General features: G+C 41.4%; 1 protein-coding gene across 4 annotated transcripts; it reads right to left on the reverse strand.

Annotated features, from left to right (window-relative positions):
- Nucleotides 1-15,233: 15,233 nt before the first annotated feature.
- On the reverse strand, nt 15,234-43,866 carry GPNMB (glycoprotein nmb). Of its 4 annotated transcripts, none has more exons than XM_082398397.1 (11): nt 43,599-43,866; nt 35,795-35,947; nt 33,730-33,873; nt 31,244-31,393; nt 28,364-28,522; nt 27,717-28,028; nt 23,434-23,541; nt 22,305-22,407; nt 20,080-20,294; nt 16,810-16,903; nt 15,234-16,363 (listed from the first exon to the last, which is right to left on the reverse strand). In XM_082398397.1, exons 1-11 carry the CDS (start codon nt 43,666-43,668, stop codon nt 16,213-16,215), a joined length of 1,659 nt encoding a protein of 552 aa, XP_082254523.1. In that variant the 5' UTR covers nt 43,669-43,866; the 3' UTR covers nt 15,234-16,212. The 4 variants fall into 4 exon arrangements, with proteins under 4 accessions (XP_082254523.1, XP_082254522.1, XP_082254524.1 ...); XM_082398396.1 differs by having other exon boundaries at nt 23,434-23,568; nt 43,599-43,834; XM_082398398.1 differs by lacking the exon at nt 43,599-43,866 and adding an exon at nt 41,692-41,837 and having other exon boundaries at nt 23,434-23,568.
- Between the last annotated feature and the right edge of the window lie 17,082 nt (nt 43,867-60,948).

The following is a 60,948-nucleotide window of genomic DNA, read 5'->3' on the forward strand; positions in this document are numbered from 1 at the left end:
AATCGTAGTTTCCCGACCAGGGATTGAACCTGAGCCCTTGGAAGTGAAGGTGCAGAGTCTTAACCACTGGACCACCAGGGAATCCCCAAGAACTTGTTCTTTTGAAAAGTTATAAAAATTTTTCAAACACATAGTATAGTGGAGAGGAAAACAAATGAACTACCAGATTGAGCAAATCTTCATTTTGCTCTATTTATTTCAGCTTTTTTTTCCTTTAGAGATAAAATGTTACAGATTCAGCTAAAGCCCCTCCACAACTATCACTAATCCCATGCTTTTCCATCCATCACTAGAGATAACCACTACCCTGAACTTGATGTGTACTATTCCCAGGCATGTTTCTATTCTTTAAGTTCATAGGTAAGCATAAACAATTTACAGTATTGTTTTAAATGTTTTACAGTTTTACCTAAATATTATCATACTGTACCAATGGCTTATGTTTGACATACCTTTGTTCTCTTCTTTTGCATTTCCCCAGTTACTAGTGTGGTTGAACATCTTTTCATCTGTGTATTGGCTTTTGGATTTCCGGTAGATTGTCTGTTCACAAGTCTTTGCCAATTTTTTCTACTGAGTTGTCTTTATTTTAAAATTCTTTTTAGAAGTTATTTTACTCCACTTAAAAAATAAGTAGTATTTCATAGAAAAGAATGAAATAATGCCATTTGTGCCAACATGGATGGACCTAGGGATTATCACACTAAGTGAAGTAAGTCAGACAGAGAAAGACATATCATATGATATCATTTATACGTGGAATCTAAAAAAATGATACAAATGAACTTATTTACAAAACAGAAACAGACTCACAGACCTAGAAAGCAAACTTATGGTTGCCAAAGGGTAAAGTTGGGGGGGAGAGATAAATTAGGAATTTGGGATTAAATTATACACACTACTATATATAAAATAGATAATCAACAAGGACCTACTGTATAGCACAGGGTACTCTACTCAGTATTCTGTAATAACTTATACGGGAAAATAATCTGAAAAAGAATAGATACATGTATATGTATAACTGAGTCACTTTGCTGTACACCTGAAACTAACACAACATTGTAAATTGACTATACTCCAATATAAAATAAAAAAAATTTAAAGTAATATTTGAAAACTACTAAAGAATACATATAGCATGTAGATAGAACGTAAAGAATAATAATAAACCTATCAGTCAATTTAAGCAATAAAACATGGCTGGCACTATGGAAGCCGCCTGACTGCTGCTCTCCGCGACCCCCGTTCCTCCTCCCCAGAGGCAACCACTGTACTGACCTTCATATAACAATTCTTTTGCCTTCTTTCCCATAGGCTTATTACATTTTTTAATACATTTCCATATTGTTTAGTTTTCCATGCTTTTGAAAACTTTATGTAAATGGTATCATATTGCATGTATTCTTTTGCAATTTTCTTTTTTTCTGTCAATATTACATTGGCAAGTCTTTCCTCTGGGTGTTTATAGCTGTCGGTTCATTCATTTTCACTGATAATTAGTATTCCATTGTATGTCACAACTGATTTAGCCATTCTACTGTGGAGGGACGTTCACGTTGCTCTGAATGTTCTTGTCCGTGTCGCCTGAACGCGTGTGCAAGGGTTTCTCTGGGGCATTCTACACCAAGGAGTGAGACTGCTGGATCATAGGTGTGTACATCTTCAACTTCACCAGATGATGCCAGATTGTCCCCCAAAAGAACTGTTCCAGTTTAGACTCCCAACAGCAAAGTATAAGTGTTCCGGTGTTCTCACTTTCACCAACACTTGATTTTGTCAGATTTTTTTCATTGACAATCTGGTAGGTATAAAACAATGTCTAGTTGTGTGATGATTTGCATTTCCCTAACAATTCTTTACATAACCTAATCTTTTATCAGTTACATGTATTGCAAATATCTCCTTCCAGTCTGTACCTTTCCATTTTCAATCAACTTTATTGAGGTATATTTCTACAAAATAAACCTAACCATTTTAAGCCTACAATTTGATATCTGACAAATGGATACAGTTCTCTAACCACTACAGTCATGCCATAAAATGTTTCCCTTGCCCCCCAAATTCCCTTGTGCCCCCAGTCCCTCTCCTCCCCCTACCTCTAGTGTCAGGCAAGCACAGATCTGCTCTCAGTCACTAGTTTTGCTTTTTTTCAGAATATCATATAAACATACTCATTCAGTATATCTGGCTTATTTCATTTAGCAAAATGCTTTTGAAATTCATCCATGTTCTTCCATCTATCGGCAGTTTATTCCTTTTTATTATCAAGTAGTATTTCATTACATGAACACACCACAATTATTTAGCCATTCACCAGTTGATGGAAATTAAGGCTGTTTCTTGTTTGTGGCTATTACGAATAACATTATCATGAACATTTACATAGAAGTCATCGTGTGAACATGTCAATTTCTCTTGGGTAAATACCTAAGAGTAGAAGGGCCATGTGATATATGTATATTTGTTTTTATAAGAAACTGCCAAATTGTTTCCCAAACAGTTGAATTGTTTCCCATCTTGCACTTTCACTAGCAGAGTATGCGAATTCTGTGGGTCATTAGACAAGAAGTCTGTGGCATCTTTTTCATACAGAACTTTAAAATTGTGACGTAATTTGATATATCAATCATTTTCTTTATGGTTGGTGCTTTTGGGGATTTATGAAATCCTTCATCACTTGGTTCTTCATGTTGTGATTCTATCTGTAATTTCTCCTGCGAGGATTACTAGATTTTTTTTTTCTTCAGAAAGGTCTTTTTTGACATTTCCCCATAGCAGTTTGTAGGCAATGTACACTTAACTCACTATGTCCGATAATACAGCGTTTGTTGTCATTACAGAATAATGTGACATGAGATTGCGGGTAAGAGCTCAACGTGCTCAATTAAGAAAATTGCATTTCATGGAATTGAAATTCTCTGAAGAATTCTTGTTTTCTCCATTCAGTTCGGAATGGAGTTCAACAAAGTGTCAAAACACAGATGAGCAAACTTTTTCAATCAAGGACTAAATAGTACATATTTTAGGCTGTGTAGACGGTACAATCCCTGTCCCGACTACTCATCGCTGTTCTTGGAGTGCAAAAGCATTGCCGACAATACGTAAATGGATGAGCGTGGCTATGCTCCAATAAAACTTCATTTACAGAGGACGAACTTCAAACTTCATACAACTTTTATGTGGCACAAAATCATATTCTCTTTTTTTCCCCAAACATTAAAAGATATAAAAACCAAATTTAGCTTGCGAGCCATGGAAAAATGGGCAGAGAGGCAGATCTGGCCCATAAACAGTAGTGTGCCAACCCCTACTGCTTTAGAACACATCCTCCTGACATCCCTGCAAGGCAACCGGCTAATATCCCTCTCCCACTTTGCACAGTGGAGCACGAGAACCCAAGGAGACGTTAGCATTCGTCCAGGTTAGTTTTCCTCTCCTCCTCCTTTCCTCGTTGTACAGAGAAGGAGGTTTTGGTGCAGAGAAAGAAAGTGCCTGACTTTAGGCTGCGTAGCTCGTGAGCAACAGTGCCAGGCTGGAGTTCTGCCGCAGACCGGCTGCAGAAAGCTAGAAGTTCCTGGTGGTGAGGGGTAAGGAACTGAAAAGCACCAGTATGGGGTCAGAAGGGCCAAGACAACTGATGGTTGCAAGGCTAGTTTATTCAAAGAGCATGAATGTATATATAGGTTTAGTACGGAACGAATACCAGACAACAAATCAGCAAACCTTGTATTTCCACATAATTCTGTCGCCACTATCTATGCGCCATTATCTATGCGCCATTATCTATGCATCACTATCTATGCATCACTATCTATGCGTCAGCATGCCTTATGGGCCATTCTTTGGAGATACAGACTTCCCCCTCAGGGCAGCACGTCCTTCTTCTGGGGAACAACCAGGGGCTCTTAGATCCAGAGCAGGCACCTGGAACGAAACTGGCCGCAAGCCATTTTCCTTTTTTACGCTCAATACCGCAGCGTCAGGAGTGCATACCAAGAAAGAGACAAGCAGTTCTCCGCAAAGCAGAAAGCTGAATAAGCTTACAGCTTGGGGGCCACCACATTTCCCCCTTTTTTATTATTTTTTAAAGCTTGATAATGTAGTTTTAAGCCATGAACATCCTGACGCAAGACAGCGAAGCGCCCCATTACAAATCTAACAATACAAGGTAATAAACCGATCACCAATAAAAGTAGTACACCAATTGATATCAGGCCTGAGAGCCCTCCATGAATCCATTGTATCGGATTTAGCCCTTGTAGTTGATCTAATAATCCTTGAATCAAATTCTGGGGTCCATCTTCGTCCAGGTGGGCCTCTTAAATAGCTTGTATTTCGGCATTTAACTTTTGAATATCAAGGCTAATGTGTCCATCAGTCCATACACTTAATATATGCATTTTTACTTTTTCCCAATCCCATTGTGAATCATTATATAAATGTTGAGTTACACAAATCCAGGTATATTTGGCATGACAAATCAAACGCATTTTTAATTTTAAAGCCATAACTTGATCCCCTATTCCTATTAGAACATTTTTTAATTCATCTACTTCCGTTTTTAGTTGGGTATCAATATGACTTTGTAGGGCTAATGCTACACTAGTATTTTTAGATAACTGATTAACATAATGAGCCTGGTGAATAGTTTGTGAAAGAGCAATCCCAGCAGTGGCCGCAGTAGCAGTTAAAGCTGCTAAGGCTAGGATTGCACATATTAGAACACCTATAAATCTCTTTGGTCGTTTTAATGCTTCAGTCAATTCCAGCCAGGCTTGCATGCCAGTGTTATGATACCATGGTTCAGACAAATTAACAGGTAACATTACATAAGAAGGTTGCTTCATAATCATAACAGATGTAGATCCTTTAACGGGCAAAACACAACTACTAAAGATACAATTAACACAAGTAATATTATAACCTATAGGATTCATAGTGTATTCTACAATTAAATCTCCAATCAATAAAGCATAAGGAGGAGCGACGCAAGTAATCACCGGTCTATAAGAAAAGGATAAGGCAAGTTTCCAGAATTCCCATTGCTTGTAAAAAACAAGGCTGTTATTATTAACGGGGACAGAAGAAACTAGTATGGTGCCATTATCATAATCTAAAGTACACCAGACAGAGGCTTTAGTCCATGTATCATTACAAACAGGAAAATCAAACTGCGGGAATTCAGAAGCCATAAAAGCAGGAAATTGTAGTCCTGTGACAGTCTTTACGACCGTAATTTGATGTCCAGTTAATAACGTCCCTTGATTACCTATGGTAGTTTCAATACACAAATAATGTCCAGTATCTTCAATTCTCAAGCGATATATGCATAGAGAATGATCCAACGAAGTATTAGAAGCAAGCTTAGTTACTCTAGCATTCATGTGAATGGGAACGTTATCCTTATACCAAAATACAAAGGTGGATAAATCTTCTCGTCTAGGAACAGTCTGTTTGCAAGGAAGACAAATATTAGATCCCACAGCTTTATAATTTTTACGTAAATGAGTAAAAAATTGAGAATTTACAGTGGTTTGGTAAGAAATAGCATGTTCTAAAGCAACAGCCTTAACACAACCAGAATTGGTACTCATAGGACTTAAACAAACAGGGGGAGTATTAAACCAATTAGAGTAATTAACAGAAGTATTAGTAATAGGCAAATTTCCTAGCACTCTTCCAAAAGTAGAATCATTATAGAAAATTGGAAGGTCAGCTTCAGACCATGTAACAGGTTGTAATAAAGGAGGATCGGGTACATAAGCCCAATAAGATTTAGCCTCTATAGGTGGGGCTGCCAATACAGCTATCATGGCTAAAAAAAAGGTAAGAGGAGAGCGAGGATGAGCACTCTCCTCCATAATCCTACGTGTTTGAAATACTAAACATTGCAATTGATACCAAGTAATTTGATTTCGATCTCCCCTCGCCTCCCTGACAAGTTGTCTCCTACTCCGTCGCCGCATTCTTCTCGTCCGCCGGGGGAACCGGTTGGGGTGTGCTGTGGTCGATTGCGAGAGCCTCAGGCAACGCATTCTTCGAGTCAGGGTGTTTATTGGTGATGGCATGATAATGTCGAACCAAGCGCTCCGGGAGCCACCGCGGAGAGTCTGCCTCCCTAGGGAAAACACAAACATGGCCTCGGCCCCATACTAAAACAGGGTCTGGTCCATGCCAAAGGTTAGTCATGGGATCTTTCCATTTAACAAGCGCTTTTTCAGTAGGGGTTCCCGAAAGACCTGTAAACAATCGTTCATAAGGCGTGTGACTAAATGCATCTAAAGTTAAAAAATTTAAAATAAATAAAGCATGATTAAGCATAATCTGAGGAGATCTATCATATTCCCCCTTTTTTATTTTTTGTAATGTAATTTTTAATTGTTGGTTGGCACGTTCTACAATACCTTGACCCTGAGGATTGTAGGGAATGCCTGTTTTATGTGAAATATGGAAAGTTGCACAAAAATTGGCAAAAGCTTTACTCGTATATCCTGGAGCATTATCTGTTTTTAAAGCTTTAGGAATTCCCATAGATGCAAAACAATGAAATAAATGAGTAATTACATATTTAGTAGATTCCCCAGCCAAAGGCGTAGCACATATAAAATTAGAGTAAGTATCAACAGTTACATGAACAAATTGTAATTTACCAAAAGAGGGAATATGAGTAACATCCATTTGCCAAAGATGATGAGGGAGTAAACCCCGAGGATTGACTCCAAATTGTGGAACAGGAAGGTGGGGTAAACATTTAGAGCAGGACTTAACAATGTATCGGGCTGTTTCTCTAGAAATAGAGAATTGTTTTTGAAGCATAGCAGCAGATTGATGATGTAAATTATGTGATTGAGTAGCAAGATCCTGAGGTTGAGATAAACTTAAGCCTATAATCTTTGTATTTTCGTCAGCCAATTGATTTCTCAAAGACAATGGGCCAGGGAGACCTGAATGGGCTTGAATATGTAATATGGCTACAGGAAAGTTATGCTGACGAATAATCTTTTGTAGTTGAAAGAAAGTCTGAAACAATTGAGAATCAACAGTATTGCCAATTATAGCAGTTTCTATGTTACGCAAAATAGTAACCAAATAATGGCTATCTGTATAGAGATTAAAAGAACAATGTGAAAAGATTTGAAAAGCCAAGGAAATCGCATGTAATTCAACTCGTTGGGCAGAGGTATGATCTGTTTGTTCTTTATGAAGTAAGTCATCAGAAATAACCACAGCGATGCCATTGGCAGAACCATCAGTAAAAACATTTGGGGCATTGAGAATAGGAGTTGAACAGATAGTTTTTGGAAAAATAAATAGATGTTGAGTAGCAAAATGAAGGAGCTTATTAGAAGGATAATGATTATCAATAATTCCTGAATATCCAGCAAAAGCAAGAGCCCAAAAATCAGAGACAAATAATGGCCAAGAATATTGATAAGTAGTATAAGGTATAATAATAGAATTTGGTTCATATCCTACCAACTGAATATTTCTTCTACGACCCAATTGAACAAGTGTTGCTATTAACTCATAATAAGGTGTAATGACTTTATTAGGCGTATTTTTCATATGAATCCATTCAAGAATTCCTGTTTCTTGCCATAATAAGGCGGTAGGGGTATGTGACGTAGCACAGATTATTAATAGTATAGGTAAAGAAGGCTCAATTCTAGTTAGCTGAGCAGATTGTATTGCTTTGTTTACAAGCTTGAGTGCTTGTTGAGCTTCAGAAGTTAGAATACGAGGGGAAGAAGGATCAGGACTTCCCTTTAGGATATTAAAAAGAGGCTGTAACTGACCCGTAGTTAATTTTAAAGAAGGTCGCAGCCAATTAATATCTCCTAATAACTTTTGAAAATCATTTAAAGTTTTAAGAACGTCAGTCCGTATCTCTATCTTCTGAGGTGTAATATTATAATTTGTGATATACTTACCAAGATATGAGAAAGGTGGGTTCATCTGTACTTTGTCAGCAGCAATGACTAGTCCTGATCGTGACAAATGACTTTGAAGGGAATTATAAGCCTTAAGTAAAATATGTTTATCAGAATAAGCAAGTAATAAGTCATCCATATAATGAATAAAATATATCTGAGGAAACTGTTTACGAACAGGGGCAATAACTTGAGCTACAAACTGTTGACATAAAGTAGGACTATTAGCCATACCCTGAGGCAGCATTTTCCATTGATAACGTTGCATAGGTTCTATAAAATTTAAAGAGGGTAAGCTAAAAGCAAATCGCAACTTATCAGCCGGAAATAGAGGAATAGTAAAAAAGCAATCCTTAAGATCAATAATAATAATCATATAATTTTTAGGTATGGCTGCAGGAGAAGGCAAACCTGGTTGCAGAGCTCCCATAATTACCATAGTTTGGTTAACAGCACGTAAATCTTGCAATAAACGATATTTTCCCGATTTTTTCTTTATAACAAATATAGGAGTATTCCAAGGGCTATTAGACTTTTCTAGTCTGCCCAAAGCAAGCTGTTCATTAATTATATTATGAGCCGCCATTAATTTCTCCTTAGAAAGGGGCCATTGGTCCACCCAGACAGGATTATCAGAAATCCAAGTTATAGGGTCAGCATGTGGTGGAGGAGAATCCAAGGCCCCTAGAAAAAACCCAAGCCTGTTTTATCCCGTTTATTATCAGTCTGTAAGGGTAATTTATTTCCCTGTTGATTTTTTCCCAAACCATTCCTAGGATCATAACCTTGATTTAACAATATATTAGTTACAGTAGGGTTGGGACTAAGCAATAGGATTCCCATTTGTTGTAATATATCTCTTCCCCAAAGGTTAACTGGCAGTCCGGGCAATACGTAGGGTTTGAATATTCCTTGATTACCTTCAGCATCCTGCCAATGTAGGTATTGCGAACTTTGTTGTGGAGAATTAGATTGGCCAATACCTTGCAACTGTGTAATGGTTTGGTGCACGGGCCAATTTTTTGGCCAATGTATAAACGAAATAACAGAAACATCAGCACCAGTATCTAATAACCCAGAAAAAGGCCTTCCATTTATTTTTAATACCAATTGTGGTCTTTCCCTACCAATTTGTTGAATCCAGTAAACTGCATCAGAGGAACCGAAAGCCCCAGTTCCTCTTTTGTTATGTTGTAAAATTTTTCCTTCTGGTATGAATGGAATTAATAGAAGCTGAGCTATTCGCATACCGGGTGTGATAAGAAAAGATCCTTTTGATGTTTGAACCATAACCTTTAATTCCCCTTCATAATCAGCATCAATCACCCCAGGAATAATAGTTAAGCCTTTCATAGACATACTACTTCTTCCAAGGATTATACCAACCGTTCCCTGGGGTAAAGGCCCAAAAGTTCCCGTAGGAAGGGCTTGGGGTCCCATATCCGAGGTTAATAAGAATTGGGTGGAGGCACAGAGGTCCAGTCCTGCACTATTTGGCGTGGCCCTTTGAAGGGAGGAGATTCCATTCCCTGAGGAACAAAGGTCTGAGCTGGAGGCGGTGGAGCAGGTTGTGAGGGGATTATTGACATTGCTCCAATTGTTTGATGGGGCCGGAGCAGGCCCCTCCGGAAGTTTCCCGACAAGGGAGTTCCATCTTTATGAATCACTGATCGACATTCTTTAGCCCAATGCCGTCGTCTTTGGCATCGGGGACAAATTGTGGGAGGAGGAGATTTACCTTGAGGCACAGAATTTACGACAGGCATATTAGGAGTATCAACAGTACAATTTTTTGTAAAATGACCTGGCTTCCCACATTTAAAATAGTTTTTACTTTTAGCATTTGGGCCAAATCCTGCCTTAGTTAGGGCTGCAGCTATAGCTGCTCCCTGTAAGTAAGATGATCCAATATCAGAACAAACTCGAATATAATCCTCTAAATTTCCTTTCCTTTTCCATGGACGTATAGCTGCTTGACAAATATTATTAGCATTTTCGAAAGCCAATTGTTTGACGATAATTGCTCCAGAAGGACCATCAGAAATAATTCTATTAACAGCCTGTAATAATCTATCCACAAAATCAGCATAAGGTTCATCTGCCCCTTGCCTTATTTTAGCAAGGTCTTCAGTCCTAGTGGAGGCAGGTAAATGTTTCCATGCATGTAGAGCTATATGACTGATCTGAGCATAAGCCACAAAAGGGAAAGCTAATTGATCCTGTAATAACTGATGTTGTCCTTCCCCAATCAACATCTCATAATTTACTAGCACATTATGTGCAGTATTTCTTTCAGCTTGTTCAGCAGCCTTTTCATAATATTCTGATTTCCAAAGTAAATAGTCGCCACCAGTGAGACAAGCACGAGCAATAGATTTCCAGTCTGCTGGAGGCAATGCTTCTGTAGCAATAGTATCCAACATAGTAATAGTGAAAGGGGCTATAGGCCCATATTGTGCACAGGCTGCTTTTAAATCTTTCAAAACCTTAAAGGAGAGAGGCTGATATTCCCGATTATTTTGTTGTGGATTTTGAGGATTGGGTCGTTCCACCACCGGGCAGCAGAATAAAAGATCCTCCCCTCTATTAAGAGCTCCCCGTACTGCTTGTTGTAAAGGACTAAGCTTAGGAGGGATAGGGACAGAGACATGTAATTGCTGTAACCGCGGAAGAATATTTTCATCAGGATATTTTTCAGCCTCATATTTGGCTTCTTCATCCGCTAAATCAAAAGAAAAGTCATCATCATCAAGTGAATTAACACTCTTTATCCTCGGTGGCAACGGAGGAGCAGTATCTACTGCAGCAATATGTTCTACAGATTTAGCTGTTAATTTTGGAACTGAATCATAAATTGGATTAAAACAATCTCTTATTAAATTCCACAAGCTAAAAATGGAAACTGAAACAGAAGATGGTCCATGAGCTTCATGATATTTAGATAATTCATCTCCTACACGAGTCCAAATTGCTAAGTCCACTGATCCTCCTTAAGGGAACCAAGGACAAGCATCATATACTAATTGCAAAAATTCCAGAAGTTGTGAGGTAGTTACCTTAGTTCCACGGGCTTTTAACATTGAAAGCAAAACCTGAGCAAATAAATCACGCTCCTTAGAGCCCTTTTGTCCCATATTATTTTACTTCTGACTCTTTCTCGAGTTACCGTCCTAAAAACGAAATTATTTCTTGTGGCCACACTATCTCACTCGAGAGTTCTACTTACCTGAAATCTTCCAAAATGCCTCACGCACTCAGGTCCCTGTTCGGGCGCCACTTGCCGCAGACCGGCTGCAGAAAGCTAGAAGTTCCTGGTGGTGAGGGGTAAGGAACTGAAAAGCACCAGTATGGGGTCAGAAGGGCCAAGACAACTGATGGTTGCAAGGCTAGTTTATTCAAAGAGCATGAATGTATATATAGGTTTAGTACGGAACGAATACCAGACAACAAATCAGCAAACCTTGTATTTCCACATAATTCTGTCGCCACTATCTATGCGCCATTATCTATGCGCCATTATCTATGCATCACTATCTATGCATCACTATCTATGCGTCAGCATGCCTTATGGGCCATTCTTTGGAGATACAGACTTCCCCCTCAGGGCAGCACGTCCTTCTTCTGGGGAACAACCAGGGGCTCTTAGATCCAGAGCAGGCACCTGGAACGAAACTGGCCGCAAGCCATTTTCCTTTTTTACGCTCAATACCGCAGCGTCAGGAGTGCATACCAAGAAAGAGACAAGCAGTTCTCCGCAAAGCAGAAAGCTGAATAAGCTTACAGCTTGGGGGCCACCACAGAGTTCGGGGGTCTTGATTTAAGGCCTACCTCCCTCCCTCCACTCAATTCCAAAAAGCAAAATTTAAAATTCCACCCATAGCCGCAAAATCCTCCTGCCACTTCTCATAAGTAATTCATCTTTTTTTTTCACCCTAAAGGAATTTATTCTAACAAACACCTTAAAACTAAGGATTCAGTAAGCTCAAATCTTGATCTTTAATTTGTATTATTAAAACCTGCGCAATGCAATTAACAGTGACAACTGCATTGGAAATTTGAGAGAAATTTTCACTGGGGAGGTGACATGATGATATGGGTGGGAAAATTACACAGAGAATTAAAATTGGTTAAATAAGGCACCTAAATTCCAAAAAGCCTATGAAGATCTCCAAAGCAAATTTTATTCCAGAATTTCGATGGCAAAAGGAATGACAATTCTATTGTAAATAATAGAGAAATCACCTCTGCAGATTACACTGAGGCCAATGGGGTGGCCAGGATGGGGGACTCCAGGCCAGAGGTTAGGACTCTCACTGCAGTAAACCTCTGGGACCCAAACTCCAAGAAAGCAGAGTCTTTGTCTCTTGTTCATGGCTGTGTCGCCTCCAAACCAGAGCCTGGGACATACTGGTGCTTAGTAAATGATGGTCGAAGGATCAAAATCAGCCTGTAAGAGGTGATTCCTGGGAACTGGCCTCTGAATTTTTAGAGCACCTATTCCAGCAGCTTTGGGGCCACTCTGCAAAAACCTTAAAGGATTTCCCACCCACCAGGGGCCCCATCAAAAGGTGGTCACCTTCACCCCCTGGATAACTATCTTCTCATCTGCCCTTAGCCTGTCTCTTAGGCTTGGAGTTATTACACATTCCGGATATAATGAATGCGTACAAAGTATTGCCTCTAAACTGTTAAACAACTGAAAATGCATCGAAGGCAACCAATGTTTACAAATGAGTCAGAAGTGTTTAAAATGCAGATGTTTATAAAGGGTCCAAGGAATAAGAAATTCCCAGAATAATTTACTACCTGCACATTTCAATTTTGTTTGGAAGTTCTAATTCTCAGCAAACATTAATCAAGTCATCCCACTATCTTTTAGGTTACTTTCCCCATTTTACAGATAACAATTCAGCAGAAGTTAAATGACTTGTTGCCAAGGTCACAAGGAGAATATAAATCTAAATAATTCACAATTTCAGCCCTCTCTCCTGCCATTTGTTAGATTGAAACCGAGGGAGGTTTCATGAGGATTTCAACTCACTTCCCTGGTGACTGACTGGATATTTGCTGCTCTCTGCTACCCCCTGTTGATATGAGAAGGCAAGAGTAGATCTCGAGACCAGTATTTCTCAAAGTTAGGTCTGGGAGCAGCCGTATCAACATCACATGGGAACTGGTGAGACACAGAAATTATGGGGCCTCGACCCATAATTTTGGGGGGGTTGGGCTCAGAAGCCTGTGTTTAACAAACCTACAAAAGATTCTGCTGCCACTTGATATTATTTTTCTGCTTTTGGTATGAATGTCCTGGCCTCCTAATCATCATAAAAATGGCAAGCCCCTTCACATTGCTTCTCACATGTAGTATATATATACAATTATGCCCTATACAAAGTGATTTCACATGCATTCATTCTTTCAGAGGGGCTTGCAGTAGCCCTATGAAGTAAGTTATGGAGGGACTGCATATCCATTTTACAGATGAGGAGACTGAGGCTCAAGAAAGTTCAAATAACTTGCCCAGGGTTTCTCAGCTTTAAGTGGCAGGGCTGGATTCAAATCTAAGTCTTCTCTCTTTACATCCATGTCCAGAGATTCTTCAGTTACTCCACAATAGGGCTGCTGACCTTTGGGGTCAGGTAAGATGGGGTGCTTTGCTGTGGGGGCCGTCCTGTGTATCGTAGGATGTTTAGCAGCATTCCTGGCCTCTACGCACTAGATGCCAGTAGCACCCCATCCTAGTTCTGACAATCAAAAATGTCTCCTAGGGGCTTCCCTGGTGGCGCAGTGGTTGAGAGCCTGCCTGTCAATGCAGGGGACACGGGTTCGAGCCCTGGTCTGGGAAGATCCTACATGCCGCGGAGCAACTAGGCCCGTGAGCCACAATTGCTGAGCCTGCGGGTCTGGAGCCTGTGCTCCGCAACAAGAGAGGCCGCGATAATGAGAGGCCTGCGCACCGCGATGAAGAGTGGCCCCCACTTGCCGCAACTAGAGAAAGCCCTCGCACAGAGACGAAGACCCAACACAGCCATAAGTAAATAAATAAATAAATAAAATTAAAAAAAAAAAAGTCTCCTAATATTGCCAGGGCCCCCCAAGGGGCAAAGTAACCTAACCTGTGGTTGAGAACCACTGACCTTCAGCCAACTCATAAATGCAGATAAATTCCACGTTTCTTGTTCTGCAAATTTTGTACTCTTTGGGATGATTCCAGAATAAAGAGCTTATTTTTGGCCTTGGCCATCTATGAAGTGAATGAACTAGACTAACTCCTTAAGAAAATTAACACTAATTCTGTTATATCATTTGGTATCCAGTGTGTATTCAGATTTCCCTCAGTTGTCTCAAGAATATCTTTCATAGCTGTTCTTTAATAATAGGATGCAATCTAGATTCCTCAGTTGCTCTTGGTTGCTGTGTCTCTCTAGTCTCTTTTAGTCTAGAATATGGGTCCACAAGCTATGGCCTGTGGGCCAGATGTGGCCCACCACCTGCTTTTGTCAATATGCTTGTGCTGGAACACAGCCATGTGCTTTCATTTATGTATATGATGGCTTTTGTGCTACAATTTTGGAGTTGAGTAGTTGCAACAGACACCGTATGGCCCATAGAGCCTAAAATACTAACTACCTGACGCTTTACAGAAAAAGATTGCCAATCTGTGACCTAGAACCATCCTCTAACCTTTATTTTTAATATAATCCTGACTGTTCAAAGAGTCCAGAACTGCCTGTAGAAAATCTCTTCTTTTAGACTGGCCTGATTATATATATATATATATACATACATATATATGTATGTGTGTGTGTGTATATATATATATATATATATATAATTTACTGCAATTTCACATACTGTATACATATAGTTAAAAATACAAAATACTTATGAAACTATCAGTGCTCCATGGGGCAGAGTTAAACAACTTTTTATGTGTTAAAACTCTAAATGGGGCTTCCCTGGTGGCGCAGTAGTTTAGAATCTGCCTGCCAATGCAGGGGACACGGGTTCGAGCCCTGGTCTGGGAAGATCCTACATGCTGCGGAGCAACTGGGCCCGTGAGCCACAATTACTGAGCCTGCGCGTCTGGAGCCTGTGCTCCGCAACAAGAGAGGCCGCGATGGTGAGAGGCCCGCGCACCGCGATGAAGAGTGGCCCCCACTTGCCGCAACGAGAGAAAGCCCTCGCACAGAAACGAAGACCCAACACAGTCATAAATAAATAAATAAATAAATAAAAGAACGTGAATTTCTAAAAAAAAAAACAAACTCTAAATGAAATTGAATGGCAAACAACAAATTAGAAAAATAATTCCAAGAGCTTTATTTTATTTTTTTTATTTTCATACTTTATTTTCCAGGAAGGAGAAGAAGAATGTCATGACTGACATATAGTAGCTTCAGTTACAAATGAAAGTAAAATCCTTGGTGATTAAGTTTCTGTATCATTTGAATAGAGAAACCAGTAGGAAAACCAGGGGCCTCCTTCTTTGGAAAATCGTAATATATAATTTCAACTCTAATTTTCAACTATGGTGCCAGAGTGTACAGAAATTCAGATATATCCACAAGAATGTCAACACTCTGAGTACAGGGCCATGTACTTAGCAACATGCCTGGTATACAGAAAGTGCTACATAAATGTCCATGGGAAAAATGAATGAATGAGTACCGTTCCTTTACACATTTGGGCTCGGCAGGTGGTCACAAACATATTCACAATCATTTATTAGATTAGTATTTTTTCTTTTAGTATAACAAGCATGCACAGCCTACTAAAGGCTTACCTGTTAGTGTTCTGTTGGGAGGTCATGCATGTTCATTGACATAGGATTCAGGTAGCTTGGAACATGACCTTCAGAACAGGAATACACTGGTTTTATGCATATGGTCATATGGAAAGCTAGAACACATCCAGCCTCTCCTTCCAGTTAACCTAGGTCAGACTCTAACGAAAGTACCTTCCTCTGCTACTCTGGATACAGTATATTTATCCTACTAATCACCTAAGACATTATAAGTGAAACATAAACCGTCACGAAAGAAAGTGCTGCTAACTGGTTTTATCAGTTAATATAACATGGGTGAGGCTGTGTGTAGTTTAATTCCCCTCCACCTCTCTAAAATGTCATTTAACCTATAATAAAAATTGGACCTCCCTAAACCACAATATATATTTTACAATCACCTTTTTAAAAAGTTAATCGTCATCCACTCTAGCATAGCTGACATAAATGGCGCTGAAGAGTGAGCTATTGGTCAGAAGTAAGGCAGAAGACTTAAAGAATTCCCAGTTGGTTCTTGAGCAGTGGATCTTTTTCCTGGTATCCGGGGAAGAACGTCTTTGCACAATTGAGGAAAACATTCAGGCCTTTGCCTCTGACCACGATCCCAGTGCTGTTTTCTATTGGTTTGTATTCCTTGTGTTTTCTGAAAGCAATGTGTTGGACAGATTAAAAAAAGATCTCCAGCTGGAAAAGGTTGCTTTCTACAGTCTTTTACATACCAAGTGCAGAATGGTTAATTCTATTTAATTTATGGCTTTTAAGGCACTGATGTCTTATGAAAATGTATTTATTTTCTCTTCTTCATGCAAGAAATGTGTCTGCTTACTATAACTTGAGATTATATGTTAAACATTAAGCTGACACAATTTGGTAAAGTGACTGACATTTGGTAGCATTTTTAGGGATTAAAAAAAAAACACAGCAAAATTAATAGGCTAGTTTGGTATTCGTCATTCAGTGGAAGATTTTCCTCCCACACACAAAATGCTTAAAAGCGAAAAAGGGAAAACAGCCCACTTGTGCAGAAATATGCTATTTATTTTTGACAATATACGCTAGTGATTTAAAGTGTTAGAACCAGCAACTTACTTGTACACCAAAAGGGCGATCACAGTGACAAATATGGCCATGCAGCCAACGAAGACCAGGGTACCATTTGCCATTCTTAAAAGGGAGGCTGGGTCTTAAAACAAAAGCAAGACCGTATTAGTGACAACTTCCACCTCGAGGACATGCTGCTTGTAATGCAATTAAATCAATGAGGAAGAGAGCTAACAGAAGATATATGGCTCTCTCTGCGCTTTCAGTAATCTTTCCCATTACATAATACATAGTCCTTGGGGGCAGCTTATCTTCCATTTAGAGAATGAGTTAGCGTGTCTGGAACACCGTGTTAAGGGCTCAGGAGACAGATGTCACGTCCCGGAGATACCTGATGGGGTCTGAGCTGACCCAGCTGCGCACATGTGGTGAAGGTCTTCATGATCCCCCTGCACACTCCTCTGGCCTCATCTTCCACTGCCTTCTTTCCAGCTGTGCTAAAAATCCATCCTCCCCGTGCTCTTTCAAATCTCCACACCCTCTGCCGGGAACATCCTTCTCCCAACTCATCTCCAGCGTCTGCCCCTTTGGGACACCTTCCAGACATGCATGCGGGCACCAGGTCATGCCTTCCTTTGTCACTTCTCTCCTTATCTCTCTTCCTCTGCCTCCATCACACTGTGTTGCAATTACTTTTCTTAAAAAATTTATTTATTTTATTTATTTATTTTTGGCTGCATTGGGTCTTCATTGCTGCACGTGGGCTTTCTCTAGTTGCGGTGAGCAGGGGCTACTCTTCATTGCGGTGCGAGGGCTCATTGCGGTGGCTTCTCTTGCTGCGGAGCATGGGCTCTAAGTGCACGGGCTTCAGTAGTTGTGGCTCTCGGGCTCAGTAGTTGTGGTGCACGGGCTTAGTTGCTCCGCAGCATGTGGGATCTTCCCAGACCAGGGCTCGAACCCGTGTCCCCTGCATTGGCAGGCGGATTCTTAACCACTGCGTCACCAGGGAAGCCCGCAATTACTTCTTTACACAAATTTCTCTCCTGCTAGACTGTAAGAGCCATAAAGCAGGGAGTATGTCTTCTCTGTACTCCCAGAACCCAGCAAATCAACTAGTCTTGTCTCTACCACCAGAGTATAACTGGAGTTCGTCTATTTTCTCTCCATCTTCTCTGCCGCCATCACAGTCCCAGCCTCCAGCCCTCTTTCCTGAGGTGATTAAGGGAATCACCTTCATTGTCTACTCGCTTCCACTGCTACTTTCCAATAACCCTTGCTTCATTCAGCAGTCTGAACGATCATCTAATAGCATTGATCAGATCATGCTTCAACCCCTCCAGTGGTTCCTCTTACGTACAGAATAAAACCCAAACCCTACCTGTGGTGCATAAGGATCTAGATGGGCTGCTCATTCTTGAAATGCAGGTCTCAGAGGAGGAGGAGGAGGCCCTTCTCCTCATTCAAAGAAGGCACTTCACCAAGCGGGTGCCACTGCATTGGCAGGACTTTCCCAACCTCCCAGTCTAGAGAGCCAACCTCTGTGCCCTCTCTTCCATGCTTGTCACTCTCCATGCCTTCACTGTCTTCACAATACCATCGTATTTGTTTATTGTCTCATTCTGCTCACAAAAGCTGGGACCTTCCTCACCTTGTTCCCACTCTATCTAGAACTGGCTACCTGGTGCCTGGAGCTGTGATGGACATGGAGTGGACGCCCAGTGAATATTTGTTGAAAGCATTGCAGGTGCTTCATGAATGTTCCTTGAATCAATAATTAAAAGTCATTTCAGCTAAAAGTCAATGGGTTTGCCTTTGAACAATGATGGACTTTTGAGATTCTGACTTTGAAACCCAAGTCATCAAGTTACAATTCCCATTGGATTAAAAGCTCTCTTTCTGAGCTTCCTTTTTTGGATTTTAAAAATGGCTCAGGTCACACCTAAAGTTATCACTCACTACAAGAAGGATTAAAGGGAAGCAAATATCCAAGCGTCTAATCCAGGTAAGAGAACCGTGGTTTGCCAGAACTGAGAAAGCTTCACAGAATAGGTTGGGACTTTAAAAGGCAATTCTAAAAGTAACTGCAGCAGCACAAGAAAAACAACCCCAGTAGCTCCTGGAGGTGATGGTGTAGAAGATCCACACTCACTCGAATACAGAGGCTCCAGTTGCCTCTTTCTGCCCGGCTCCCCACTTCTGCACCCCAGACCCCATGCACCCTCCCTGGGAGGAAGCAGCGTACCTTTGCATTCTTTTCTTTTTTTTTTTAATGTCCACCTTGGATCTCACCAACAATAAACCCTCATGCAAATAATCATATGCATGATTACTTACGCTTTTCTTTCAATGAGGTTAAAGCTGCCTTTTATATAGTTAATGAGTAAATATATGTTTAAGTACATTTCACCTTATAAGATAGACTCCACGACCGAAAGTTATTTGTGAGTTAGTTGTTAGGTTGTACCCGACAATACTCAAATTAAGGAGCAAAACACGTGCTGTAATGTGTGCACAATTTAATCTGTGCCTTCCGTCCCACCATGTAGCACTTCCTCTAAGAGGTAAAGCAGTATCTTACAACACAGTCAGTTACAAGTGAAATTCAGTTAGGGTCGCCAGGTAGAGTCCTTATGGGTTGGGGAAAATTAGCAGCCACCAGTAAATGGGAATTTCACAATGAAATTCCTTCAACCACTTTGCTAACATTTTACCTCTCCGAGCATTAAGGGGACAAGGAGTAGTTTTTCTGGTGAACATTTAAGGACTAGGTAAATTGGTTTGTTTCTGCCTCAGTGTAATGCTTGGTAGAATTTGGGAAGGGAAAGAGAGGGCACATGGCAAGTCAGAAGGGAACCAGGAGACCACCTGGTTTCTCATTTCTCTTCATGGTTTCACATCTTTGCCCAGGTGGATTCCAATGACAGCATGATACCAGCCTCCCCTTTGTTGTAGCTTAATTGGTGAACATTGTTATTTTTTGATATTGGGCTTTGCACTTCCCTCTTGAATTACAAATCTATCTGAGCGTGCAGTGACCACATCCCATTATTACTGGTCCATGATCACAGCTGATTTTTTTTCATCAAAAGGCTTTTCTCTGGCCATTATTTCATTGGGTTTCTCTCTCTCATCCCTTCCCTAAGTAGATTTGCTGTTGGCTTTTAATGCCATTTCTCAAATCCACGTTAACAACAGTTCAATGAATTTTACATGGAAATAAAACTAAATATTGAGAGTGAAGCCTTGAGTAGCTTTGGTATTGGACACACACTTTATCTGCAATATGAAATGTTCATACAACCATAAAACAAAACTTACCTCTTCCAGGAATAGAGACGAGGGTGCTTGTAAGGGCCAGGCTTGCATCATCACCCAGAGTGAGGTTCATACAGTATGTCCCAGACCCACCAAAGGCTCTTCTCACTGTCAGCAAGCACATGTCGCCCAGGTCCATGTCCACAGGGTCGCAGATTGTGTTCTGGGTGACCTGGCAGGTGGGGTCAGAGACGACGGTACAGACCTCTGTGGGGATGCTGAGGGCACAAATGACACCGAGAGAGACAGAGAGAGGAATGTGACATCAGTGTAGAAAGAAAAATCACTACATTTCTATAAAATGGAATCCTACTTATTCTTACTCAAACCATATGACATGAAATTGTCACATATAATTTACTCTTTAAAAAAATTTTTTTAAAATTATTTATTTGTTTATTTTTGGCTGCGTTCGGTCTTCATTGCTGCGTGCGGGCTTTCTCTCGTTGTGGCGAGCGGGAGCTACTCTTCGTTGTGGTGAGCAGGCTTCCCATTGCAGTGGCTTCTCTTGTTGTGGGGCATGGGCTCTAGGCACGCGGGCTTCAGTAGTTGTGGCACATGGGCTCAGTCGTTGTGGCTCACGGGCTCTAGAGCGCAGGCTCAGGAGTTGTGGCACACAGGCTTAGTTGCTCCGCGGCATGTGAGATCTTAATTTACTCTTAAACAAGCCTGGGTGTGAGACACTGTTTCTTTTGTATCCTCAGGAAGATGAGCCCCTCTTGCTGGAGGAGGAAGAAATTATGTCCCCCAAGGCAAGGGGCTGCTGGGAACTTCCCTCTCCTTTTTGGCTCCCTAGATGCCCAAAGATGCAGATGGCTTAGGTGTTAGGCAAAGGTAGTATTAAATGCCAGTCGGCCCTGCGTGGCCTCCTGCAGAGATATGACAACAGCAGCAGCAGCAACCAGAGCTGTTTATGCAGCAGCTACTGTGTGCAAGGCACTGAGTTTCTGATAAGTGATATAGTCTTGTGTATTCCTCTCAACGACCTGATGAGGAAAGTAATATTATCCTAATGCAGCAGGTGACAAACCAGCTCTGGGAGGGGAGATCTCTGGCCCCAGGTTAAAAAAGCAGTTAGAGGTGGAGCTGGGACTTGAATAAAAGAGGTTTGGCAGCTGTCCCTGTAACCACTCGGCTACCATGCGTTACTGTCTTAGCCACTGTCTCACTTCTGAGTAGACTTGCTGGATGGAGAGACCAGGCTCTGAAGCTGGGCCTGATGAGGGCGTGGGAAATTAGATGAGTTCATGCTCTCTTCTCACCTGGCCCCTGGCCTCTTGAAGCAGCTTCACGTCCTCAGTCAGGGTTTTCTCTCTTTCTGTCATCCTCATCCCATTCTCTCTCCAATCCAAAGAGCTTTGGAGTTATCCTCCCCTTTTTTTTTTGGGTGCACCCCGCGGCTTGCGGGATGTTAGTTCCCTGACCAGGGATTGAACCCGTGCCCCCTGCAATGGAAGAGCAGAGTCCTAACCATTGGACCACCAGGGAATTCCCTGGAGCTATCCTTTTTGATCAAATAAGGCCTCATTTTTATACCAGCCCATTCTCTTGATTAATTTATATATCACATACACATACATTTTAATTACTTGATTGACTTATATGTAAATTAGTAAGTCATTCACATATTTAATGGCTTAATTGATATAGTATTTATATATTAATTAGTTTATATTCAGTCTATTATCTATAGTTATAACCAAACATTAGGAAGTCAAATTATATAATGCATTAGAAAGAGCTTTGTAAGTTTTAAAGCGAGACAGGATGATCAGGCATTGGTACTATTTAGCACAAGGACACAGCGCTTCCACATTGCCTCCCCTGACTCCGGAGGAGCCTCAGGGAGTTTAAGAGGCTCTGAGCCAGACCTCAACCCGGGAAGCTTGCTCTGCCAGGTACCCGCCACCTAGGGAGGTACTATTATCACTGGTGTAAATGAGCAGACTCATACAATTGTGTGAGGATTTGACATGAAAACAGAAGTAAAATGTGAAGGACACAGTAAGTGTTCAATCAGTAATTCTTCTTCAACAGTTAAAGGTGATGAGCATTGCTCAACTCTAGCAAAGCAAGTGCACGCTTGAGAGCACCTGGGAGGGTCCGTCCTCATCCTGGCTTGCTGAGGAACTAGAATCCAAATCAACTTTAAAGGGGAGAGGGGTATGAAGGCCTTTGTTCAGCCTGGGGTCCTCATTTGGCCCCCTTCTTGGAGATAATGTACTCACCTCCCTTGGCAGGTCACGATGAAATCCACCAGGGGGTTGTCAGGCTGTGGCACGGGCATCAGGACAGCTGTCACCTGGATGATGTTAACCTCTAGAATTCCCTCTAATGGAACAATGCCCCGCAGAAAAACACATCAAAATACAACGCAAACCAAACCAAACCACTTCGTAATAAATCAGAAGGCCAAGCAAGACGGACTCAGCTTCTCACCACCCCAGACCCGGGAATCTACCCCAGAGCTTTGGGTACATGTCCAGGCAGCATTTTCAAAGTCAAACTGAACAGCTCTTTAGCCCAACCTCGATCTTTAGTCCTGGAGCCTGTGTGTGTGTCAGGAGGCGGCACCCACTCGAGGAGGTGTTTCCGGGAAAGATGACCTTGAAGGGGGGCAGGCCCAGGCTCAGGCCTCGGCCGCTGTCTCTCCTGCCCAAGTGGCTCAGCCCCAGTAGGCACAGCTTGGGGTTTATTTATTTAGATTTTTTTGTTTGTTTGTTTTTAATGTGGACCATTTTTAAAGTCTTCATTGAATTTGTTACAATATTGCTCATTTTATGTTTTTGGCTTTTTGGCCGCGAGACGTGTGGGATCCTAGCTCCCTGACCAGGGATCGAACCCACACCCCCTGCATCAGAAGGCGGAGTCATAGCCCCTGGACCACCAGGTGGGTTTTAGCCCCAGCCGTCTCCTCTGTTGGGCACTTGTGAGCAGCACCCCAAGTGCACAGCCCGGTGTGGTGGCCCTGTTCCACCCTCTTTCTTACACACAGGAGGTGTGACTTTGTGAAATCACCCGGGGGAAGAAAGTGGGAGCTGTGAGAATTTGCAACTGGCCTTCCTTCAGGCCACATTCATTCAGGTTTCTGAACTGCACAGGGTGGGAGGTCCAGGCCCCCCTGGCAGGCTCATTGCTCTGTGGGCCTCACAGAGGGCTCACTTCCACCAGGATGTCTAAGGAAGGCCGGGAAGGCAGGTGGAAATCTAGAAACTAGTGGAGTCTTTGCTTGTGCACACGTGGTACCACCTTGGACAGAGAGTGGGTGCCCTTGCTCCCCATCCTCACCCCTCCAGAGTCAGGTAAGGGAGTGGGGGACCCAAGGTGGATTCTAACATCTTTCCTCCATGGTCTTACCTACAATTGTGATGGTGGCTTTAAAGTAGCCGTATCTGTTAATATAGCAGTTTTTATCAGGAATCTCCCTCGGCTCCAGGGCATTGTCACCAGCAGGTACTGGAGAGTCTGAATAACAAGATTTTAGGGTAGTTGCTGAGAATGTAAAAGATGTACATGATATTACCAAAGATCTAAACATTTGTCTACTTGCTCTTTAGAAAAACATCAAGAATTCTATACTATTAAATTGCTGCAGAAATTTGAACTAAATGTATAACAATTCATACAGATGTGAGAGCTATACGGCATTATAAAATTGTTAAATTATGTAAGTAAACACAATCCCCTATCTTGTTCAAGCACAAATAGCAAATGAAAGGTGGAAGCCATATTAAAATGTGTAATACAACAATCATGATGAAATAAAGCAGGCCACAACAGATAATATTATATTGTAATTTTGGAGGAAGGTATTCTGGGCTCAAATTCTAGGTCCCTTGTTTTGAGTTGTTTGAGGCCACGGGCATGTCATTTAACCTCTCCTTCCTCAATTTGCTCATCTGTAAAATAGGGACAATACTTACTGACCTACTAGAGTTGAACTATAAAACTTAAATAAAATAAGGTATATAAAACTTGCTTCTCATATCTGCCACATAGGAAGTACTTAATAAATATCCGTTTCCTTATCCCAATATGTACTTCTCTACATCTATGTAGATTTAGATGTGCTATAACATATATATGTAATAAGATATGTAATTTTAAATGTTAAGGTGGATAATTTTAAATGATAAGAAGGAAACAACATGGAAAAAGGCAATTCCTTCCCTGTTTGAATGTCTCATAGATCCTAAGTTTACAGTCTAGAAGTCATACAGTCACTATGATGAGCTGAGGTGTGGGGAAGGAAAGGAGTGAATACAAGATGCTGTTGAAAAATAACCCTTCGAGTGTGATTAGAGCAAAGAATTTAATGCTCTATTAGTTACAATTTAAAAAGCTCTAATTAAGGTGTTGGTGTTCCATTAACAAGATAAAAAGACTGGAAAGAAAATATAATACTGAGAATACAACCTTACTGTCTCAAATTTCCAAAGGCATGAAAATGGACCCAGTTTGGGGGGAATCAAAGCTTCATAAGAGCTGCATCTCTAACATAGGGATATGTAAGTATGAAGCCAATTGGGAGACTTCTCCAGGGCTCCTCGGAGCCTCTAGTGGGTGAATGAATGTGCCTGTCATGCTCCTTTGCTCAGAGGGACCTTCGCAGAGCAGTTCTCAGAGCATCTCTGGAAACTAGTGCCCCACGGCACACACTTTGGGAAATGTTGTTTGGGTAAAACCCAGAAAGGTTCTGATGCCATGCCAGATTCAGATGCAGTGGTTTATCAGCAGGCTTGGCTATGGCAGGGTTGGCTGTGTCCCCTGAGTTTCACGGTGGTCCTGTGGAAGTTACAGGGTAATCATTCATCCTATTCTGAGATTTAACTGATGGGCTCCGAAGCAAAAGTATGTTTGTGAAGGGTATTAAAGATGGCTGGCTCTTCCCTAGAAAACTCCTTTTGAAGGTCTTGACAGGTGAAATTTAGCTGTCAAGTTAGAGCATGGAATCATGACCCTGCCATCTTTTAAAATAAAACTTCTCATAAAAAATGACTAATAAATGTCCATGATTTTACCTTTGGTAGAATGCTTATCATAATGCATGTGGAGTTTTGCAGATGTATGTACAATGTCAAATCTATATCTATACATATAAAGTCAAGGTATGATTAAAGGGCTAATGGAGAATAACTAACACCTTAATAGACAGATGGGGAAGAAGGTAAGCGTCCTACTTAATTCACTATTTATGTCCATGTTACTCAGAGAATGGTATGAGATCCTTTGATTCTTTGGGAAAGTTGAAAAGTTCTACATGATATGATATATATATATGATATATACATATTATATATAATATTACACTGATTAGCATCAGTCTTACAAAGGTTTTTCTTTTTAGATTTGTGCATCAGTCTTACAAAGGTTTTTCTTTTTAGATTTGTGCATCAGTCTTACAAAGGTTTTTCTTTTTAGATTTGTACACAGAAATGATCAATGGCACGGTTAGCTAAGGGAGGAGAATTCTGTGGCTTAAAACTAGTGCATACCTGTCTGCCCTATAATGTAATTATCTTCCTGAATCACCACTTCAGCTCTGCTTCTGTCTTACTCCTGTGGTTGCATTTGGTTTCTATTTAATAGCTGTACTTATTTTGAAGCCACTTACTATAGCAGAGACAATATAATTTTTGGTCAAATAATAATCCAGTGCTCAATAATCCAAGCCTGTTAATATGCTCTGCATAGCTGAAAATGTTCTCTCTTCCAGAGGACAAGTACCCCAACCCCTTTCTCAAGTCATGGGCTGACTCCTATCATCACCTTGGGTCCCATCCCTCCATTCCCTAAGTCTCACAGCTGCTTTAAGGCATTTTGGGGTTGATTATGGTTGATCTAACACCTTTAGATAAAGCCAGGCAGCTTCCTTTCACTATGAAATTTAACAAATTCAACAAATTTAACAAATTGCTACCTTATATCTTATGGTCTGACCTATAGAAAATAATAACAAATTTAAAATACTCTTTCACTGACTTAAAATATATTTTTTTGCATGTTATGATACAAATATGTTCTAAGAAAAATAAGCTAGCTTTATAAAAATGCAATTCAAGATAGACTAACATTAAATAACCTAACATTAAGACTTTTACCATTCAGGAATTTCTAGACAGATGTAACAAGCACTTGTAATTTATTTTGAATTTTACACCTGGTCTGCTTATTTGTAAGGAAGACCAATTCTTGTAGATAAATAAATTGACTCTCCTACAGAAATATCAGAACAAAGCTATATGTTTCGAGTTGTTCAATGCAGTTATATTTACAACTGGAATTAGGATTAACTGAATCATCTACCAGTAAGAGAATGGTTAAATAAATAAGCCACTGAATAAAGTGAGTTAGACTTACATGTACTGATAATGGGAAGATGTCTATGATGTTTGTTAAATGAAAAAAGGTAAACTGTGGAATACATATTTCATGAACCCATCTACCTAAAAATCAAAACCACAAATCCTATATGTATTTATAGAATATGTTTGTAAATATACAGAAAAAGATCTGGAAAGAAACACTACCAACCCTTAACAGGTTTTAACTCTCGGGAGGAGAGCATGAAGAGGAACTTTCACTTTTATTTGAAATTTCTCTATTTGAATTTTTATTAAGGGACATGCATTAATTTTATAATTTAAAACATTCCAAGAAAGAATTAAGCAAAATCGGTAATAACTTATAGTGTCTTGCTTTAGATATGCTTGACTTAGTAAGATATTTTTTATTAATAACACGCTTATTAATAACAGTTTATTATCTATATCTAACAGGTTTGGGTAAAAAAACCAATTGCAACAAGTCTGGACATCATCATCGAGTGTTCTGTCCGGACTTGGTGATGGTGCCCTCTAGTGTCCAGTGAGAGGATGTCAGTCTATTACCATCCCCGGGATGCCGGGATGGTAAAATGTACTCATGGCTGAGAGGGGGAAGGATGGTAATGGTGTGGGGTAGGGTGTAGAATCAGATGGAAGCTAATGCTTCACAAAGTAAACTCTTAAGAACTTCTTGAATGACCTCATATACTATTATTAGAAGGTGGGATTTAAGTAATCATGCCTTATATCTAGAATAATTTTAGTGTCTGGAATCTTTCCAGCCTGCCAGCCAAGAAATATTCTCAAGGTGCATTCTTTTTCGAGCCTATCTGTAAGCTACATTTAAGAGTGGCTGAGTTTTCATGGGACGTGGGGTGGATGTGGGCATGGTGGGGAGGAGAATGGAAATGGGAAGGAAATGTGGGAGGGGGAGGAAGGACAGTGGGATGGCCTGAATGTTTACAAGGGGTCAATGTCTCTTAACTAAAAAAAAAAAAGGGAGGCAAACAGAAATGTGACAGGCTAGAAGGGGGAAAGCATCTGTACACGTAATAAGGGCCAGTGAGAATTAGGAAGGTCAAGGAGCTGTATACGAGTCACCAAGTGACTTTAAACACATTCTCCTTTCTTCCATACTCTAACAACTAAAAATAGTGATCAAGTAGCTAAAGGAAATTAACAGGTAGAAAATGAAATTATTGCAGAGTCTTTACACAATCTCTTTAATTAAGGATCTGATTATACAACCCACATGAATTTTTTTTCTAGCTGTTAAGGAACCCTGACAACAAAAATGACCTGGAAAACACTTACCCAAAGAAGGGGTGGTTTTTGGAGGTCTGGGTGAAGGTGAAGGACAAGGTCCAGGCACTGTAGCTTGCACAGTGAGGTTGAGGCTGAAGGTTCCATTGAGAACATAGGTGTGGTTCAAAGTGTGATTGTTGGAAACAAACAGACCAGTATTATCCCCAAAGTTCCACTTGTAGAAAATGGCAGACTCATTGAGGAAGTGGCTGGGATCATGAATCAGGACATCAAACGTAATGGGGAGGTCCTTGAGGAAGGTTTCATCAGATGAATTTCGATTGTTCTTCTGGGACATAGTCACAAATACAGGAATCTGATCTAAAAGATACATCCAAAAAAAAAAAAAAAAAAGAAAGGAAGAAAGAAAGTCACCATTGCTTGACTTTAAGTGGATGACTTTGTTTTTAGTTTAGAAATTAAAATTAGGGATAATTCAGCATCATTTTCCCTTTTCTTATACAAGTTTCCTAGAGTTTTCCCAGGTGATTCTGGAAAACATAGATGGAATATGTTATTAAATATATAAGGTTGAGAAGGAGTCCAGATGACATTTAACCTAACCCAGAATACTTGGCTCTAATTCTTTCTAACCCACTAACATCACCAGAACTAAGTGCCTCATGCTCAGTTAATTTAGAATTAATTCCACTCACCTGTTACCACATACACATCTTTCACTTTTGCTATGGGAACGTATGCCCGTCGCTGTCTTCTATAGACAGTTACTTCCATGATTTGAGGGCCAAGAGTCACATTGGCTGTGTTTATAGAAACTCTCACTGAACACTGTCCCAGTTTCCGGAAATACTGACCTTTGAGAGGATGGAAATGTTTAGTTATTGGCCACATTATATGATCATTATAGAAAGTTGATGTTTCTTAAAGCATAACAACTGCAATTTAGAGATAGTTCTGGGAAAGGAAAAACAGGATGGGAATGCAGTCCTGGCTCCTTCAGAAAAGAAGGCGGTGCTCATTTTTATATAAAACCTTACAAAACAATCTCACAAACAAATGTAATTGTATATAGTTGATTAAAATGAAAAGAGCTGTTTAGTGGGATAATGCCATTAGTCCTTAGTTTACAAATAAATAATTTTTAGAAGGAAGTGATCTGGCACTTGAAATACATATGTTTCCCACAGAAAGTACCTTTAATGTAGGTGTCCAAGGGAGTTAAAAATATATCCAAAAATCTACCTTATTTTTGTAACAATATTAGTAGTTCAGCTATATTGTTAAGCAACTTTTTTTTTTCTTTTAGGGAACTAGAATCCTCTACCTTCTAGTAGTATTTGTATATAAAAATGCAGTAAGTAATGAAAAAGAAACAGGGTATGGTGGGTATAAAAAGGAACGGAGTAGTTCCATTAACATTTCTAGGGCCCTTGAGTCCTTCTTTTTCTTTCTCCCACTCTAACCTAAATCTAACTGCCACTGGCTAGCTAGTGAAAGTAATTCCTCTCCTTCAGGGCTCAAGGATTTTTCTAATCCTTTTGAGGCACCTGGCACAGGTGTGTCATTGAAACAACAAGTATTGTAAGATGGATGCTTGTGAGATGGGGATGTTTAAAGACCATGTTCATCACATGGTCAGAGGGGTCAGGAAAGGGAGGCCTTCCCTGGCGGTCCAGTGGTTAAGACTCTGTGCTTCCACTGTAGGGGCCACGGGTTCAATCCCTGGTCGGGGAAGTAAGGTCTCACACGGCGCGAGTTGCAGCCCCAAAAATAACAAAGTGTCAGGAAAGGCTTGCGATCCCCCTTTACCTTGAAATGCAGAGGCAGTTCTGTTAGCGGTTATAGGGGGAAGAGGTGTCTCTTGGAATTAGTGATACGTGAGGAAATGTTAGTTCTGGCACCGAGCACAGAGGCAGCGCTTAGCTGAGGAAAAATATTAGTTAACTCTGAGACCTCAGCAGAAGATGGAAATTCAAAACCGTCTTGTTAGGAAAACAGCGGTTTCTGGGCTGGAAACTGATGTTAAATAAAGACATCTTAACTAGTTAAGTTAATGGACGTTAACTAGGCGAAACAGAATCTGGAGTGTTAGTGAGCCTAAGTGACTCCATGCAAACTGTCAGGTCAAAGAAATCATGACACTTGGGGAATTCACTGACAGGGCCATGAAGGGAATGAAAAAAGTCGGCTTTAAATCAGCTGATTTAAATAGACAAGCATAGCATTTGTTATATATTTTGTACTCTGTTCAACTGGACCATGTATTATTAATATGTTATTTTGATTTATAAATAAGTTAATTGAAGAAAGAGAAGCTGTTTGTAATTCATGAAGACAGACCAAACATTTAGAAATTTGGAGTCTGCATGATTGGTAGCAGATTTGAAATACTCAGAGCCAGGTGGCACCTGGTAAGATTTTTAACTAAGAATTTAGCAGCTTTGCTAATAATAACCTAAATTTAGTCCTCCTTAAAAAAAAAAAATCACTTCACTAATAGTAAAGCAAAGTGGATACCATTTGTGGTTAAAAAAAAATAAAAAGAGGGTAGGCTATGTCAAAGAAGAAGAGTAGTTAGATTATTTTACTTTTACTCAATAGAATATTATGCGGTCATTAAAATAACGTATATAAAAAAGTTTAGAGAACTCCCATGCGGTCCAGTGGTTAGGACTCGGTGCTTTCACTGCTGGGGCCTGGGTTTGATACCTGGTCAGGGAACTAAGATCCCACAAGCCGTGCAAGAATTTTAGCCAATGCTCATGATACTGATCAAAATGTATATATTTTATGATCTTAATCAAAAAATACTAAGAAAAAAGAAAGAAAGAAATACTAGTAGAGAAAACACCATCATGTTAACAATGATAATCTCTGGTATGAATTATGATGACTGATTTTTCATTTGTGTGTTTCTGCATGTTCCAAATTTCCTACAAAGAGCATAAGTTAAATTCTTAAAATTCTTTTAAAAACATTAAAAAAATTAAAGAATAAATCAACAAATGCCCATCTGTGTGCGGTTCAAATAAATAAATATTATTTTTCATATTACTGTTTTAGACGGAAAAAAATTGAGTAGCTTCGTTTTAAAATATTTATTTTTTTATCTGGCTGTGCTGGGTCTTAGTTGCAGCACTCGGAATCTTTGTTGCTGTGTGCAGGATCTTTGTTGCGGCACACGGGATTTTTAGTTGCAGCATGCGAACTCTTAGTTGCGGCATGTGGGATCGTAGTTCCCTGACCAGGGATCGAACCCGGGCCCCCTGCATTGTTAGCGCGGAGGCTTAGCCACTGGACTACCAGGGAAGTCCCTGAGTAGCTTTGTTTTAAAAAAAGAAAGCTGAACCTGTCTTTTTCTCCTTTTAATTATTTGATATCCTGGAGATATGGCAAGGCTAACCCAGATTTAACTTTTATCCCTCACCCTCCACTCCAGCTAAGGAAAGTTAAAAGAGTAACTGTTGCTAAACTCCCAGTGTTGTAATTCTCAGTTATAGAATACGGAAAGAGAAAAAATTTAAAATTTGAAGGAAAGGTAAAGAAGAAGCTAAGGGGGTTTGTCAAAGTCCAACCCAGTGTGTGGAACACATAGACGAAATTCCATTTCGGGGGGTGCGGGAAAGGCTTCCCGTGATGGCCGTGTCTGGTGCCATTTCCCCAGTCACTGTCCTCTGTCCATGCCGTCCAGTTGTAAACATACGGGTCAGGAGATGGACCAGTATCTAAAGAGAGAAAGGAACACGCCATGATTGACTCAGAACGCTCAATGCTCTTCATTGAATTCAACACATTTTCATATTTTTTCATAACTCGTTTAAATATGGTTGGGCAACTAAAACCCTAATATTCAGAATTCATCTAATGGTACCTTTACAACCTGTGCATTTTTCTGCCTACATGTTATGTTTCAATGAGTTTTTTTTTTTTTAATAAATTTATTTTATTTATTTATTTTTGGCTGCCTTGGGTCTTCATTGCTGCACACAGGCTTTCTCTAGTTGAGGTGAGTGGAGGCTACTCTCATTGTGGTGCGCGGGCTTCTCATTGCTGTGGCTTCTTTTGTTGCGGAGCATGGGCGCTAGGTGCATGGGCTTCAGTACCTGTGGCGTGCGGGCTCCGTAGTTGTGGCGGACGGCCTTAGTTGCTCTGCAGCATGTGGGATCTTCCCGGACCAGGGCACGAACCTGTGTCCCCTGCCTTCACAGGCGGATTCTTAACCACTGTGCCACCACGGAAGGCCTCAATGAGTTTTATATAAAGCAATTTTCCAGGAAATTTAGAGCTATCACTTAATATGTTTATCTTCATATGGGGTCTCCAAATCACAAGAATATTCAAACCAAACTGAGGGATGCTGTATCTTTTTACTTTGATACACTCTCTCTGTCTGTAGCTTTTTTTCCCTGACTCATTTGACATTATGACTCTCCTCTCCTAGAGACTTCAGCACACATCTCCGAAGAATAAGGACATTCTCCTACCTAACCACGTCATCGCCACGCCTACCACAATCTAGTCAAGGGTCACATCATACATTTGGCTATTTTGTTTCTTCAAATGATTCAGAAAAAAAAAAAGAAATATACCTAGAAATATAGATAGATAGATGATAGATACCTAGATAGGTAGATAGATAGATAGACGGAAACAGGAAAAAAATGTTAAATTTGTTGACTCTCGAAGTACCTGCTTTCTACTTTTCTGTATGTTTTGGAAAACATCAGTTTTCCATTCTAAACAAGTCATGATCAATATCTTTTCATCTAGAACAATCCCCTCACCCTCGTTTTTTTTATGTCACTGACATTTATGAAGAGACTTTATATTTATCAATCTACTACAGCCATTATTTTTTTTATTCTTAAATTGTCCCAAACATGGCCAGTAGGAGCCCCTCAAGCTGCCTTCTGTGTCCCTGTGACATGTCCCCATTACTCCCTTGTTTTCTGGCACAAGATGTCCCTGGTTCACATGGTACTTTCCCTGTCTTACACCTGGAATTAGTCATTTCTTCAAAAATTCTAGTTTCTTCTAGTGGTGATATATACTTTATATAACTTTTCATAAGTCACAAGGACTCTTTCATATAAAAGTGCTCAGAGGGCTAGATTGTCATTTGAAACATTCATAAGAATTAACTTTTTTAGAAAGAAAGAAAAATTACAGACGATTATAAACAGCACTTTTTAATTATCAAACTCTTTCTACACAGAATTTATTGTTTTCTTCATAGGCAGATGATGAATTAATAAGAAATAAACACATCGACTGTTTCATAGAAGTTCTAAGTAATAAAATCAGATCATAACTGCACTTATTAGCCTTGTTACTGACTGAGGAATCTCAGTAATTACTTGAGTTGTTAAGGCTGTACAGTTCAAACAAGATAATCCCCCTTGATGTATTTGTAGTCATTTGTGCTCTTTAACATGGGCAAAGAGCTTATCTGCTTTAACTAAGAGCAAAGCAAAACCAAGATAGACACATCTTAGCATTTGTGCTAGGCACACAGCTTAAGGAATTCTTGTGAGCAGAAACCTATCTGATTAACAAAGATCTGTCAAATTGACTATTCTTTGAGTAGCCAGAAGAATTCCAAGTAATAAAACCAAAATCTGAGAACCAACAAGGTATTCTCTTTCCAATCAACTGGACACTAAGAAAAGGCCAAGCCTAGGGACTTCCCTGGTGGTCCAGTGGTTAAGACTCCGAGCTCCCAATGCAGGGGAGGAGGGCATGGGTTCAATGCCTGGTCGGGGAACTAAGATCCCACATGCAGCAAAGGGCAGCCAAAAAAAAAAAAGGCCAAGCCTGACAATGTAGATTTGAGGAGAGTTCCAAGTAGCAGAGAGACACCAGTTGGCCGAAATGGGTTTGGCTGATGTTGATGGAGGGACATATTCACATCCCCTGTTATCCAACTTGAGGAGGCGGTGACAAGGGACAACTGCAGCATCTTTCATTTACAGAAGTACCTGTGAGCATTAAGGTTTATGAGGAGGGTCTCCAGTAGTTAGGAGAACTAGCGTGTTCCTGTGATGTGACTAACATTCCTTACCATTTCTGCAGTTCTTCTCATAGACTATGTTGCCACTGGCATCTTCCTGTTGGCATCTGGAGAATACCAGGTTCACTGCGAATGTTATAGTTGAGCCCACCAGTGCTGGTGCATCACTGGTCAGAAGTGCCTGCACACGGCCTCCTAGGGCATAGAAAAGTGGAGCTCAATCAAACACCTGTTTTCCCTTTCATTGATAAACAAATAAAAGTAAAGTTAAATCTACAAATAAGAACCAGAGGATCCTTATGCCTCTTTACAAACTATTTGCAGGATTCTTAACTTTTGCTGTCAGAGTACAACATTCCAGAAGACAAACTTAAAAAGTCAGACCAATTGAAGAATTCTCTAACCACAGAAAGAACATTTACTTAAAATAATTAAAAATTTATTTAATTGGATTGAAGAGACAGGTATTAAAGGTTTGCAATTTTTAATTTCAAAACCAATGACTGAAGGATTCATTGGTTTTTGATATGAACAGAAAAATATTAACTTTCTGACAAACCACACTTTTGAGATGACCAAAGTGCCCTGGGGTCTCAGAACTTCTGAAGATGACCATTCCCACATCAGTTACTTAAGTTTGAGGCCAAACCTGTTTGCTCTTCAAAATCTTCCAAGAGGCACCAATTGGAAATTTCTAAGGCGATTTTACTGTGTGTGTGGTGGGGGAGAGGAATTTAGAAAGTGATATTGTTGAGATAAAGGACAGATTGCCAAATCCAGGTGCCTCCCACTTGGTAACTAGAGTACTGTCATTCATGGAAGCACCATGATCCCTGTGATCTCAGAGTCTACAATCTACAAGGCTAACTGAAATAAGAAATTACAGCTGTTTGGCAGATGGGACCTAATCAAACTTACAAGCTTCTGCACAGCAAAGGAAACCATAAATTAGAAGACAACCTGCGGAATGGGAGAAAATATTTGCAAACAATGTGACTGACAAGGGATTAATTTCCAAAATATACAAACAGCTCATGCAACTCAACAACAAAAATCAAACAACCCAATTGGAAAATGGGCAGAAGACCTAAATAGACATTTCTCCAAAGAAGACATACAGATGGCCAATAGGAACATGAAAAGATGCTCAATATTGCTAATTATTAGAGAAATGGAAATCAAAACTACAATGGGGTATCAACTCACACCAGTCAGAATGGCCATCATCAAAAAATCTACAAATAATAAATGTTGGAGAGGGTGTGGAGAAAAGGGAACCCTCTTATACTGTTAGTGGGAATGTAAATTGGTACAGTTACTATGGAAAACAGTATGGAAGTTCCTCAAAAAACTAAAAATAGAATTACCACATGACCCAGCAATCCCACTCCTGGGAATATAACCAGACAATTATAATTCAAAAAGATACATGAACCCTTATGTTCACAGCAGCACTGTTCACAGTAGCCAACACATGGAACAACCTAAATGTCCATCAACATATGCATGGATAAAGAAGAGATGTGGTACACATATACAACAGACTACTATTCAGCCATAAAAAAGAATGAAATAATGCCATTTGCAGCAACATGGATGGACCTAGAGATTATCATACTAAGTGAAGTAAGTCAGAAAGAGAAAGACAAATACCATATGATAGCACTTATATGTGGAATTTAAAATATGACACGAACCTATCTATGAAACAGAAACAGACTCACAGACATAGAGAACAGGCTTGTTATTGCCAAGGGGGAGGAGAGGTGGGGGAGGGATGGACTGGGAGTTTGGGGTCGGCAGATACAAACTGTTACATATAGAATGGATAAACAACAAGGTCCTACTGTATAGCACAGGGAACTATAGAACTATATTCAATATCCTGAGATAAACCATAATGGAAAAGAATATTAAAAAAAAGAATGTGTGTCTTCATATATATATATGAACATATACATATATATATATCAGAATCACTTTGCTGTAAGCAGAAATTAACACAACATTGTAAATCAACTATACTTCAGTTAAAAAAATTGAATCACTATGTTGTACACTTGAAATTTAAAAAAAAAAGAAATTACAGTTGTTTTGGTTGAGTCTTTTGATTTACCTTTCCAAGAGTTTTTCCACCTCGAGTCTCCCCTCTTCCACACTGGATAGAGTTTTTCATTCCAGTCATTTTCATCTGATGACCAGCCATTTAATTGCTTGTGCTCCTGCATATAACCAGAAGGTCTTTCATTGCTCAGCACATCATGAACACCTATAACAATATTTGAAAAAAAAATTATTTTGTCTACCTCATCTCTCATTTAGTATTATCTAACAATGGTTAAAGCAGCTTTTCACTTCATAAGATTGGAAAGCACATACATAATATTTCCAATATGTGAAGCAGATAGAAAGTGCTTTTTTAATAAATGTGTACCAGAAATACCTTGAATACAAGTACTCAGACCCTATCTCTTTATGTACTTTAAGTGAATCAAGGAACATTTTTGAATGTCAGTATTTCTTAGACATCATTTGGTTTCTCAAAACATGTCTTCTGAATATTTGGATTTGATACACTATCATTAGGAAAGACACTGATGCCAATGATCTTCAGAGCAGTCTTTCATCTTTTTCCATTCTGAACGGTTTACTTGGTTCAAGGAGTGCCAGGCTGAGGAATGCCTCCAAGGTTCCAGGAGACGTGTACCAGTACTGGAGGGCCCACTGCTGAACAAATGTTTTTATGGCCCAGCACATGGTCTGTCTTGGTGAACGTTCCATATACAGTTGTGTAGTCTATAGTTGTGGGGTATTGTGTTTTTTTAATGTCACTTATGTCAGGCTGGTTGGTATTGTCTTTGGCAACTTCTCTGTTCCTGTTGATTTTCTGTGTGCTTGTTATTTCGTTACTGAAAGAGGAATGTTGAAATCTTCAACTATAATTATGGATGTGCCAATTTGCCAACTTTGTCTTTCAGTTGGCATTATTTGCTTTATGTATCTTGAAGCTCTATTTTAAATTGTTAAGTCTTCTTGATGAATTGACCCTTTTAACATTAGGAATTGACTTTCTTTTTCTCTGGTAATATTCCTTGTTCTGAAGAATACTTTGATATTAGTGCTTAGTGTTTAAATGGTACATCTTTTTCCATCCTTTTACTTTTTTTTTTGCATATTAAAATTTTTTTTTAAATTAATTATTTATATTTATTTTTGGCTGTCTTGGGTCTTCATTGCTGCACGTAGGCTTTCTCTAGTTGTGGCGAGAGGGGGCTACTCTTCATTGTCGTGCGCAGGCTTCTCATTGTGGTGGCTTCTCTTGCTGTGAAGCATGGGCTCTAGGCGCGTGGGCTTCAGTAGTTGTGGCACATGGGCTCAGTAGTTGTGGCTCATGAGCTCTAGAGCGCAGGCTCAGCAGTTGTGGTGCACGGGCTTAGTTGCTCTGTGGCATGTGGAATCTTCCCAGACCAGGGATCAAACCCGTGTACCCTGCATTGCAGGAGGGTTCTTAACCACTGCACCACCAGGGAAGTCCCCATCCTTTTACTTTTAACCTATAAATATTTTTATATTTGAAGTGGGTTTCTTGTAGACAGCATATTGTTGGTTTTTAAAAAAAATCTAGTCTAATAATTTTTACCCTTTATTTGGAGTGTTTAGGTAATTTACATTTAATGTAATTATCAATATTGTGGGATTTGTCTACTATATGTTTTCTATTTATCCATTCTGTTCTTTATTCCTTTTTTCTTCTTTTCTTATACTTATTGGGATTATTTTTGGATTCCATTTTATCTGCATTATTGGCTTATTAGCTATATCTCTTTGTTTTGAGTGGTTGCTCCAAAGTTTATAGTATTCCAATTCTTTTAAAATTCTTTCCAATCTTGATGTCTGTCTTTTTGCCTCTCCTGACAAGTCTGGTGGTCACATTGTCTGTCTTTTCTTTGAGGACTGTAGCAGACAGTTCCTGCCTGCACCTGTCCTCTTTCTCTTGTTGCAGAGTTTTTACCATAATGATTCAAAATTCCAGAGGATCACTTTCCTATCTTTCCTTACAGTTTGGGCAGGAACTGATGACTAGATCCTGGCTGACGGGAGCTGAGAGCAAGTCTGCTGGAGGCTTCTGGGAAACATTTTCCTCCATCATTAAAAAAAAGTGGAAAAAAACCTCCATTTTTTCCTCCTGAGAATTGATTTTGGAGACAGTAGTATAATGATGTGATGCCTGGACTGTGACAGCCATATTTAACCATGAGGGCAAAAATCTGAGGAAGCAGGCCAGCACACCAAGGAAGTCAGAATAGATGGATGAAAAGAAAGAGTCCTTGACAATGTTGTTGAGCTCTTCCTCCAGCCTTGTCTACCTTTGGGTGGATTGAGACAATAAATGTCTTACTCAACCTATTTGAGTATCTGTTACTCACAGGCAAAAGCTCCACTGTCTATAACCCTCGCCAGCCCCTAATCATACACTGCTATAAACTGTTGTCTCATCTAGTCATATGGTCTTGTGTCTTGGTCTGGCTATGGACTCAGAGACAGAAACACTGCCTTTTCTCTTACATCCTGAAAGAGGCCTCCTATGAGGGGCGGTATTTAGAAGGTACTCAGAGAAGCCATACTGAATGGATGCCACTAGCCTCTGCCTTCTATTCCTCTTTGCTGGTAGGAGGAAGGGGAAGCACGTAATTCCCTTCTTATAATGGAGGCAGATGGAGTGGGAAAGAACATTGAGCTGGAAGTTACAGAACCCACTACGAAACAGGCTGTGGGATTTCAGGTCATGTTTCTCCTCTGGGCCTTCACATCAGGCAAAAAAACAAATGTCCTGTGATACTGTGAGATAGTATATGTTCCCAAAAAGGAACAAAGTGAGGGCAGGAAATCTATGTTTATCAATAAATGTTTATTATTACTGGAAATTCAGTTGAATGTTGAGTCATGGAATGGTAGAATGTGCTATATAGAAAGAACTAAAAATAGTTCGTTCAAATCCTTTCATTTACAGATGAAGAAATTCAGGCCTAGAGAAGTGATATGATTCACTCAGAGTCACCTGTAATCAAGTAGAAATGAAGATTTGCATCTTTGAGTCCCAGGATCAGTTTTTTCTACTCTTCCAAAGTCTTCCTCTTCCTCAGATCCTGAGTGAATGTCAGTGTTTCCAGAAACATAATCCAAAAACAGATTTCTCCTCTGATTTTAAATGTCAAAAGTCTGGGCTTCCCTGGTGGCGCAGTGGTTAAGAATCCGCCTGCCAATGCAGGGGACACGGGTTCGAGCCCTGGTCCGGGAAGATCCCACATGCCGCAGAGCAACTAAGCCCGTGCGCCACAACTACTGAGCCTGTGCTCTAGAGCCCATGCGCCGCATCTACTGAAGCTCCCATGCTCCAGAGCCCATGCTCTGCAACAAGAGAAGCCACCACAATGAGAAGCCCGGGCACCACAACGAAGAGTAGTCCCCACTCACCGCAACTAGAGAAAGCCTGTGCGCAGCAACGAAGACCCAGCACAGCCAAAAAATAAATAAATAAATAAAAATAAATAAATTTAAAAAAATAAATAAATGTCAAAAATCAAGGAAAAATACAAACTTAAAAGGCGAGTGACAAAGAATAGACACATAGGCCCATAGAACAGATGATAGAACCCAGAAATAGACTCACAGATATGTCCTACTGATTTTTGCAAATATAATCCAATGGAGAAAAGATAGCCTTTCAACACATGGCACTGTAAAAAAGTAAAAAGCATAGGAGAAATCTTCAGGCTCTAGGTAGGCAAGAATTCTTAGACTTAACACCAAAGCCATAATCTATAACAGGAGAAATTGATAAATTGGACCTCATTAAAATTAAAAAATTTTGCTCTGTGAAATACCATGTGAAGAGGATAAAAAGGCACATTGCAGGGAGAAAAATATTTGCAAGCCACATTTCCAAAAAAGGAATAATATCTAGAACATATAAAGGATTTTCAAAACTCAATGTTAAAAAATCAAATAATCCAGGTAAAAGACCTGACCAGACATTTCACAGATGAGGATGTACAGAAGGCAAAGTAACACATGAAAAGATGTTCAGTATCATTAGCCAGTGAGTAAATGCACATTAAAACCGCAATGAGATATCACTGCATACCTATCAGAAAGACTAAAATTAAAAATACTGACATCAGGGGCTTCCCTGGTGGCTCAGTGGCTAGGAATCCGCCTGCCAATGCAGGGGCCATGGGCTCAAGCCCTGGTCCAGGAAGATCCCACATGCTGCGGAGCAACTAAGCCCGTGCGCCACAACTACTGAGCCCGTGTGCCACAACTGCTGAAGCCCGCATGCCTAGAGCCTGTGCTCTGCAGCAAGAGAAGCCACCACAATGAGAAGCCTGAGCACCACAACAAAGAGTAGCCCCTGCTCGCCCCAACTAGAGAAAGCCCACGCACATCAACGAAGACCCAATGCAGCCAAAAATAGAATAAATAAATTTATTAAAAAAAAATGACATCAGATGTAGGTGAAGATGTAGAGAAACTGAATCACTCATACACTGCTGGTGGAAATGGTACCGCCATTCTGGAAAACAGTTTGGCAGTTTCTTGTAAAACTAAACATGCAATTACTATGCAACCAAGCAGTTGTACTCATGGGCATTTGTACCAGAAAAATGGAAACTTATGTTCACATAAAAACCTGTACATTAATGTTCAGAGCAGCTTTATTCATAATAGCCCAAGCTGCAACAACCCAGAAATCTTTCAGTGGGCAAATGGATAAACTGTGGTACATCCATGTAGTAAGGTATACCAGTCAGTGATCAAGAACTAGCTATTGATATACACAACAACCTCAATAGATTATGTTGAGTAAAAAAGAGCCAGCTCCCCTAAATTACATACTGTATGATTCCATTTCTCTAACATTCTTGAAGTTACAAAATTATAAAACTGGAGAATGGATTAGTGGTTGCCAGGGGCTGGGGGTTGGGCGCAGTGGGAAAGGGAAGTGGGTTTGGATCTTTGTGGTGATGTGACTGTTCTGCATTGTGACCGTGTCAATGTCAATGTCCTGGTTGCCACATTGTACTACAACTTTGCAAGATGTTACCATTGGGAGAAACCCTGTAAAGGGTACATAGCGGGGGATCTCTTTGTATTATTTCTTAAAAGTGCATGTGAATCTACAATAACCTCAAAATAAAAAGTTGAGGGCTTCCCTAGTGGTGCAGTGGTTGAGAATCTGCCTGCCAATGCAGGGGACACGGGTTCGAGCCCTGGTCTGGGAAGATCCCACATGCCGCAGAGCAACTGGGCCCGTGAGCCACAACTACTGAGCCTGCGCGTCTGGAGCCTGTGCTCCGCAACAAGAGAGAGGCCACGATAGTGAGAGGCCCGCGCACCGCGATGAAGAGTGGCCCCCGCTCGCCGCAACTAGAGAAAGCCCTCGCACAGAAACGAAGACTCAACACAACAAAAATAAATAAATAAATAGCGGTCCCTTTAAAAAATAAAATAAAATAAAAAAAAAAAAAGTTGAATTAAAAAATAGAATAAACAATCAAAAACCCCCAACAGTAAGACTTTAAAAAAGGAAGTGGGGAGGGGAATAGATGTGAAGGTAAATGGGGTCGCACCCAGCACCCCTGTGGCTGTTCCCTCTACCCTTCGGACGCCCTGCTCTGTCTACTAGCAGAGACATGGCGGCTTGGCCGCTTGTGAGCTACTCTGTCTATAGCCTCTCCTTCCTCTTTTTACCACGGCTATGACTGGAAAATGGCAAGGAATCCCTTGCTGTCTGATATACTGCTAAATTCTACCCATCCTTATTTTTTGTGGCCAGGATATTTCGTCTTAAGGCAAGGTGAAGCCAGGCACAGCAGGTTTTGTTACGTGGCTAATAGGTTGGGCCTCCTCTCAAACTGCCAGCCGGCCTCAGGCTCATCTGCCTTGCTGAGCAGAGCAAGGGGCTGCTGGTGGACAGCAGGCTACAATTAGGTGCAGGGGCTTCCCACTGACCTGTCCGCTCTCTGTCCCTCCATCCCCCGGACCTCTGTGGGAGTCTGTCCTGCAGTGGGGGACATGCAGACAAGACAGTTGCTGCCACGAACGACTCCTACTCCAGGCACTTGTTAGCTGATGTCACAAGAACCCTATAACCCAGTTTTGCAAACAAAGAAGCGAAAGCTCGGGGGTGCTGAGTCACTCGTGGTCCAGCCCCACGGCTGGCAGGAAGGACAGCGGCTGCCACAAAAGCCTTCCTCGTCCTCGTATCCGCCGTGCGGCCCTTCCCCCTTGTCCGGGACAGGGGAACAGCGCCGGCCTGCCCGGCCTCCCCGGGCTGTTGCGAGGCCCCTTGCGGCCCAGGCGAGTGTCAGACCCCGGGCCGCCGCTCTCCGGCCCGGCCCCCCGCCGGCACAGCCCCTGCGTCTGGGCTCCCGGGTCGAAGTCGCGGGTCCTCTTCCTGCGCCGTCACCGGCCTCAGCGCTGGCGGCAGAACTGGCCTCCCGACACTCTCCTCCCCTCCCCCCAGCCCAGGTCCCCATCCCGGACCCCAGCCTCGCGGGCTCCGGGCGCGCTCAGCGCCCGCTCCTCAGCGCCCCCCACCCCCGAGCCTGCAGCGGCCCCCTCTCTTTCTCCTCCACCCAGCAGCCGCCGGGGATCGCCCTCTGCAAGGACCGCTTCGTTGTAGGGCGTTTCTCTCCCGCTGGGAGGAGTGAGAGGAGCGCGCGCACGTGTGTCCAGGATCCTCCTCTCTTAGATCTGGGCCCCGCAGGTGAAAAGCCCGACCTGGGCTCCTCGTTTCCTCACCCGTTGAAGGGTGGGAGGACCATCTGCTCCGCCAAGGGGGCTGTGAGGACTACCCGACTGGTTGAAGTGAAGCGGCCAGCACAGGGCGCACACACTGGGGGTCCCTTCTCAGCGCCTACCTCCCCCAGTGGAGTCGTCTGGCAAAATCAGGACTTTTCCTCCAGGGAACGTTGTCACTCTATTGGAGTGAGGTGGAGTGGACCTTCTGGGAGATGTCTAATTCACTTCCTTCTCCCACTCCACTGGAGGCTAGGGGCTGCCATGGCCGCCCATCCCCTGGGCTGGACAAGTGGACCGCCGGTGAGCTCAGTGGCTCGCAGCTCTGGCTTCCGTCCCAATCACAAGAGGAGATTTTTAAACAAGGATGCTCCAACCCCACCTCCAAAGATTCTGATCTCATTGATCTGGACATCAGCATTGTTAAAAAGCCCCCAGCCTCTACTCTAACTAGAAAAGAGACCCAGGGCTTTAGCTCTTTTCTCAGTATCCTCACTACAGTGGCAGCAAACTCTTGCAGGTCTGTGAAAACCTATCAGCAGGATTTTTTTTTTTTTTTTTTTTTTTGTCAAGCGGCTTGTGGGATCTTAGTTCCCTGACCAGGGATCAAACCTGGGCCCTCGGCAGTGAAAGCATGGAGTCCAAACCACTGGATCACCAGGGAATTCCCTCAGCAGGATTGGCAATAGCTTCTGGGTTGAGATTATTAGATTTTGGGCCCCATTTCATCTGAGGCTCTATCCTGTTGGATGGCAACAAAACAAAATTTAGTGGGTAGCGTTGCTGTGTTCTCAAGCCAGAGACTGTGCCCTTCACCACCCCCCCCCCCCACTCTCCCAATGTCTCTAAGAGAGTGGGTGGCAATTTTGACAGAAAAAACCTCCACAGCAGAGGGGCTGCACGTCTTTCACTTCAAGAGCCTGGAGCAAAGAACGGGGACTGAACACATTCTGCTGTACTTTCAACATCCCCAGTGGTGTTCGGAAGAAGAAACAAGTGAGCGTGAATGCTTCCTAAAGTCCAACTTTGGGCTCAGGCAAAGTTACTTCAGACAAACCCATCACTTCAGACAATAGCGAGAGAATGGGTTAAAAATACAGAAATTGACAGTTACTCACATTTGGCAGCATCAAGTGGCAGTCTTGCAGCCAGAAGCAGAAATCCCAGGCAACAGTAGAGACATTCCATGCTGAATTCTCACAGATCCAGGCAATCAAGGTTTAACTTGTAACTCCTCTGGCTCCATCCGCTAAGAGCAACAGTGTTCTTCTGGTTTTTGCTGTGCTCCACTCCTTATTTTAATTAAATATGGGCCTCGGGGCAGATCATGTGATGGTATTAAGCAGCACTGCTTGATCTGGTCTCTGGAGTTCAACCGCTCATGTGCTTCTGACTCACTTGCTCTTAGTATCTATTTATTCACTTTTCAGATGCACACCATTTCAGTGTTGTTATTCCATATTTCTAGTTAAAGGGACTTACTTTCCTATGGGCCCTATTTTGATAGCCTTCCCCAAATAAAATTTCAATCTCCAACCTCACTGATTTTTTTTTTAATTTTTGAAATATGTTTTATTATCTTATATTTTGAATTAGATCCTGTTCATTCATTCTGTTCTTTTTTTTTGAACTTTTGAATTTTATTTTATTTTATTTTTTATACAGCAGATTCTTATTAGTCATCCATTTTATACACATCAGTGTATGCATGTCAATCCCAATCTCCCAATTCATTACACCACCATACCCCACCTGCCGCTGCTTTCCCCCCTTGGTGTCCATACGTTTGTTCTCTACATCTGTGTCTCAATTTCTGCCCTGCAAACCGGTTCATCTGTACCATTTTTCTCCAACCTCACTGATTATTAACTTGCTGTGACTCCTTTGCTGATTCACTCACCCAGCTCATGTTGAAATGTCACAATTATGCTTCTTTTGCGATAATTTAGACGACCAGCTCTTCCCAGCGCTAGGTAGTGCTTGTACATCCCCTTACCCCAAGAGGAAACTAAGACGGGGAGCGATCTCTTCCATCACTTGAAATGGTGGATGACATACATGGATAAAAACATACGCTGTGCCGAAAGGGGACTGAAGCAGCTGCACCACCTCCGGTAGTTGAGAAATTTACTCAAAAGTGCATTTAGGATATCTGTGCAATTCCATATAACTTTTGGAACCACCTGCATCATTTTTGATAACTGCTCTACAAAGCAATTATTTATGCTGTATCACTCAGGACCAACTGCATTCAACATATAGCATATTTATTTCATGTTACAGAAAGCAAGCGTTAAATGTAAAAACAAGCTTGCCTAGAACATACATTTTATCAAATCGTTTCTGGTTACAGAATGTGCAGAAAATGTGGCAACATGATTTTCCTGCATGTGATCGCTCTCTAAGTCACATCCACATAACCGTTTTCAGTACATGTAGAACGCCTGGTCAGGGGTGAGGGGAAAATTTGTGGTAGTGATTTATGTTTCACTTGTGCTAATGAGGACTAGAAATAAATAGTCTGTGAAACTCCCTACCCTAAGGCCACACACAGCTCTTCAGAGCTGCTTTTACAGCCTTTGAAGCAAATATGAAGCAAAAAACAGGGAAGGGAACATATGCACAACTGAAACAAAACCATTTTCAAATACAGATGAGTAAGTGAATAATGGAAGTAGTTGTTGGTTTTATGTAATGTGAATAATCTATATAGTTCTGTTTTCTTTTTACAACAAACACGAAAAACTTTTATAATTAAAAAAAGCTCTTCAGTGTAGGGGAAACTTACTATTGATTTTTGAAAAGTATGATTTCCCTTTGTTGCTTACGATTAGTTCTGGCTTTTATTTTTGGCCAGATTAGCTCTTTCTGTCTCTAAGAAAACTGGAAGTGTCAGACTCTTCTGTAACGAGATCTTATTTAGGGTGACAGACACAATGATCAAGTCTTCTCTTTTGTCTTCTCTCCTTCCCTGTCCCATCAACAGGCGATAGCAATGAACTAAGGCAACAGGCAAAAGGTAGGCAGCTGGATGGAGGCCAAGGCACCAGAAATTCTTAATTTCAAAGCACTACAAATCGGCTAATCAGTGCCTTGATAATCAACAGCTGACAACATATAAAGTACTTTGTAGGATTCAAGATACTGGGCTATTTTGGATAAGAAATATCTTCAAGCTTGTTTTTTTTTCCTTGTAAAATAAAATTATACTGTGAAAAAGGTTTGAAATAGTTCCTTCAAAGAAGGGAACCATCTCAATTACCTGGTATTAGCCACATGATTATCCTGGTGGAAATGCTGTTGAGCAAATAGTCAACTTTTGAGAACATCCTAAATGGCCTCTCAGCGGCCTGGCTTCTGGCACCCCTCGTGCGGCCACAGTCCCAACCTGAGGAGTAGCCCCTGAGCTGGGAGAAGGGTAGAAGCCACCTAAAGGGGGGCTCGTGGAGGGGCAGGTGGCGGCCACACCCAGGTGTCACGGCAGGCAGTGGGGGAGTTCCCTTTAGTTTTAGGAATTTTTTAGTTCAAACTGATGTTTTTAAGCAAGAGAATAAAAATGAAGGCCCTTTTCTCTCCAACTCTTGTAAATACCTACCTGTTGGATAAGTTTCCCATCGCCACTGTTAGCAGCATTTGCAGAAACTTGGAGGCTTGAAACTACACAAATCTAATACCTTGCTTTCTGGTATGGGTCTCAGCGGGCTAAAATCAAAGCGGCAGCAGGGAAGCTCCAGTGAAGCATCTGTTTCTTTGCCTTTTCTAGCTTCTAGAAGTCTCCCTGCATTTCCTGGCTCGGGGCCCGCTTCCATCTTCAAAGCCAGCCATGGCCAGGCACGTCTTTCTCACACCCAATCACTCTGACACTGACTCTCCTTCCTCCCTCTCTCACTTATAAGACCTTGTGATTACATTGGGCTCACCTGGATAATCCAGGTTAACTTCCTTGTCTTAAAGTCCATTGATTAGCAACGTTAATACCATATGCAGCCTTTAATTCCCTCTTGCCACAGAACAGCTTCACAGGTTCCTGGGATTAGGATGTGGACATCTTTGGGGGCGCCATTATTCTGCCTGTCACAGTTATACAGCAGGTGATTTAGCAAAAAAATTCTGTTTGTAAGAAGAGTGTGTGATAAGAGCAGTGGTGGGAAGTAACTCTCAGAGGTTACATGACTTGTTGAAACAAAGCTTTTGATATTTGGCAGGGCAGAAGGCAAGAATAAACTGAAGATAAAGGAATCAGTTCAGAGAGAAAGAAAGCGCATGTGACTGCTTTGTCCTAATGTGGGCTTTCTAACGTGTTATAATCAGAGTCACAGTTTTCAGATTTAAGCATTAACAAATGACGCAGAGACTTCTGTTTTGTGTCCAGTTCCTCGGCCTCTTCTGTCTGGGTGCTCCCCACACGAATAAGTAATTAAACCCCCTGGTTTCTAGGTTTGCTAAGCTTTGAAGTTACTCTTCCATGAAAATATTTTCCCTTGCTTTTCAGGGAAAGAGGAGAAAAGGTCAGTGCATCGTTTTCTGGTCACCTCTGCTATCACAAAGTGGCAATTGCTGTTATATTTTTAGCCTGATTTTCTACCTGAAGGAATCGGACACTAGACTCGGGTAAAGGAGTTTTCTTCTTGGGGTGCTGGCCGCAAACGTTTTTTGACAAGACTCTTCTTAAGGAGTTGCCCGTTTGAAATTAGAAAGAGCAGTAGGTGTAGAAAAGTGTGGGTTATCATACTAAGTCCTAGTTTTGTTATTAAAGTACTTTCTCTGAATTATTAGTGTAGAAGGAGAATAAGTCATGAAAGTTTAATGAGTGGAGGTGGAAGCAATGATGCCTTTCTTTTCTACTTCTGGTGCCCGTAGATCAGTGGGAGGAAAGAGAGAACTAGAATGGGATCTAAGCAGAGAGAAAGAAGGGAGGGGCAAAAATAGAAATCTGAATGGAAACCTGGCTTCCAGATTTTTGATAATTATGGATTATCCAGACATGTCTCAGAACACAGGAGCCAGTGCATTGCACTCATTCATGGGAGATCAACTGTAAGCCCAAGAAAGAAGTTAGAGCAAAAATCAAAAGGGATTTTAACTGTAGAAGAAAGGTCAGGAAACTGAAGCTGGAATAGCCTCTTGGATCTTTATTCTCATGTCTAAATTCAGCTTTTTCTCAATGAAATTTTTTAACACCTCAGATAGAATTTAATTCACCAGTGGAGGTCTGCCTTTCTATACTGGCCATCATCAACCACGGCATGAATGACAATCTCTGACCTCAGAGGAGCATAGGATCTCATGGGGAGGATGAGACTCATAGAACAGGTAATAGTATGAAACACCTTTTGAAATTCTTATTTTGGAAACTTTCAAACATACACAATATAGAGAGAATGACATAATCAACTTCCATGTACGCATCACTTGCTCCAATGGTCATCAATATATGGCCAATCTTGTCTTATTCATCCCCCTCCCCACACCATTATCTGCTGGATTATTTAAAAACCAATCCTACACATCACTGGTGTGTGGCGTTTAAATTAAGTAATGTAGATAGAGCTAAAGGAGTTCAGAGAAGATGGAAGGTGTAGAGAAATCTTTATGGAGAAAGTATGACTTAGTTCTTGAGTGATGAGTTAAGCTGGACAAGCACAGAGGAGGCACGGGGAGAGTGCATTCAGGTAGGAGGGAATAATGTGAATAGAAGAAGGAACATTTAAAAAAAAAAAAGGAATGAAGCACAGATGCATGCTACAATGTGGATGAACCTGGAAAACAATATGCTAAGTGAAAGAAACCAGACAAAAAAGGTCACGTGTTGTATGATTCTATTATATGAAATATCCAGAATAGGCAAATCCATAGAAAGAAAACAGATTGGTGATTGCCAGGGGCTATAGGGAGGTGAGAATGGGGAGAAACTGCTTAATGAATATGGGTTTTATTTTGGCATGGTGAAAAAGTTTGGGAACTAAATAGAGGTGGTGGTTGGAAAACATTGTGAATGTACTAGATGCCACTGAATTGTTCACTTTAAAATGGTTCATATGAGTGTCATGGACATATATACACTACCAAACGTAAAATAGCTAGCTAGTGGGAAGCAGCCGCATAGCACAGGGAGATCAGCTCTGTGCTTTGTGACCACCTAGAGGGGTGGGATAGGGAGGGTGGGAGGGAGGGAGATGCAAGAGGGAGGGGAAATGGGAACATATGTATATGTATAACTGATTCACTTTGTTATAAAGCAGTAACTAACACACCATTGTAAAGCAATTCTACTCCAATAAAGATGTTAAATAAATAAATAAAAGTATAAAATATTTACTATAAAAAATGGTTCATATTATGTTGTGTGAATTTCACCCTGATTACAAAAAAAAAAAAAAATGAACAGTAATGATTAACTCCATGACACCCTTTGTTAGGTGTGCCGGGCATGATGCTAGAAACCGAGGATAAAAGGGCACCAAGCATTATGGTGCTGGCAGTCCCGTTGGAGTTAACAGCCAGGTGAAGAGGCATGTGCAGGTGCTACGGTAGAGATATGTCAGGGTGCACACTGAGGGCACGAAGAAAGGGGCTGCTCAGTCCCAGCTGGGTAGCACTGTCCAGTACAAATATAATGTGAACCATGTGTGTAACTTTAAATTTCCTGGCAGCCACATTTTACAAAAGAAAAGAGAAACAGTTGAAATTCTTTTAAGACTATGTTCCATTTAACTCGATATCTCTAAAACATCATTTCAGCATGTAATCAATGTATAAAATTATTAATGAGATATTTTATATTTTTTTCATGCAAAGTCTTTGAAGTCCAGTGTGTATTTTAGACTTACAGCATGTGTCAGTTTAGACCAGCACATTGCAAGTGCTCACTGGCCACATGTGCCAGTGGCTGGTGTGTCACACAGAGCAGCTCCAGAGGGACAGGAAGAGCTTCCCCACGGGTTGAGCAGTGGCCTGGAGTTTGTGCTGCTCCAGGCAACCAAGTCAGGGGTTGGGGGCCACAGCTGGAGGGGAGCTATGAGGGTGACATGCTCACCCTACAGCCAGGGCAGAGGGTCAAGCCTGATTTCTACGGAAAGTGAGTGTAATAGGGACGATGTTTAAATGGACATCTGGTATTGTTTTCTCTGACCTATTTCCCAGGAGTGGAGATAAAGAAGAGGAAACACAGAGGTCGAGTTCCCGTTACACATAATTGATTTAATGCCCACTCCCTACACCCAACTGTCTGTCTCCAGCATTCTTTTCTTTTTTTTTTTTTTCCGAAGGAACATTTATTTATTTATTGGCTGTCTTGGGTCTTTGTTGCGGTGCGCTGGCTTCTCATTGCGGTGGCTTCTCTTGTTGCGGAGCACGGACTCTAGGCACGCGGGCTCAGTAGTTGTGGCTCGTGGGCTCTAGAGCACAGGCTCAGTAGTTGTGGCACACGGGCTTAGTTGCTCCACAGCATGTGGGATCTTCCCGGACCAGGGCTTGAACCCGTGTCCCCTGCATTGGCAGGCGGATTCTTTTTTTTTTTTTTTTTTAAATAATGTTATTTATTTATTTATTTTTAAATTAATTTGTTTATTTTTATATTTATTTTTGGCTGTGTTGGGTCTTCGTTTCTGTGCGAGGGCTTTCTCCAGTTGCGGCAAGCGGGGGCCACTCTTCATCGCGGTGCGCGGGCCTCTCACTATCGCGGCCTTTCTTGTTGTGGAGCACAGGCTCCAGACGCGCAGGCTCAGTAGTTGTGGCTCACGGGTCCAGCTGCTCCGTGGCATGTGGGATCTTCCCAGACCAGGGCTCGAACCCGTGTCCCCAGCATTGGCAGGCAGATTCTCAACCACTGCGCCACCAGGGAAGCCCATGGCAGGCGGATTCTTAACCACTGCACCACCAAGGAAGCCCTCTTTAGTCTTCTTTAATCTGGAACATTCCCTCAGCCTATTTTATCTTTCAAGACATTAATATTTTTGAAGAGTATTGGCCAGTGTTTTACAGAATGCCCCTCATTTTAGGGTTGTCTCATGCTTCCTCATGCTTACATTCAGATTCTGCATTTTGAGTACTACTTCCTTTTTATTGCATCACATCTTCTAATAACTTTTGAACACTTTTCTAGTCACTAAATTGAAGAGACTATTAATTAAAAGTAAGTATATACAAACACTTAACACAGGGCAAGGCATAGAGTAGGCTCTGGACCATTCTTACTGATTGAGGTTTGGAGGCCTTATGCCAATAACAGAGGGCTATTGCAATTCTCACATGAAATTTATAAAACAAATTGAAGTTTCCTTCACATAAAAAGCAGCAAGCTTCTGATTTAAGTATATATGGGAAAATTCTGAAAATGTTTAGAATGTGATTTCATTGAAGACATACATAATTGTAATGAAACAAACCTCAGCTCACACACATAATAACACAATCTCCCTTGTTAGAGCAGGTCAGTTTTTATAAAGAGGCTACATTCCATCTTGCTCTCTTTATCTTCAGCATTTTCTTAATTTGGTGGGTTTGGACAAAAACTTTCTTGCACATTTATTTATCTTTCTTTTATGAATCATGTGAATTCTAAAGCTTATGTAGTTTTAGAGCTAAATGGTATCTATTCACTAATCCTTTACATGAAATGACTGAAAATGAAACAGGGGTTTTCTCAGTACCTTGAACTAAATACGGAAATGCAAAAGAACTCCAGTTCAGTGAAAATTGTGCCCAGCTGCACGCTCTGTTCCAGAGCCGAGACCTGTGAGTAGAGTCAGGTTTAGGGCCCAGCATCACAGGCCTCACCCCCTGCTTCTCCCAGGGACCCAGGAGAAGGGGATACAGTTGGAAGCTGACAGAATGCAAGCCACAGAATGCAAATTCTATTACAATTTTTGAGTATGTGTGTGTGTGTGTGTGTGTGTGTGTATTGGGGGTGCCGATAATATTGACAACAGGTCATAAAAAGTGTAATGTTTGACTGAAGCAGAGAGAGCAACTCCATAGCCATATTTGAATTTCTGGGAGAAGTTTGGGTAGACTATGGTTCATGGCAGGAGTCAATGCTTTAAAGTTTAAATTTTTAAATATGTTTTGTTGTTGTTCTTTTGACCACTTCCTTACCTTCTTCTGGCATTAGGAAACATTGATCTACAAAGTTAAGGCTATGCACTGAAGTGGTCAAGGAAGTTGCCTTTGTGAAACAAAGTGTTTTATTCGCTACATATAAATTTGTAATTTCTACCCCTGCACCTGTTTCCCCCAAGTTTTTGTGGGGCAGGATGGTGTGGATTATGTTCACGCCTGGGTCTTAGAGGCAGGTGGGACTGTCAGAATAGGACAAGCATGTGGGAACAGATCCCACAATGTCATAGCCTGAAAAATTTTGGGAAACACTGATATTGAGCAAGAAGACCAGCCAAATCTTCTAAAAGTATATAAAACCCACCACATCATAACACTCTCTTTACAGAGCTGGCATTTTGAGATTTCTAGGTTTAAAAGTTATATTATTTTTCTTGTTATTACTTGTCCTTGTTTGATTGTGTCTGCATTTGCTCATCTGCTGAACTGAATGTGCAGAGGTTCATAAACAGAATGTGAAACACGTGAGTCAGGAGAATCAAAGGGGCCACCTGTTGTGGCAGGCTGCCAGAGCCGGCGGCTCTGAATCACAGGGGCCCGGATCACATGCTGGGCATTGGCTTCACATCTCTCTGGAACCTGTGTGTTCACATCCTGGCCTTTCTTTCCTACACGCAGCAGCATGCTTTGGTTGGAAGCCATTACTATCGTTCTGTTTGATTGCTTGTTTAACCATTGTGAAAGGTCACTGCCGTGATCCTGATGGACCAGCCATTATGCATATAAGAGTTTTGACTATAAGAGGGCCGCCTGTGGGATGCTATTCAATTTACGGCCTCCCACCATGTGACTCTGTGCAGCTGAGGGGCCTGACTGTGGACCGTTAAATTTCATTAGAAAAGAACATGCAGAACTTGTAAAAGCTACTCAGTCAATTTTGGTGCGTCTGCAGTTTGAAAACCATCTGAAACTATTTGAAAAATTTATTCTCTTTTAAAATGAGTTATCAATCATAGGGAAGGTTGGAATCAAGCTACTGCTTGGTTCCACTCAGAAAAAAATAGTTCAAAATTTTGGGTTGCCTTTCCAAGTTCAAAAATCAGCTGCATCATTAGTTAATCCTTAGGCAGACGCTATTCTTTGCCTACTCCAAAGCCATCCCCTATTCCTCATTCTCTGATACCGTTTGAGTTTTGGGTGGAGATCTCTAGCTCTCAAGGAAGGGGGATCCAGCCCCTGGCCTAAGTGAGCACATGATCCACTTCTGGCTAATACCAAGGGGGGAAGTCTGTTGGGATGGGGGTGTCTCAGGGAATATTTTTTTCTCTTGTAAGAGAAGGGTATACCAGGTCATTTCTTTGCCCATGTTGCTGCCAGTTTTCTGCCTTTGAACATGGTCACTTGAAGAAACTCTCTGAGGAGCTATCTCTATTCTCTTGCAACCCTGAGGGGACAGGGGAAGAGACCCTGACCTGTTGACTCAGTGCCAGCCCTATCTCTGGATTCCTTGTTACGTTAGAATTAAAAACCCTATCGGTAGGGTATTCTGTTACTTGAAGCCAAAAGTAGTCCTATGTGTTATAAGTAGCACTGGTTACCTGCAAGGCCCTGTGCTAAGACATCAGGGAAATAAAAGACCTATTGGAGGGGTTTCCCTGGTGGCGCAGTGGTTAAGAATCTGCCTGCCAATGCAGGGGACACCAGTTCGAACCCTGGTCCGGGAAGATCCCACATGCTGCGGAGCAACTAAGCCCGTGCACCACAACTACTGAGCCTGTGCTCTAAAGCCCACGCGCCACAACTACTGAGTCCGTGAGCCACAACCACTGAAGCCTGCACGCCTAGAGCCCGTGCTCTGCCACAAGAGAAGCCACCGCAATGAGAAGCCCGCGCACCACAACGAAGAGTAGCCCCCGCTCGCCACAACTAGAGAAAGCCTGCGCACAGCAACGAAGACCCAATGCAACCAAAAATAAATAAATACATAAATTTATATTAAAAAAAAGACCTATTGGATATGACTCCCATCCTCAAGGGGCATGCAATCCAGTTGGAAGACCTTTTCCAGTCAAGGGCCAGAGAGTCACTACTTCAGGCTTTGTGAGTCGTACAGTCTCTGTCACAACTACTCAACCCTGCAGCTGCGGTGAGAAAGCAAGTGTAGACAAGATGGAAATAAGTGATTTTGGCTGGGTTCCAACAGAACTTCATTTATGGACACTGACATTTCACAGGTTGTTCAAGTGTCACAAAATATTCTTCTTCTGTTTTTTCCTCAACCATTTGAAAATGTAAAAACATTTTTTAGCACACTATACCAAACTGTGAGGTAGGCTAGACTTGGCTCATGGGTCATAGATTACTGATCCCTGTGCTGGACGAAGGAAAAGCCTAGAAAAAAGACTATCTCTTTGATTTACAGGAAGGGAGAATTGAAAGTTCTGTTGTTCCACTTTTGTTTTTAAACAAAAGATAACCTCTTGGCAATTGAGAAGGGCTGACCAAGAGGTGAGGAAGGACTGGAAAACCAAGGTGAATGGAAGAAATGTTCAAGGACTTTCATGCTTTTAAGGTTTAGTTTAAGAAGTTCTCTACTCCCCCAGGTCACTTAGATAGTCACACACACCTACTTCTTTTAATCCCATTGTTTCAGCTTTCGGATATTGGTCTGTAATCGATCTAGAGTTCACTTCGTATGTAGTGGGAGGTGGGGATCCAATTTTATTTTCAACGACGTAGTAGCAAGATTTCCCAAGACCATCTTCCGAGAACCCCTCTTTTCCCTGGTTCGTTGTAGAGGACGTTTGGGAGCAACTTGGGTGTCTGTCACCTGGGGACCAGGAGAGTCAGATGTAAGGATTGGTGCTCTGGGGTACTAGGCAGGGAGAAGAGAAGCCTAGAAGTCCTCACAGAAGCGTGGACCTTAAGACTGTAGGGGGAATATCACACATAACACATGTGTAACTTAAAGACACATGCATTCACCACTGCCACACTGCCTTTTCACAAAGCCCGAAACAGAGAGTCACCTTAAACATAGAATGCTGGAGTGGGGGAAGATGGGAGTGAGGAAAGTGAATAAGAGAATAAGTAAAATATAAAACAAGGGAACAGACTTATGTGGAGACTAATGAGAATGTGCTTCAAACAGAGGAATAAAATTAACTCAACTTTCCATCTAGGTTAACATTTTTTAAAAGTTTTTTAAGTGAATGAGGATCTTGAAAAACCAGATCTGTTTCATGTTGTGACCTGGGGTTTCCTGATCATTTCTGCCTTCTGAGTGAAAGCCTGGTGATTTATCGTGCCACAGAAATGAAACTTCCCCCAAGGGGGAGTGGCAGATCACTTGATGAGTGAAAAAATGCCAGAGGTTTTGTCAAGTGTGGGCTAGTGTGAGAAAAGATGGTAGCAGTGCTGCAGGAAGAACATTCTGGCAGGGCTGTGAAGCTAGAGCAGAGAGAGTTAATGGTCATCCACCCAAGATAACAACAATGGCAATGACAATGATTGTTTTCCATATGTTGGACAATAATTTAAGTGTTTTACATCCTCACAACAACCCACCAAGGTGAGGAGGGGAGACAATAGGTACTCTAATTGTTCTGATTTTTCAGAAGAGGGGACTAAGGCACTGAGAGATGAAGTAATTTGTCCAAGGTCACACAGTTAGTAAGTACTAGAACTGAGATTTGAACCCCTGCAGTCTGGTTCTGGAATCTGCCACTGAACCCTCTTGCTGGGCTGAGGTTTTCACTAGGTGTTATCAGTACCTGATGAAGCTATATCACTGGTACCACTTAACTTACGCTCGTGGTATTAGTGGTTTAACTATAAAAGAGTTAACCTTTTAAAAATATGGGGGCATTCAGTATTACAGGGGACAATATATAGATTTTTTTGCCTTAAAATCTTCTTTCAGGAATATTTGTTCTGTGGTTTTATTTCTCAATAAATTCATATACCACCAATTATTTTTAAGTAAAAAATATTGAGGGTCATATTCTTTGCTGGTGCCTCAATATACTGTGAAGTGTTCTTCCTGGGTTTGGATATTGAGAATGACACAGGTGAGAAGGGGCCGTTTGGATGGAGGTACAACTATGACAAATTAACAGGTTAACTGGACCTCTTAATCTCTAATTATATTATTCGTAACTGAATCAATGGAGAGGATCCTGGCATGTCTTCATTAGTCTCAAAAACAAATGGTTGCATTTTACACTACCAAACAGATAAAAATACTGTCAGTGAGCAGAATAAATGGAGAGGAAAGAAAACGATTAGAATAATGTCAGTGAGCTGTAGAAAAGGGAAAGTTAAAGATTTTTGTATTCAGTGCTGTCCAGTGTTAAACCGATCTTTCAGGCCAGTGCTTTGGAGTGTGTTCAAACCACGAAAAAAGAGCAACATTCTTCATTAGCTGGAGATAATAAGAGGCATTTTCAGTGGGATTTAATGCTGGGTAGAGACTGCACCAAGCATGGAAATAACTGAGTCTGAACTCATTGAACTGATTTGTGCTGTTTACTGATGTTCAAAAATAAAAAGACCCCATTGATTCAAGTTTTCTGCCCCCAAATCCTTTCATCAAGTGTGCAAGGAATTGGCATGACACTCAAGGCCACAAAGAGCGACACCATGAAAAAGAGACTCGTAAAGGAAGTGGACTTTTCTGGCAGGAACACGCCACGGCCTGTGAAAGGGAACACTGAATGTCTGTAGGGCCAGGCCAGGGGCCACAGCTGTCAGATGGGGCCTGAGCGGAACACACGGCTTCTGCCGAAGGAATCGGGTTTCTGAGAAAGAATTAAGGCTCGGCCGAGGTGGCGGAGGAGAGCTCAGAATGGTGAAAAAGGCAGCTGGGGTTGGCACCAGGAGAGCACGCCAGGCCCCCTGAAAGGCAGCAAATAAGGGCCATTGTTCAAGGACATTTCAGCCCCCAGGGGCTCAACCAGACCTGCTGAGAGGAGGTGGCAGTCCCCCTGGGGTGGCTCACACTGGACTTCAGGACACACAGAGCTGGAGTCTGCAGGCTTAATCCAACTTTCAAGAGGAGAAGATTATAAAAGTATGCTTTAATAGGGACACCTTTCAGAAATACAGTCCACCCAAGGGGGATACCCTCGTGAGACAAATGAAAGGGACAATTAGGAAACATCAACATAAAGGAGGAGGAGGAGGAGAAAGGGGCTTTAAGACAGAATTCTCTCTCTCTACACACCCATCTATATGTATATATATTTACATTTTAACATGAAAAATTTCAGACATATCTAAAAGCAGAATAGCACAATGATTCCATGTATATCCATCACCTGGATCTAGTAATTACTAACATTTTACCGTGTTTTCTTCATATATTTTTATCTATTTACCATTATTTTAAAATAAATCCCAGACACTTCCTGCATATTTCCGTACGTATCACTAAAAAAAATCACCTTTTTTCTTTTTTTAAGTTGGAATTGCTTTCAATGGGGTGAGCACCGCAGACCCGCCGTGGTCAGGTTAGTGCTCTACCCCAGAAGGCAGCTGAAGGCTGGCGCCTCCACCCACCACCTCCCTGGGTCAGTGGAACATGCAAAGCCCAGTCAGAGGGCAGAGGCAGGGGTGGAAGCCACCAGGGCCTGGGGCTGGATGGAACAGGAGCGGGTGGCATCGGGCTGGGCCGCCTTGGTCAGCACATACTGTCCAGGCAGCATCACTGGGCCCAACACAGGGGTTGAGGCTCTCTGGGAGAGGCAGGCAGGCAGCACCCCAGGGTAAAAAGAACATGTTTTGTAACTCCAAATTGTAACAGCTCTAACTTAATAATTCCTGAACATCATTTCATACTTAGGCCACTGTATTGGTTATCTGTTGCTATGTAACAAAACACATTTAGTGGCTTAAAATAGCACAAATTCATTATTTCCCAGAACCCATGATATGGAGGACCACCTGCATTATTAATTAAATAATAATTATTAATTAAGACAATAGTAATTATTACTAGAACAAACACACTTCTTTTGTGACAGGTACTGTTTTAAACACTTTACAAAACTTAACTCATTTAAGTCTTCATAGCAACCTTACTCAGGCAAATGCTATTACTATTCCCATTTTATAGGTGATAAACTTTGAGGCACAGAGATGTTAAGTAACTTTTCCAATGTCACACAGCTAATAAATGATATAGGTATGATATGAACACTAGCAGACTGGGTTCAACACCCAGACCCAACCCAAGACCCAGAATCTGTGCTTGTACCACTATATTATGCTGCAGCATTTTATTACCCTGCCTACTATACACCTCTACTATTATATCTAAAAGATACCTTAAAGTTACCATGTTCAAAACTGAACTCCTGATTTTGTCCCCCAAACCAACTCCTTCCACAGCGTGATGGGTATTGTGGATTTGCTTGCTCAACATCTATCCCAAGCTCCTTCTAAAGTACCTTCCAGGGCTTCCCTGGTGGCACAGTGGTTAAGAACCCCTTTGCCAATGCAGGGGACATGGGTTCGATCCCTGCTCCGGGAAGATCCCACATGCCGCGGAGCAACAAAGCCCGCGCGCCACAACTACTGAGCCTGCGCTCTAGAGCTCACGTGCCACAACTACTGAGCCCGTGCTCCGCAACAAGAGAGGCCACTGCAGTGAGAAGCCCGCGTACAGCAACGAAGACCCAATGCAGCCAAAATAAATAAATAAAATAAAGTGCCTTCCAATACTGCAGAGGCTGGAAAGCTAAAAACTACATTGCCCAGACTTTCTTAAAGCTAGAGTTCCAGATGTCAGTTAGGTTTCGACAATCAGTTGCAAGACCTGAATTTGGAACTGATTTTATGAGGAGAGGCAGGGCACATTCATCTGTTTACTATTGAGGAGCGCAGCAGAAGTGGTAGAGCTCTGAGGCCTGCAGAAGTCAGGGTGGCTTCCTAGCTTAGCAGAGGCCGCTTGCTGACTCTGGCTTGGTCATGAGACTGAGAGTTGTTCCTAGAAGCTCAGGGTAGAGCCTCTATTGTTTGCCCTTGTAATGATCCCCTACATCATTTTATACTCTGAAATGTCTTTTTCTGCTTCAACTAGAGTGGAATTTTCTGCTAGACTGGATTCTGTTCTCTGCAACTGAACCTTGACTGATGATGTGGTCTGCCTTCCCTCAGCAGCAATTCCATTCTTCCTGGATATGTATGTGTGTCAAAGTTATTTAACTGTATACGTTAAATATGAGCAATATACGATTTATTATGCCTCAATACAGCTATTAAATTAAATATTAAAATGAAAATATGGTCCATTTGAATTAATTTTTATGTATGATGTGAGGTATGGATCAAAGTTCATGTTTTGCATGTGAATATCCAATTGTTCCAGCACCGTTTGTTGAAAGACTACCCTTTCTCCGCTGAATTGCCTTCAGATATTTGTCAAAAATCAGTTGTCCACCTCTGCTTAAGGACCTGGTATTAAACAGCCCTGTGAAGCCACCATGGTGCATCCTAGGGACATTATTGAGGATGCTATTGAAGGCAACACATGTACACTAGAAACTCCTCTGATCTCAGCACATGGAATGGTTAGCCTTGTCCTGAGCAGCTGTTTGTTTGTGTTCTCATTTTAAGAAAAAAGTCAGGGTCACTATGGGCTCATCACTCATTGTTGCCTTCAGCTGTGAGGGAGCCTAGAGGCCCCCGGGCCACCACCGCTAGAAAGCGCAGAGCCCATACTGCATGCGTGTTGGTGACAGTCCTCATTCTTGGCTCCATTTTACCTTTCCTGCTCTCACTTTCTTTTTGCCCTAGTTTCCTCATCTACTTGTTTAAAGTTCTCTCTTATTGTGAGTATTTTTGTAAGTCATCTCCTGTGCTTTCTAGAATAAGGTTATACCTGAATAAATAAATGACAATTGTTAAAATAAATTAAATCCTACAAGATCAAGCACCTTCTTCCCATAAAATTCGTATAACATAAGAAGATTTTTCCAGGACCTACTCACTTGAGCAGTATCATTCACAGGGGCATTCTGGCACAACAGTGAGTGGGGGCAGTCCCTTGGAGTCATGGGATTTGCTCTGCAAGGGCCCGAGCCTGGTGTTGAAATGCCTCCAGGCCAGCAAGTCCTGTGACCCTGAGTCAGCTGCCCAGGGCTCCTGGAGAGGAGATCATTACCTCCCTCTTCGTCTTTCTCAAAAGTAAAACAAATCCAAAGGAACTCACTAGCCACTGAACAGATAAATGACCGGCATCTTCTCTGATGCCCAAATTCAGCACAATTAGTTCAGCAGGTGGGTTCTGCTTTGCTGCACCAGCTACGCAGGAAACAGGGAGCACAGAAAGCCAGCCACTAAGTTAACTCACCTTGCCTGTGGCAGACTATTTGAAATATTGCAGGCAAAAGGATGGATGAGGGTCAGGTATCACATTATTGAACTCTGATGAAGCACCATAATGTTTCAGGCAGCATGAGAGAGAGAGCAGGGTCTTCTCAACCTCAGTCACCCTTGTACCACCTTCTTGATTTTTGTCATATCTGTGTACTTTTTATTGTAGTTTTTACTTAATATTTATCTTTGGATCTACTAGTGATACTTTAATCTCACCCTAAGCAATAGTACCCATGAATTCAGGAGTTTGAGACACTAGCTATGTTTTTTTCTATCTGTAGAAAAATAATCTACTGTAGCTATAGAAAAGTAATCTATTGTAAAATAAATATTGGAAACCTGTTGAAATTTTAAAATGTGTTCACATACCTCCAAAAGTCATCTGAGGTACCTCCAGAGGTAGACGTGCCACACTCTGGGACAAACCAGAGGAAAACAATCCTGGATCTCATAGGATTGCAGAAAAGTGTTGGCTCCAGTGGGACTTGGGGGATCAGAGAATCTGTCCTTTAAAAGAGTCATATGTGAGACTTCCCTGGTGGTCCCGTGGTTAGGAATCCCCTTTCCAATGCAGAGGAAGTGGGTTTGATCCCTGGTACGGGAACAAGATCCCACATGCCTCGGGGCAACTAAGCCCGTGTTCCTCAACTACAGAGCCCACGTGCTCTGGAGCCCATGCCACAACTAGAGAGAAACCCATGCACCGCAACAAAGAGCCCACGTGCCACAAGTAAGACCCGACGCACCCAAAATAAATAAATAAATAAATTTTTAAAAAGGAAGGAAATTAAAAAAAGAGTCATATGTACATATGTGCATTATTATAGACTGAGACATTGAATACCATAAATGTAATTCACCACCCCCCAAATTAATCAAATCAGCAAACGTTCGTATATTGATTCACCTTCATTTTTTTTTGGCCACACTGCATGGCATGTAGGATCTTAGTTCCCCGACCAGGGATCAAACCTGTGCCCCCTACTAGAAGTGTGGAGTCTTAACCACTGGACCACCACGGCAGTCCCTTGA

Source organism: Balaenoptera borealis (assembly GCF_965194805.1).
Source record: "Balaenoptera borealis genome assembly, chromosome: 7".
Classification (NCBI taxonomy): Eukaryota; Metazoa; Chordata; class Mammalia; order Artiodactyla; family Balaenopteridae; genus Balaenoptera; species Balaenoptera borealis.

Excerpts from the sequence above, each read along its gene's own strand:
- GPNMB (XM_082398396.1), bottom strand. The coding sequence starts at position 43,668 with ATGGAATGTCTCTACTGTTGCCTGGGATTTCTGCTTCTGGCTGCAAGA. Across the intron at positions 35,948-43,598 it reads GCCACTTGATGCTGCCAAAT|GTGTTCATGATGTGCTGAGC; the intron begins GTGAGTAACTGT and ends ATATTGTTATAG. Across the intron at positions 20,295-22,304 it reads ATCGTGACCTGCCAAGGGAG|CATCCCCACAGAGGTCTGTA; the intron begins GTGAGTACATTA and ends TTGTGCCCTCAG.